The 61,695-nt window shown below is 41.7% G+C and overlaps 1 protein-coding gene across 7 annotated transcripts; it reads left to right on the top strand.

Moving 5' to 3' along the window:
• The first annotated feature begins 1,698 nt into the window (after nt 1-1,698).
• On the top strand, nt 1,699-52,894 carry LOC136886388 (L-serine dehydratase/L-threonine deaminase). 7 transcript variants are annotated; one of them, XM_067159163.2, is made up of 9 exons: nt 21,442-23,692; nt 23,872-23,967; nt 24,050-24,205; nt 24,536-24,703; nt 24,782-24,882; nt 44,244-44,368; nt 45,775-45,877; nt 45,954-46,078; nt 52,026-52,894. In XM_067159163.2, exons 3-9 carry the CDS (start codon nt 24,056-24,058, stop codon nt 52,298-52,300), a joined length of 1,047 nt encoding a protein of 348 aa, XP_067015264.2. In that variant the 5' UTR covers nt 21,442-23,692; nt 23,872-23,967; nt 24,050-24,055; the 3' UTR covers nt 52,301-52,894. The 7 variants fall into 7 exon arrangements, with proteins under 7 accessions (XP_067015262.2, XP_067015261.2, XP_067015260.2 ...); XM_067159161.2 differs by lacking the exons at nt 21,442-23,692; nt 23,872-23,967 and adding an exon at nt 1,699-1,719; XM_067159160.2 differs by lacking the exons at nt 21,442-23,692; nt 23,872-23,967 and adding an exon at nt 1,726-1,865.
• Nucleotides 52,895-61,695: the final 8,801 nt, after the last annotated feature.

Raw genomic sequence — 61,695 nt, forward strand, 5'->3', positions numbered from 1 at the left:
ACTAAAACTTCGAAGCAAATACAAGAATGTTTTGATCTCCGGTGAATATCAACAGTTTGATTTCTTTCAAAGAGGACAGATTTCTTAAGTTTCGACGTAAAACATTTTTCAGATTGGTGCGGTGGGGAGGAATTGGACAAACAGTTGACAGAATTCCCTTCTTGAAACATTTCAAAATACTACAACTGAAAAAGTATTACACATGCGGGAATGGTTTGTGACCACAGTCCGCCAAGCTGTGCTCAGTCCATCAGAAAAAATTAAAATATAACCGTAAGAGAAAATATTGAAGGTTTTGTGACTGAAAAGCGATTAATGTTGACCTAGTTGAGATGCCTGAGGAAACTGGACTCAATAAGGGATCAAGTGCATCTGCAGAAGGAATGAGCTGGTCTCAGATGACAAACCAAACGATAATTCACCTCATTCACGGCCAGTTAAATGTTGCAATGTCAAGAGAGCGATATTCTAGAGTTGCAAGAGTGCCAAGAGGTAATTGAGCAAGTAGCTGCGTTGTTTGGGTCACGTACCTATGGCAGCCCCGAAGATTGTTTCCGTGGTTTCGCATTTTCACACCAGGCAAATGCAGGGGCTGTACCTTTAATTAAAGCCATGGTCACTTTCCCCACTCCTAGCTCTTTCCAATTCTAATCTGTGTCGATGCGATGTAAACAAAAATAACGTTCAAGGAATGTTATATTTCAATGACGTCATGTTTTGACGGGTTTCAGCTTGTATGAATTGTTACATAGTATTTATTGATATGACCACTAATAGAGATATTTGAGAATTAAATTGTAATCCTTCCCATTTCCTACCATTTCACCCAGTGTTAATAAAATTATTTACAGCCTAGTATGTAATGCCTCTTTTTTCATTCAATTCTCGTGGACCGGGCGAGTCAGCCGTGCGGTTACGGGCGCGCGGCTGTGAGCTTGCATCCGGAAGATAGTGGGTTCGAATCCCACTGTCGGCAACCCCGAAGATGGCTTTTCGTGGTTTTCCATTTTCACACCAGGCAAATGCTGGGGCTGTACCTTAATTAAGATCACGGCTGCTTCCTTCCAACTCCTGGGACTTTCCTATTCCATCGTCGCCGTAAGACCTATCTGTGTCGGTGCGACGTAAAGCCACTAGGAAAAAAAATTCTCAATAACAGATATTTGAGAAGTACATTTTTAGGCTATCCCCTAAACTATCATTTCAACCAGCGTAAACAAAATTATTTATAGCCCAAATTGCCCGACTTTGCGTACCGTACCGATTTTCATTACATTCTGTTCAGCCGTTTTCTCGTGATGCGTGTAGGGCCTACAAACAGATAAGATATTACGAAAAATTATAAACTGCATTTCCTTCTAACTGCGGACACTGCCGATTCAAAAATTTCATTCCTTTTTAATTCTGAGCAATGTAGGCCTACAAACGAAACTCTCAGTGTAATAAAATGTTGCTCCTGGTCATAGCAAATACAGTATTTGGTCATAGTGGTATACTCTCGAATGATCGAAGAGCATATCGATTGTTGACTGAGTGGTCGATATGAGATAATTTATTAACATAATCAGCGATGCAAAGGCAAGGCCAACCAAGGTTATATAACATTGTAAACGTGAATGCAAGGTCGAAGTTAGTGAAGAGCTATCTTTAATTTCATATCTTGGTGCTTCACAAACAAGAGAGACGTGTGTTGAATCTCAGTCAGAGTTCGTGATGACGGTAAGGAGACAGAAAACACCCCATCCTTCAAGAGTGATACATCTGTACTGCAAATGCCACACTTCACGACCTGATACCGGTACCGGTATTTGAGTTGCGACTCGCGGGCTAAGTATATGGCAAGGCAGATGCAAGTGACGGCTCAGGTAGGGGTATTTAGAACTTTTTTTTAACTTTACAAAGCTAGAACAATATTTGGAAGTTGATTCCTCTTAATTCCTCTTTCTCGTGTTGTGATTACTATAAGATTATTGTCTTAAGACGAAGTACAACTAGGCAATCATCCTCTATCAGAGGGAAGAAAGGGCAGGGGACCGACACTTAGAAAAATTAAGTTATCGGCCAAACAAAGACACAGGGCACGAAGGGCATGAAAAAGAAAGACTCCCTAGGCTTCGGGAACCTAATACCGTCGTGGTCGTGGTCAGTAAAGAACAAGAGTTGATTAAGGGAAGTCAGACAGGAGGTGCCTAGCACAAGTAAGTGGAAGCAATGCCAGAATTCAGCTAAAGGCTCCTTAGTCGCCAACCCATGCTCCCAGCTTAAGAGTCCCTTTGGCCCCTTTTAGTCACCTCTTATGACCTTGTTTTGACACCCTATTCTTTGATTCATACAGTAGTTTTTGCATGTCGTGCCAGCAGCTCCCATTCTGTCCCTTTTATTTTGAGAAGACTCCTGTTTCGCGGTATATAGCTACATTTCCCATGTTAAAATTACGTGCCTTACAATTAGTCGGAAAGAGCCTCCGTGGCTCAGATGGCAGCGCGTCGGCCTCTCACCGCTGGATACCGTGGTTCAAATCCCGGTCACTCCATGTGAGATTTGTGCTGGACAAAGCGGAGGCGGGACAGGTTTTTCTCCGGGTACTCCGGTTTTCCCTGTCATCTTTCATTCCAGCAACACTCTCCATTCTCATTTCATAGCATCTATCATTCATTAATAAATCACTTTGGGAGTGGCGACCCCATCGTACTAACAGCCTATATCTGCTTCATTCATTACATCCCTGACCCGGTCAATGACTGGAAAACAGGTTGTAGGTTTTCATTTTCACAATTAGTCGGACCAAATACAGTAGAGACAATACGCGACACTCAGCGAGATATCGAGGGACAGCTATTAGACCTCTCTCTAGCGGATTGACCTGAGAACTACTGATTATGTCATAAGAGCACGTGTTTTTGCGTGTGAAGTTGTTGGTGTTATTTATGCGTTTTCAGTGAGTTGACATAATTCAATAGTAGCGTGTGTCATTCCTTGATATCTCCTCTCAATATGAGGGAAAAGGTATGTGCTGTGTTTGGCTGCAGTAACTATGAAGCAGAGAAGAATGCGCGGTCTTTCTTAAGTTTCCCTCGTGACAAGAAACTGTAAGTAATATTGTGTTTGCATATATATTCTTCAAGTGACAAAGAGATTTTTATAGTACTTCATAATCTTCTGACCTGCTCGACCCATATTTTAACTGGCTTAAAATATAATACACATATTTTATTGTATAGTGCAGCAGTTAACCTTCAATACCGATGTAGCCTATTGTTGTAGGTGTGATCTGTGGGTTTGATTTAATTCAGGAAAATACATTTGCATATGAGTGTGGCTGGTTGTGTTCCAAGTTAGCCCATTTGGAATGCCGTAATGCTTTGTCATGCACTGAAGAAAATATGTGTGATTTAAGAAATATACATATTTTGTTGAAACAATATGATGATGCAAATTTGCTTTACCCTAATGTAAAAGCATTATGGCAAGTATTGCTTAGAGGGAAAGTTTGAATGTTTTTGAGGCTAAATTTATAGATTTTCTTTCTGTTAACAAGTTAATAGGCAAATTGTCCAGCTCTTAAATGTAAATTCATTGAATCATGTGTGTAAGGAATGTGCCTATATTTTTGTTGACACGTGTTTTAATACGATGATACAAAGCTTTTAAATGAGAAAAAAGAACAATCTAGCCGTGAACGTTCAGGCAGGAATTCTAAATCTAAAAAAGTAATGCATAAATGAAAGATCAAGCCATTTCACAGCAGTCCATTTCACATCTTGATTATATGTCTAATTTCAGTCTTTAAATAATAACCTGTTAAATAATTCTTCATTCATTTATCCAGAATTGCTTTAGCAACTTTTAAGTTAATATCTTAGTAACACTTTTTTTCTAGACGTAATTTATGTATCCATTTCCGTATATGCATTTCCATTGATATTTGAATTTAGGGCTACTTTTCAGGTCAAGCCACTAGGAGCGCCACTTGCGACTTGTCTCCCATTTTAATAAGACTAAATCCGGAAGTGTCGCGTATTGTCTTTACTGTATTTGGTTAGACTCAGTGGCTCAGACGGTTGATGCACCGGCCTTCTGACTCCCAACTTGGCAGGTTCAATCCTCAAATACGTCAGCCTCGTGTCAGTAGATTTACTGGCAGGTGAAAGACAAAATTCCGGCACCTCGGCGCAAAATTACTTAGCGGGACATTATTATTACAATTATTACAATTAACGTCAAACGAACTATTCCGAAACTGCAAACGTGTTTCCGAGTGGACTTTCACGCTCCTCTTACGTTGTTCAACCAAGCATTTTATTAAAGTCTACACAGGCATTTTCTTGTTTGAGCATTTTGTTTGTCACCAATGTTTGAATGAGCATTTCTCGTGTATTTTAAATGCAGTTCTCCGTATAGCATTATTGATTCATTTCTATGACCGCATTTAAGAAATAGGTGTGGAAATTTCAGAGTATTTCACACAGAATAACACTACCGGTACGTCTACGCTGTTTTCTACTTACTGGTGGTGTATTCTGTTGTTCGTGCTTAGTTTTGGAAAGTTAACCTCAACTTTGTGTCGTACATTTGCCGGTAACCTACTATATCCAAGGGTCACGTAAATAATACATCCTTCCTTAAAATGAACGAAGTTCTTCTTGGATCCTCAGTTCATTAGTCGTTGAGTTCATATTTTACGTAAATTTTGTGGATTCGAGCTCGGGACATGTCTCCAGGCGACTCATATTTGAACGACCAGCTCTCAGCGAGAGAACTAGCTCAATGGAATGAGTCGTTCAAAAGAGTCAGTTCTTTTATGAACGACCCATCACTACAACAACACCACCTAGTTGAGTGCAGATGCGGATGGAATGAACAATGCCCGTCACATGATTTATAATATTTTGTCATAAAAGTAAATAACTTTTCGGTGGTCGAATGGATCCACCCTTGGCAATGAACACATCACTTTCCTACAAGTAATACGAGGTGAGATTTTCTGTGTATGATTTACCGTACCTTTTAAAATACTGTAATGGAATTTATGCTGTGCCGCTCAAAGTACATTTTTACCAGGTTTGGGGCTTATGCCGTGTCAAGAAAATAAGGTGAAATTCTTTACGTTTCGCAGAGAACTGTGCTCTGCGTCCTCAGAAGAAATCTCGACTGTCCACGAGAAAGGCTTCTTAAACGGGCCTTGAAAGCATCAGTAGCAACAATGTATAGGTTACATTAGAATTTGGATCATGGAAAAGAGAAGTTTTAGTGTAGAGCTAAAATTGCAGGATAAAACTTGTGTATATCTTAACTTGATAGCTCTTAGAATCTTATTTTGAGAAGGATTCGGGATCATCAGTGAAAAGAGCATCCTAACTGTAGATCTAAAATCGCAGAACAAAACTTGTGCAAGTCTTAACTCGATAAACATCATAGACTAGCTCTCAGTATCTTGTTTTGAGAGGGATTCGGGATCATTAGTCGGTTACTTGATATTTTATGTGCGCATTCGGTACATATCTTTAAAGCCCTCGCAGTGCTATCGCAGATTTACGGACATGTGATAAGACTCGCTACTAAAAAGGAATTTTATTATTAAACAACTGAGTTCTTTTGTTTTACCGACCGGGCTGTTGATCAGACATGGGTCCGCCAGTGTTACGTGCAAACCGAACTACGGGAGCATAACTTTCCATTACCGGTATGTTATTATACAATAGTTGTAAATAAGTAACTTCCACCTGCTAACATAACCGGTACCGTACTGGGAAGAAGAGAACGATCTTGTGGCTGAGGGGGAATTTGGTGCCTTTTCCTAATACTACTACTGAAGTTTTCCTTACTGACTTGCATTACTACCCACCCCACGACATTACAGGGTTCGACAGCAATTCAACCTACAGCAAATTAATACATTCCACGTGCCGGTATTTTGATGACCTAATACACGCCCAAAAAACTACAAAATTGCTTTAAAATCTTGAAATAAGGAACGTGAAAACACCGAAAAATATGTACCGGTATGTACTTATCCAAAATAGTAAATATGTGCATTATCCATATTACCTTTTACTCGTAAATGAGATAATACAATGAATAGTGCCATCAAATAATAATGAAAGCAATAGATATAGAAACACACGAGCCAATAATATTTCAGTCCTTTTTAAAAAAATGCACTTCTTGCAAGCGAAATAACTGGGCATTTGTATGTCGTCCACTGATATTCTGGATACCACGTGTTTCTGAATGGTATTTTTGTTATCTGCTGATCCATTCATTTCACATATTTCTCAGAAAGGTATCTGACCATCTGTAGAACTCGTCAAATTGTGAAATGTTTTTCTTTAATGGAAAGCAAGAGTTTTATCTTTGGCATCTAACGGTGGGTGGTGGTGATTATTCTTTTAAGAGGAAGTACAGTACAACTAGGCAACCATCTATATAAAATAAGAGTTTTGTCTGTACATTGCTCAGAATGTAAAAAAGGATGGTATTTCTGTATCAGTCGTGTCTACAGTAACAAGGAAATGCACTTTAAAAAAATCCGTAATGTCTGTCTGTCTGTCTGTCTGTCTGTATGTATGTACCCGCATCACGAGAAAACGGCTGAATAAAATATAATGAAAATCGGTATGCAAAGTCGGAGAATAAGTCGCTACAATCTAGGCTATAAATAATTTTAGTACTGAGCTCGATAGCTGCAGTCGCTTAAGTGCGGCCAGTATTCAGTAATCGGGAGATAGTGGGTTCGAACCCCACTGTCGGCAGTCCTGAAGATGGTTTCCCGTGGTTTCCCATTTTCACACCAGGCAAATGCTGGGGCTGTAACTTATTCAAGGCCATGGCCGCTTCCTTACCATTCCTGGACCTTTCCTCTCTCACCGTCGCCATAAGACATATCTGTGTCGGTGCGACGTAAAGCAAATAACAAAAAAAAAAAAAAAAAAAAAAAAAAGAGTCACAATGAGTGAAATGGTAATTTAGAGGAAGGCCTAAAAATTGTCAAATATTTATGTTATTAGTGGTCGTATCTTAACGAAAATCGGTAGGCGAAGAACTTCCAAGGCACTTCGGCGTCTCAGAAAACCGTAAAAGCAGTTAGTGCGACGAAGACATTATTATTATTGTTATTATTTTATGGATGTGGATTTCCAAAGAGTTTGTGTAAGTGTTGTAGAAGGTTACTTTATTTCGAACTGAGTACTGATTACTGAACCTTTTGAGGTTTGAGTATTCTCGTTTGTTGAAAGCTCAGGTGATGTTGATTACTCAAGGTAAATCCATAAAAATTACTAGATAATAACGCAGAAGAAAGAAAAGTGGCTTTACAACTAGAATTTAATGTAGCGAATTGCTGAAAGTGACGAAATAATGAAAATTGCAAAACAAATCAAGGGAAAAATAACTTAATAAATAGGTATTTCTGTAATGACGAGCCCATGATGAGGATTTAAGAGAACTCGTGTCCATTCAGCACTTCTAGTGGATATCGCAAAATGATGAATGTGCGCGTAAGTGTGTGGTGCGCGCAATGTGATATGATACTAGCTTCGCTACGGGATTCTCAGAAAGACTGACTTTGTGGTTTTCCTAGTAAACATAGGTCATTACAAAAATGTCAGTAGGAATGTAGTTTTCCGTGGTTTCCCACTTCTACTCCAGGCAAATGCCGGGATGGTCCCTAACTTAAGGCCACGACCGCTTCCTTCCCTCTTCCTTGTCTGTCCCTTGCAATCTTCCCATCCCCCGCAAGGCCCCTTTTCAGCATAGCAGGTGAAGCCGCCTGGGCGAGGTACTGGTTCTCCTCCCCAGTTGTATCCCACGACCCATAGTCTGCAGCTCCAGGACACTGCCCATGAGGCAGAAACTCAAACAAGAAATGTAATGACTAGGTCTACTAGCAAAAAATACTAGAGGAAGAAAGAAAGAAAGAAAGAAAATTATCGTGAATTTTGTTTAGCATGTACCCTTCTATAACAAAAATATTGTAAGCGATATATATATATAAGATAGAATTGTTTTAAATCTTCTTCTTGATGACGATAATGCTTGTAGTTTAAAGGGGCCTAACATCGAGGTCATCGGCCCCTAATGGTACGAAATGAAATGGCAACAAAAAGTTCAAAATCATCCACTGTTCAAAATAAGAAAATGTAATGAAGAATGAATGGATGGACATGAACAAAAAAAAACAATAAACAAACAAACAAACAAAACAGTGGATCCGACGCAAAAAAATGGTCATAAATAATAGTATTACTGACCAAGGGACCACTTATAAAGCATAATCCTGAATCGAGGATGCTTGATGTCTAAAGGGGTCCAAAATCCAGGTCTAAGGCCCCTTAGAATGTCGCGAGTAAAGTAGAACCATGGCATTTGTCATGTTGGGGTACTAATCAGAAGTAGCGAAGACTCACAGTGTTCCACACAAGATGGTACTACTCACAAGTATTGCACTTCGTACAGGTAACGCAGACCTATGGTGTTTCTCACACAATGGCGCCACTCATAGCCGACGCAAACCGATGAGGTTCCTCACGTAGGTGTACTAGTCACGGGTGCCGGTATTCTCGTGGTGTTCGTCACGTAGTGGGTACTAATCACAACTCACAGGCTACGCCCAGACCCGCGGTGGTGCTCACGTGGGTACGACGCACGGGTACTGGAAACCCACAGACCAGGCTCTTGGTGCTACTAATCACAAACCTATTTCGTACCTAATATAGTGGTCCTACTCGCAAGTACAGGCAACCCATGGTGTTCCCCGCGTGATGGTACGAATCAAAAGTAGTTTCATGGTTCTAATTCAATCATCCCTTGGTCGCCTCTCACGACAGGCAGGGGATACCGTGGGTGTATTATTCGTCTGCGTCCCCCACCCACAGGGGGTAAAGAGAGAGAGAGAGAGAGTGAAAAGAAGAAAAAAGAAGGGATCCGTCACTTCGAAAAATGAAGTAACGGACGAAGAAAGGCAAGGGCCGCGAAGGGTTTGAAAATGAGACTCCCTAGGCTTCGAATGCTCGAATACCGTCGGGGTCGGAAAAGAACAAGAGTTGACCAAGGGAGGTCGGACAGGATAGACGAAAGTGAGGAGCGTGGCACAAGTAAGTGTTAGCAATGCCAGGACTCGGCTAAGGGCCCCGTGGTCGCCAATCCACACTCCCAAGTTGAGAGCCCCTTGGGCCCCTTTTAGTCCCCTCTTACGACACACAGGGGATACCGTGGGTGTATTTTTCATCTGCGTCCCCCACCCACAGGGGGAATCTTCTTCTTCTGCTTAATCTCTTTACTCTCCAGGGTCGGTCTTTCCCTCGGACTCTGCTCATGAGGCTGTAGAGGTGGGGTCCCTCACTGTGTCCTGGAACTTCAGGCTCTGGGTCGGGGGATACAACTGCGAAGGAGGAGCAGTACCTCGCCCAGGTGGCTGAACAGGGGCCTTGTTGGGTGATGGAAAGAGTGGAAGGCAGGGGGAAGGAAGCGGCCGTGGCCTTAAGTTACGGACCATCCAGGCATTTGCCTGGAGGAGAAGTGGGAAACCACGGAAAACACTTCGAGGATGGCTGAGGTGGGGATCGAATCCACCTCTACTCAGTTGACCTCATGACCCCGTTCCAGCCCTCGTACCACTTTTTCAAATTTCATGGCAGAGCTGGGAATCGAACCCGGGCCTCCAGGGGTGGCAGCTAATCGTGCTAACCACTACACCACAGAGGAGGACATTGCTTTAAATATAGTAATGAAATCGGTAGTCCGCTTCTGTGGTGTAATGGTTAGTGTGATAAGCTGCCTCACCCAGAGGTCCGGGTTCGAATCCCGGCTCTGCTCGAAACTTGACAAGTGGTACAAGGGCTGGAACGGGGTCCACTCAGGCTCGGGAGGTCAACTGAGTAGAGGTGGGTTTGATTCCCACCTCAGCCATCCTGGAAGTGGTTTTCCGTGGTTTCCCACTTCTCCTCCAGACAAATGCCGGGATGGTCCCTAACGTAAGGCCACGGCCGCTTCCTTCCCTTTTCTTGTTTGTCCCATCCAATGTTCCCATCCCCCCGCAAGGCCCCTGTTGAGCATAGCAGGTGAGGCCACCTGGGCGAGGTACTGGTCATTCTCCCCAGTTGTATTCCCCGACCCAAAAGTCTGAAGCTCCAGTACACTCTGCCCTTGAGGCGGTAGAGGTGGGATCCCGCGCTGAGTCCGAGGGAAAGACCGACCCTGGAGGGTAAACAGATTACGAAGAAGAAGAAGAAGAAGAAGAATAAAAAAACGGTAGTAGGCCTTCTTTCTTCATCCGTTTAACGTCCACGGTCGGTCTCAGCGAGGGATCCTTGGAGCGTCAGAATGACGACCAGTACCTTGTCTGCTATATTCAACAGGAACCTTATGGCGGGATGGGAAGACAAGGAAGAGGAAAGAAAGCGGCCGTGGAAAACTACTTCGAGGATGGCTGAGGAGGGAATCGACTCCACCCTCCACCTGTACTCACTCGACATCCCGAGGCTGAGTGAACCCCGTTCTAGGCTTCGTACAACTTATCGAAAAATCCTGACAGATTTGCGAATCGTACCCAGGTTTCCGGGGGTGGTATTTACTCGCACTAACCACTGCACCATAGAGGCGGACCGATACATATATTACGGTATCTTTTATTCTACACTGTGGCTATGAAATCAAATTCATGATACTCATACTTGACAAATGGACTTTCTCAGCGCCCTTCTCTTTATAACTTCATTACCCAGTTTCTCAACGACAACGTCCGCCAGTGATGCATGGTCTTGGGGTAACGCACTGGAGTATGGATGCTGTCTGCTGGAGTTGGAATGCCCACAAGGGCGGAGAATTTTTACTGAATGGTTAATGAATATAACTTTCAGTAGTAATAGAGTACCAAACAAGTGAGAGGTTCAGGGAACAGCTGAGTAGAAGGTGTCATGGCGGAGACATGGCGGCTTCAGAAATTTTGAAAGAAATGTCCGAAATATGGCGGATGAGGAAATATGAAGTAAGGAATTCTGAAAAACGACGATGTCCAGGAAATGATTCAGAAGAAATACGATACGAGTAAGGGAAGTTGTTCAAGGGTTGAATTGAAAATTGCCTGTGAGGTAGGCAACCCTCTCAGCACGGGTCAACGACCTACCTTTACACAAATCGACATCGCGTCCTCCGTGTATTTTTCACAGCTGGGGGTAATGTTGAGTAACCAGGATAAAAATTAAATAACTGAGTATAGCAATAACAGTACAGATCACATGAGCTACAGATTTAAATTACTTCGCAATGTATAAAGCCAAGTCCAAAGTAGTGCGTGATCACTTATAACCAATCAGTAACCAGAATCAAATATTGGATTTCTGGTCTGTTGATAAATGTAGGGCCAAAGGCGGGCTAGTGGTTGGGAACACGTCGAAGGCAGCGGTCGGCCGACTCCAGAGGGGAACCGGAGCCATTACCCCAGCTGTGTAAAATACAGGGAGTACTTTATGTTGGTTTGTTGTCGTTGACCCCCTGCTGTGCGGGTTGCCTACCTCACAGGCGCTACCCTTGAACCACTTCCCCTACTCGTATCGTATTTCTTCCGAACCGTTTCCTGGACATCGTCGTTTTTCAGAATTCCTTACTTCATTCTTCCTCATACGCCATATTTCAGACATTTCTTTCTAAATTTCTGAAGCCATCATGTCTCCGGCATGACACCTTCTAGTCAGCTGTTCCTATTGGCTGCTCTGCACCTCTCCCTTCCTTGGTACTCTTACTGAAGGTTATATTTATTTACTATTCAGTAAAAATTCTCCGCCCTAGCGCGATTCAAACTCCGGTGCTGAGCGTCCGTACTCCAGTGCGTTACCCCAAGACCATACACCGCTGTTGGAAGTTGTCATTGTGTTACTGGGTAATGACGTCATAAAGACAAGGGAGCTAAAAAGATCCATTCACTCAAGTGTAAGTCCCATGAGTTTGATTTAGTAGGCTAGGCGCAATATGGAAGAAATGTATACGCATTGAATGTATTGACTTAAATAAGAATGAGTTATTTACTCTTCAGAAAAAATGTCCGCCGCACTCGGATACGAACTCACCATTCATAACGCACTGTGTTACCCCGTGACCACACATCATTGTCGAATGCTGGTATTGAGATACTAGGTAATGTAGTTCAAAAGCGCCGAGAGCTAAAAAATCCACTCACGCTGATAAGTGGAAGCATAAGGGCGGGATAATTGTTGGAACACGACAAAGGCAACTGTCGTCCGACCCCAAATGCAGGGAGGATTCTACGCCGTCCTTGAATCCTACCTCTCACAGGTGCAGCCCAGCCTCTTCCTAACCACTTCTAGGACTTTTCTTCTTCAGACTTCTTTCTTCGTGTTCTCGCATGCGTTTCCAGGTTTCTCAAGTCCACCATATCGACGGTATGACATCGGCTGCTCTGCTGCCACTCACTTCCTTGACACTCCCTTATAACGTCCGCCTCTGTGGTGTAGTGGCCACGAAATTTGAAAAATAGTACGAGGGCTGGAACGGGGTCCACTCAGCCTCGGGAGGTCAACAGAGTAGAGGTGGGTTCGATTCCCACCTCAGTCATCCTGGAAGTGGTTTTTCGTGGTTTCCCACTTCTCCTCCAGGCCGGGATGGTACCTAACTTAAGGACACGGCCCGTTCCTTCCCTCTTCCTTATCTATCCCTTCCAATCTTCCCGTCCCACACCAAGGCCCCTGTTCAGCATAGCAGTCGAGCAGTCTTCCTCGCCAGTTGTATCCCCCGACTCAATGTCTCACGCTCCAGGACACTGCCCTTGAGGCGGTAGAGGTGGGATCCCTCGCAGAGTCCGAGGGAAAAAACATCTCTGGAGGGTAAGCAGATTAAGAAAGAAGGAAAAATTCTATGCCTCACTGCGATTCGAACTCCAGCGTCCCGTACGCACTCTCCAGCGCGTTACCTCGCGACTATACATTACTGCAGCACAGTCATTGAGATCTTGGGTAATGAAATGCGAAAGAGAATGGACCTAGTATCAGCCATTCACACAATTGGGTTAGTTGACACAATACTGTAACAATATGTTGAACTTTAAGATTGAATTATTTTATTTACAATATAGCATTCAGAATTTAATAAACTGCAAGTACTGTTCCAGAAGTAAATTAAATGGCGTTTAGTGCCGGGAGTGTCAGAGGACATGTTCGGCTCGCCAGGTGCATATCTTTTGATTTGACTCCCGTAGGCGACCTGCGCGTCATGCTGAGGATGAAATGACGATGAAGACGACACACACACACACTCACCCAGTACCTGTGCCAGCGAAATTAACCAATGATGGTTAAATTTCCCGACCCTGACAGGAATCAAACCCGTGACCCCTGTGACCAAAGGCCAGCACGCTAACCATTTAGCCATGGAGCAGGACTTCCAGAAGTAAATGACATAACAGAAAATTATCAGTATAACATGCAGTCCATTAGATGTTAATTAAAACCCTTGTATAGACTACAAAATAATTGTAGTACGAGAATAATAATATTTCTTCTTTCTTAGTCTGTTTACTCTCCAGTTTTGGTTTTTCCCTCGGGCTCAGCGAGGTATGCCACCTCTATCGCCTCAAGGGCAGTGTCCTGGAGCAGCTCGGGAGATACAACTGGGGAGAAGGATCAGTATCCCGCCCAGGCGGCCTCACCTGCTATGCTGAGCAGGGGCCTTGTAGAGGATGGGAAGATTGGAAGGGATGGACAAGGAAGAGGGAAGGAAGCGGCCGTGGCATTTGCCTGGAGGAGGAGGTGGAAAACCACTTGAAGGATTGCTCAGTTGTTAATGAAAGCCCCCTCTACTCAGTTGACCTCCGAATGCTGAGTGGATCTCGTAGCGCATTTGCAATTTCGTGGCAGAGCCGGGAACTGAACTCGCTCCTCCGGGGGTGGCAGCGAATCACTGTAACCACTACACCGCAGAGGCAGGCAATAATAATAATGGGAGTACTAAAAATAGAACACCTAAAAGTAAAACACAGCGTTTAACTGACCTAACGAGGGCGTGGCGGAAGATCAGTGGACTGATTACTCGCACCAACGACAGAGCAACACCTCGCATTCTAGAAAAGAGGACTTCATTCAGATAAGTTCTAGGTTTCAAGTCCTAAGCATGTAAACATACATTATGATAAGAGAACACGTCCAAACTTTTACAAACTGTACATTTTTATACATGATACTGTGTTGGGTCTGTATAATCCTAAAGCTGCATAAAATTGTTAACCTTTTTCACAAATAATATATTGTTTTAACAGAAAACCAGCAGAATAATTCCATAAAATGTATACATGACCTTTTAAGATAGGAGTAAGTGGCAAAAGATCTTCATAGGTCGACGCCACAAACAAATATTTAAAAAAAAAAGAAAAAAGTGTCAAAATACAGACTTGACAAACTGCCTTCTTGTCCTCTTGAAAAGTTACCAAAATTCAGTTTGTATCCTTCTAATAGGCTACTCAACCCTTCAACTGTGAATTCTGTGAGGGGCATGGGTGGGAAGGGGTAGAAGATATAATAACGATGATCATGATGATGATGATGATGATGATGATGATGATGATAATCCCATCAAAATCCTCAAACCAAGTAGGCTATGGTAGACCTTAAATTAAGCCAACGACGAAGACAATACCTGAACGGAATTGCAATTTTACTTTTTAATGTTCAACTCTATTGAACTGTAGGATCCAAATAGATCTGCTCAGTTATCCTAAAGCCCGGAAGAGTGGACAGATATCCACGAATAAGAACTATAGACAATGAAAAAGAAATTGACAGCTAAACTTATGAATCACTTTCCAATTTGTATGAGGGGTTTGAGTATCGGCATTGTCATCCACGAAACTTAAAAGTGCTGTACTTGCCTCAATAGGCTACTATTCGCGAGCGGCTGTACTGAATAGTGCTGCCATGCCAGAAAGAGTAGCAAAAAATGAAATCAAACATAAGGCAAATTTTGAATACACTTTGTTAAAAACAAAGCAAGGGAAATTGTGATAAATAAGATAGAGGATGTCTCCCTCTGTGGTGCAGTGGTTAGAGTGATTAGCTGCCACCCACAGAGGCCCGGGTTCGATTCCCACCTCAGCCATCCTCGAAGTGGTTTTCCTCGGTTCCCCACTTGGCCTCCAGGCAAATGCCGGGATGGTACCTAACGTAAGGCCACGGCCACTACCTTGTATATCCCTTCCAATCTTCCCATCCCTCGCAAAGGCCCCTATTCAGCATAGCACGTGAAGGCTGTCTGGGCGAGGCACTGGTCCTCCCTGACCCAAAGTCCAGGACACTTTAGAGGCGAGATCCCTCGCTGAGTGTGAGGGACAAACCAACCCTGGAGGGTAAACAGATTAAGATACAGGGTCTTTCGGCCGCAGCACGTCTGGCGCAATGACGTACCTTCCCTCCTCACTACATTGCGATAATTCACATTTCTAGAGGAACTATTAGTCTAAAACCTACCTGGCCTTACTTTTGATGTTCAAAACGTTGTTCCTCAGCTGTCAAACTCTCGGGGTATCTCAGGCCGTGTAACAGTTGACATACACTTTTCTCTTCAGCATCCGCCACAGGTAATAATCACAAGGATTTCAATCGGGAGATTAACCACACGATCTTCGAAATCTTTGCGTATTATCTACACAGACCGATCAGCAGTGTGCCGTCGCATTATCTTGCACTACCGGTAAAGGGCGCGCAGCTCTGAGATAGTGGGTTAGAACCCCACTGTCGGCAGCCCTCAAGATGGTTTTCCGTGGTTTCCCGTTTTCAAACCAGGCAAATGCTGCGGCTGTACCTTAGCTGCTTCCTTCCCAGTCCTAGCCCTTTCCTGTCCCATCGTCACCATAAGACCTATTTGTGTCAGTGCAACATAAAGCAAAAAAACTAACCATTACTCCTTTCTTCTTCCATCAGCTCTTGAATGAATGGCCCAGGACAGTGGCGTATGCCGAGTCCAAGACGTGGGCTACCACTAGATTTACATTACCTCGTTTCGATGGTTGGTTTAGTGAATGTCAAGCCTTTTAAGTGTTTTGAGCTGCAGTCAGAAGCCTGTTGTGTTGTCAAGGCTGCTTCACGAGCTACTGCACTGGCCTCTGCTACTGTCAATACACACCACCTGATCAGTGGAGATGGTAGCCCAAGGTTTAGCAAATTCAAGTCCGGCTTCATGGCTAAATGGATAGAATGCTTGCCTTTGGTCAGATGGCCCCGGTTCAGTTCTCAGAATGAACCCCCTTGTACTGTTAATTCCCCTGGCTTCGGGGCTGGGGTTTATTACGTCTTCGCCATTCTTTTCATCCTCATTAGGTCACAACTAAACCCACAGACATGCCATGTACCATTATTATTAATACACTGACTGACAGAGCAAATGCAACACCAAGAAGGAGTGGTTCGAAAGGGATGAAAGTTGGGGAAAAAACAGAGACGGCACGGACGAATAATTGATGTTTATTTCAAACCGATATGCAGGTTACACAATGCGCACGGCATCGACTCAGTAGGATGTAGGACCACCGCGAGCGGCGATGCACGCAGAAACACGTCGAGGTACAGAGTCAATAAGAGTGCGGATGGTGTCCTGAGGCATGGTTCTCCATTCTCTGTCAACCATTTGCCAAAGTTGGTCGTCCGTATGAGGCTGGGGCAGAGTTTGCAAACGGCGTCCAATGAGATCCCACACGTGTTCGATTGGTGAGAGATCCGGAGAGTACGCTGGCCACGGAAGCATCTGTACACCTCGTAGAGCCTGTTGGGAGATGCGAGCAGTGTGTGGGCGGGCATTATCCTGCTGAAACAGAGCACTGGGCAGCCCCTGAAGGTACGGGAGTGCCACCGGCCGCAGCACATGCTGCACGTAGCGGTGGGCATTTAACGTGCCTTGAATACGCACTAGAGGTGACGTGGAATCATACGCAATAGCGCCCCAAACCATGATGCCGCGTTGTCTAGCGGTAGGGCGCTCCACAGTTACTGCCGGATTTGACCTTTCTCCACGCCGACGCCACACTCGTCTGCGGTGACTATCACTGACAGAACAGAAGCGTGACTCATCGGAGAACACGATGTTCCGCCATTCCCTCATCCAAGTCGCTCTAGCCCGGCACCATGCCAGGCGTGCACGTCTATGCTGTGGAGTCAATGGTAGTCTTCTGAGCGGACGCCGGGAGTGCAGGCCTCCTTCAACCAATCGACGGGAAATTGTTCTGGTCGATATTGGAACAGCCAGGGTGTCTTGCACATGCTGAAGAATGGCGGTTGACGTGGTGTGCGGGGCTGCCACCGCTTGGCGGCGGATGCGCCGATCCTCGCGTGCTGACGTCACTCGGGCTGCGCCTGGACCCCTCGCACGTGCCACATGTCCCTGCGCCAACCATCTTCGCCACAGGCGCTGCACCGTGGACACATCCCTATGGGTATCGGCTGCGATTTGACGAAGCGACCAACCTGCCCTTCTCAGCCCGATCACCATACCCCTCGTAAAGTCGTCTGTCTGCTGGAAATGCCTCCGTTGACGGCGGCCTGGCCTGTGGCACACGACAACACGTTCTACAATGACTGTCGGCTGAGAAATCACGGTACGAAGTGGGCCATTCGCCAACGCCGTGTCCCATTTATCGTTCGCTACGTGCGCAGCACAGCGGCGCATTTCACATCATGAGCATACCTCAGTGACGTCAGTCTACCCTGCAATTGGCATAAAGTTCTGACCACTCCTTCTTGGTGTTGCATTTGCTCTGTCAGTCAGTGTATTATTATTAAATACAAATTTGAATTTCACAGCATTACCAGAGGTCGTACGTATCATTCACTGGTTTATTAGCTTCCTCGGGAGATCAGTGGTGGTGTCCGATCCATGATCATGGGTTCGATTCGACCAACAAAACCTGAAAGAGTGCATTTCACTTTAGCGGATCTACCTATGCAAAAAAACTATATTACTCTTATAACCACAGCCCTGCAGCCTCTTCCTACACGGCTGTACTGTAAAAGTAATGGGAGTGAAATACCCGTACTCTTAAGTCAGAAGTATGAGGTGAGGAACGCATGGCTGTTGGTAAGCAGTGGCAATCTGGTGGAACGAAACCTAGCACACCTATTGGGCACATATCAGCAAGCCATAGGATGTTGGTCGAGGGGAGAGGGCTGCGAGATCTGTCTCCGATGCTTTGCTCTCAGAAATATGTGCGACGTTTTTTCTCTCGCTGCTTTCAAGTTTTTAAAATGGAATGTTACTGCTTATAACTCTTGGTCACTAATCAGTATTTAATGCATTTATTTACTCTGCTGTACGTACAACAATAAGACTTTACAAGCAAAAACACATCATCTTAATGAATTTGCGATATTGGGTTTCCCCTTTCTTTTTTCTGTTATTTCTTTTGTCTCTTGTCTTTCACTGCCTTCTAAAATCTGCTACATCACTCTCCTGCCAGTTAACAGAAGATGAAAACTTTTATGAACTGTACATGATAGTCTATCCTAACCTAAGAAGTCATCAATTGAATTGTGTCCCGATATCTGGTAGGAAATCTTATCACTCTACCACTACGTGTAGTCTTGACTCGTTCACTGTTCTGGAAGGTATTTTCCTGTTTCTGGTTGGCATGGTATTTTTTGGAAACAGGGGGTGTTATAGGAGGTAGATTAGGCTTCCTCACTGTATCTCGTTCTGTTTCTTCATCCGCTGGTATATAAGCAGGTTTGAGTCTATCAATGGAGACAATTACATCTTTGCCCTTGATACTAATGGTGAAATATTTGTCCTGCCTCTTTACCACTCGGAACGGTCCTTCATAAGGTGGCTTGAGGGATTTTTTTAACTTTGTCTGTTCTCAAGAACACATGTGAACAAAAAGAGAGGTCTTTGTGAATAAATGTAGATCTGGACGTCACTGTTCTAGGTTTAGCGGGCTTAAGATGCTTTATGTGATCCCAGAGTTGGGTCACAAAGGTATCTGGATTGCACTGTAACTGCACTGAGTGTTCGAAAAACACTCCAGGAAGTCTGATGGTGGTTCCATACATCATTTCTGCAAGTGAGTAGTTGGAGTCTTCTCGAATGGCTGCTCGTAGAACTGTCGGTAGGCTCTGAGTCCATCTGGGGTTCTTGTGCGCTCTGATTGCTGCTTTAAGAGTACGATGTAGCCGTTCTATTTTTCCATTTGCCTGGGGATGGTACGAAGTTGTATGTTGCACCTTCGCTCCGCAGAGCTTTGCTAAGTTTCTAAATAATTCCGATTCAAGTTGTTTCCCTTGGTCCGTAACAATTACTTCTAGAACTCCAAATCTACTTATCCAATTGTTGTAGAAAGAACTTGGGCGGTGATATTGGCCTTTGGAATGATTTCCATCCAACTGCTGAATCGATCAATGCAAGTAAGGCAGTAAATGTTGCCCTCTGATGGTGGCAAGGGTCCAATTATATCTACATGAACGACTTTGAGTTTATCATCTGGTTGCTCAAAATTTCCAACTGGAGACTTAGTGTGCCTTGTCACTTTGTTTTGTTGACAACTAATGCAAGATTGAGCCCATTTACGCACATCATTTCTTATTCCTGGCCATATAAACTTGGCAACAACGTTTTTGACAGTTGATTTCACGCCGGGATGTGCCATATCATGAATCTGTTTGAAAATTTTCGTGCAAAATAACTTTGAACAAAAGGGCGAATATTATTAGTAGAGACATCACACCACAACATGTACTGAGAACCGAACTGACACTGTTTGAATTTCAGTGATGTATTGTCTTATCGTAACTGCTTCAGCTCTTCATCATTTTCTTGATGCTTTGCTATGACTTCATAATCAATCACGGAAATTTCATCAAGTTTTGACAGAGTATCGGCTACCACATTATCTCTGCCACTGACATGACGTATGTCAGTCGTGAACTGCGAGATGTACTGCAGGTGCCGCAGTTGCCGAGGGGATGCCTTCTCATTCTTTTGTTGGAATGCGTACGTGATTGGTTTGTGATCCGTAAAAATGGTAAATTCTCTACCTTCAATGAGGTGCCTGAATTGTTTCACGGCCAGATATATTGCAAGCAATTCTTTATCATATGCACTGTAATTCTTCTGCGCACTGCTAAGCTGTTTGGAGTAGAAAGCTATGGGTTTCCAACCAGCGTCTCTGTGCTGCTGTAATGCTGCTCCAACAGCCTGATCAGAAGCATCTGTGAAAAGGGCTATAGGCAGATCTGGAACTGGAAATGTCAGAAATGTAGCAATCAGGTCTTCTTCACATTTCTCAAACTGTTTCTTGGCTTTGTCGGTCCAGTCAATTTTTCTGCTGTCGTTCTTCTTAGCGCCTTTCAAATATTCATGCAGAACAGCTTGAGTTTCTGCTGCATTTGGCAGATAACGACGATAAAAAATAAAGATGCTTACATTATAATGTGCTTTAGACTTCCATCGTTCTCATTTGAGGTTTAGGCTTCATCGAAAGCTTTGGTAGCCCTCAGATTATGCCACTGCCTGAGAATGACGTCTGTATATTGGTCAGCATTTATTGAATCATGGAAAAATATAGGCCCTATCATTCTGCGAGCACTTATTGCGCATCAAACTCCTATCTTCACATTGTGAAGTGGGGGGACATGCAATTTTCTGCACTCCCACTTAAGTGCAGCCATGCCTCATCACAAAAAAAAAAAAGGAAAGCTCTGGGCCAACACACCCATCGTGAACAGACTGAGTAGCGAATCCTAGCAAAACTGTTAGTTCCTCTTAAATGTTACGCAGCGGTGGATTTGCACAGTTTGGCTTTTAACAGTACATTAGCTTGTACAATGAGATGCGACAGGGATTTTGTTGGAGTTCTTTTCAAGACAGCTCCTATTTCATCAAGCTTTTCCTCCATTAAGAATGGACCCGCTTCTCAACTAAATTACATACCATATTCATATGGGGAGGGAAGATGCCAAAACCTTTGTGAAAGCAGCACTCTTTTCACATAGCTCAACACAATGCATACATCACTCATTAAACAAACGATAACTTTTGTATTCATACAGAAACTAAGCCCCTTTAGCTCTCAATGACGCACCGCCCCTGACACTGCTTATTCACATCAGTTGGACATGAAGCAATGAGTCACCTCGCCTTTCCGTGAAGCTCCCTGTTTAATCCGGTCAAGACGTGGATTTGGCCTATATGAGCATTAAAGTTTCACTGCATCTGATTCAGTAGTACACACAGATTGATTAGTAACTTATTAAATTAATGCATTGTATTTTTGTGCAACTGAATAAAATATGTTCTACATTATACAATGTATTTTTCTTGTGGGTTTTCCCACTTCAACCCTTGTTGGTGATGAGCCGCGGGTAGGCGAGTGCACACTGGCTTCACTTGTAAGCAGTCGATTCTTTTATTAATCCATGCACAAAACATTACAATTGTGTCTTGCTCGGCAGGTGAATGGTTAGTATTCAGTGCGGTTGATTGTTCTTGCTGAGGGAGTGGATGCTCTCTTCTCTTCACTTACCAACACATCACACAAAGCTCTTCCGCCCGTACAACTGAGTCGCTGTGGCAAACGTGGCAGAAGAAGATGTGAATGTTGAGTGTCAGTGTGACAGAGTAGTGGTAAGAGGGAATACAACTGGGCAATCATCCTCTATATAACACTAATCAGAGGAGAAAAATGGAAGGGGTCCTACACTTTGAAAAAATGAAGATATCGGCCAAAGATAGAGAAGGGCCATGAACTCAGTAGGCCTCGAGTGCTCCAATACCGTCAGGGTCAGTAAAGAACAAGAGTCGACCAAGGGAGGTCGGATAGGATAGATGAAAGTGACGAGCCTGGCACAAGTAAGTAGAAGCTAAGGGGCCTGTGGTCGCCAACCGACGCTCCTAAGCTAAGAGCCCACTGGGGTCCGTTTTAGTCGCCTCTTACGACACGCAGGGGAATGTGAGCTGTATGAAGGACAGGGCAAAGAGATGGTAGTTACCCTAGGTCAATCTGCGAGTACACTTCCTTGTCTGGGGCAGGGCATTGTTTTCCCATGTGCAAACCCCTTTCACATCCTGTCTTGTGATTCTATACGTCCGCATTCCTCCCGCGTAGTTAATGGTGTGAAAGGTCAAGTGAAGACATTGTATTTAAACTAGTGTGGTGTGATATGCAAATAGCTGCTGTATAAAACTTCCTGGCACCGTTTGTTGGTAAATAGAAGACATTAGGTAAGTAGCTTCGTCTGCTGCCATTTCAAGTATCATATGGTCAACATAGAGGGTTCTGGCCGTGTCGGGGACGGAGTGTTTATCGTAATACTCAATAGCGTTGACATCTAGCCGTAAACATGTGCACTTCCTCAAATTAGTGGCAGTCATTACACTTACAAATCATATGGAAAAAGATAACAATGGTGATGGATTGTCAGACATGTACATTCAAAAGACTTGTATTTTCAGTAATACCTATTTTGATAGTAATTAGATAAGCCTCAATAAATACAATATGTAGAAAATTGATACCACTTTAGACTGAGAAAGCATATTGTAATAGTCGCTCCACTTTTTACTTATTTTTAATTTGCTTTAAGGAATTCTAATTTGAATAACTTCTCATAGTACAATGTTTCATGTTGTGTTTATAATTGAATAATTTGTAATGTGGATCCAAAGAATCTAGTGCAATGAAAATGCTGTTAAAACAGGGCAAGAGAGGAGGAGTAGTTAAATGAATGCAACCACTGGTAGCGCTCACAGTCCGCGCTGTTTGCTCACTCGTTATACAACGGGTGGCGCTCCGCAGTGAGGAGCACACACACTGGACCGAACTTATATACCCAGACAGCTCTTCCAGAAGCCCACAGTTCTCGTTGTTTCTACACCGCCACATGCCTACAGTGACGTAACGGCCAATGGCAGTGCCAGCTTCTACCGCCGTGTGGCGAATGGCAAGGGCCTAACGCAGCGATGTCACTCGTGGCAGGGCCGGACTGCATCGCTCGAAATGATGAATGTTATAAATAGTACTCATTGATTAATCCTAAATAAAAGTTAATATTCAATCAATCAATCAATCAATCAATCAATCAATCAATCAATCAATCAATCAATCAATCAATCAATCAATCAATCCATCCTGTTGAATACGAGTTTCTTTTTGAAACACGTGGAGCGTACAGGACACAGATGTGCTCTCTCCTCATCAGTTCTTGTCAGCCTTGGCGAGCTCGCTTCTATTCCCAGCTTCGTGAAGGGGACGGCCAGCAACATACATCAATGTAGGAATAGCGGGATAAGAAGGAAGCTAACAAAGGGAAGAGCAGAAGATTAAGACATGAGGAACACAAATGTAGATGTCAATATAAGTTATGTAGAGAAAGATGAGTGTCCTTGCCGTACATTGAGTCAGCACATAGCAAAAAGATGACAATTTCAGTGGAGCAACTTGTCTTGTAGGAAGGAATGCTGGAGTCAAATAACACTCCACAGGGTCGGGTATGAGAGGAGAGGAATCTGTCGTGACGTCAACCACATCAGAGGAGTGCCTACACCTGTTGAGCTTAACGTCACCCACTCCCTACGAAGACTCTGAGAGGTTTGGAGTTTAATCCAGGCTTTTGGCACGCAATCTAGTGATTACCACCTCCCCTACCCCGCTGGCTAACCACCCTAATGATCATGACCACCAGACGGGTTCATCTGGAATGAAAATGTTGAGGTATATTTTTAAAAAGTGATTTATTTGTAATAAAAGAGAACAGAAATAGCAGCTAAATTAAATGAGGAGAATAATAATTCATCTACTGAAGAACGTTAAATTACTGATAGTTGACGATGCTGAAGGATCAGAGGCTTGCCTGGCTGTCCATAACTTTCTTGATTTTTCTTTTTTTGTAGCAGTCTTTTACTAGGCATCACTTCCATATCTGCCCCTGTGAACGATAAGCTATAAATAAACTACTTGTATCTTGTCCACAAGTACATTTTTAATCCGTAAGTATTGTCAGCTTGGAACACTCGGCAGTGAAGTACGAGGGTAGACTTATGATCATACATTGGTGTATTCTCTCCTCAGGATAAGATGTCGGCCCCTCTCCACGTGGTGACGCCCATGGTAAAGAGCGTGCCGCTGTCTCAGTGGCTTCCAGGATGCGACGTCTACCTCAAGATGGAGTCTTCCCAAGTGAGCGGCTCCTTCAAGATGAGAGGCATCGCCTACCGATGCCAAAAGGTACTTGTTTCACCAAATGATAAAGGGACTGCGTTTATCCTTTGTGTTGGCTTCCGTTTCTCCTCTGTTCATACTTCCTGCAGTAAGAGTGACTCCTTGTCCTCGGTGAACTGAGAACGAGTTGTAGCTTTGAGGAGTGAGCTTAGCTTATCGGCAGGAGAAGGAAATGGAACTCCCACTGTCGAGCTCAGCTAGGAGCCCTGTGGCTGTCAGCTATTCTATGGTTGATGAAGAGAGATAAACTCTGTCCTGTGTTCCTCTCTGACTGTTTATCCTCAGTCAGCACGGTAAACAGGTCAAGAAGCTTAAGAGAAGTGATTGATGTTTCAGGCTGTGCAGAGAGGCTCTACACACCTCGTGGGAGCTTCGGGTGGCAATGCGGGGCTTGCTCTCGCCTGTGCAGCCAGACTGCTCAACGTACCTTGCACGGTTTACGTACCCGTCACCACGCCACAGATAACCGTCAACCGACTCAAGTCTGAAGGAGCGAATGTTGTGGTAAGTAAACGTAATTCTGATTTCAAAATGCATTGTGACATCTTAAGCTCTTGACAGTAACTCACCTCAATGTGACAGGTCCATGGAACAAACTTCAGTATTGCGAACGAGAGAGCACTGCAGGAAGCAGAGAAGCCTGGTGTTTCCTTTGTACATGCGTACAATCATCCGGAAATATGGTGAGTATTCTGTTTGATAATGACACTTTTAACTGCTCTGGTGGCTATCGTCTCACACTTTGGTTTGAGTCTTGTTGAGATCTGCAGGGTAGTGGACAATTTCTAACCACGCGGAAAGCGGGAGTTCCGCAGATTTTAGTGCCGGGAGTGTCAGAATACGTCAAGGATGCAAACATCACGCTGGACACACATAGAGTTACTAACTACTTCACAGTGCAAGCACAGCATTAGATATTGATCTCAGCAGCACAATTTTATTCTCTCTTTCAGTGCTCAAAAAATGTATACATAATTTGCGATAAGTAAGTAATAAAGTATACTGCTTTGAATTAATTCTTCTGTTGGGTGACACTAAACAGAAGGTTTCAGAACAGTTAATAATTGGTCTTGCTTTGGTATTTTGGTGAGTGTTCAATTTTGCCGTTTGTTGCACAAGAAACAGCTCCTCAACTAAGCTATTATTATTAGTACTCAGACATTTATGATTTGCCACAACAGCATTTAAAATACACAAATAAGTAAACAAAACATCTAACGTACTTACTGACACAATTCCCACTCTTTTTTCTTTTAACGTTACGACCTAAACTTTGAGGCAAGACTTTTGCCAGTAATTTGATTAATTGAGGAACATTTTATACAGCAACTTGGGTGATGGTGTAAGGCACTGCAGGTACACTCACTTTTCAGTTGTCAGGTATCAATAGTGCAGGGACATTCTATCGTACTTGATCCTCACTTCCATCAAGCGTGTATGGAAGCAGTTTTCTTTGAAACTTTTAGAAACAATCTCCGACAAAATCATGTTCCATAAATCAACAACAATTGTTCCATGTAATCAATACCTTTTGTAAAATGTTGTCAAGTTTTGCTCCTTTAAAAGTAAATGTAACAACATGTCTGAATGGCCTTTCTTGTAACATCAGCGTCCTCTTGCGTCACCAAGTTGTTGATCGTCGTGTATCATGTGGATTTAAAACTTCAATGAGCAATTGCAGTGAGACATTATGGAATTGATTGTTGGTTTCCAACTCAATCTGCAACCAAGGAACGCTACTGCAAAAATAACTTATGTAACAATCGATGTGTCCCTTTAATGTTCGCCACCTTGGGAATGGTCTCACATGCGTAGCTTCGGCTTTATGCCTGGTGTGTGATGACTGGATTGCAGGAATGTCCGTTACTCCTTCATGATGGGAGGAAGATACTGATTTATTCATTGAATTTTCAAATAAATTAAAATTTGTTCATAAAGCGGATTCTTATACTCGATCATATCATTCAAATTCTTGTCCTTGTTGACAAGCTGGTCCAAGTAGATACGTATGTTTTCAAAAGTGTTCGTTAATTTACCCTTATTCAGTTTGTTCATAATGATAAGACCTTGTTCAATACTCCCTGTCAAGCTCATGTGAGCTCCCTCCCATGGCTGAGAATTTTTTATATCTCTCAGCATGAACATGTTGGTAACTTATAGTACAGCTACGTCCAGAGTGTCCATTGTAAGTCGCTTTACAACGGGAACAATGTCAACCTGTAAATTCCTGAGTCTAAAGATGTTTTCTCCTTTGAAAAATCTATGGTATTATGATTGAAAAACTTATGTTTCATGTTGTTATTCACGGAAAAGGCAATTCTGTAACTATGCGTCTTGAATAAGTCTGTCAGTGTGCAGACATAAGGGTTGTTATATATGAACTTCACATATTTTTCAACATTTTTTGGTTCTACTGACGAATTTGATTGCTGTTTACCTGTAAACTTCCTAATTATCTAGTCTCTGACATTTTGTGCTTAAGCCATTATAACGAAGTTGTCTCCAAATAAATGAAAGTTCCTTTTCCCGCCCACGTTTTGACAGAGATATCTTGAAGTCTCTAACTCGAAAATTTTCTGTGTATCTTAAATGAAAAAAGTTATAATTTTAATTCATAGTAATATTCAAAAAGTTTAGAGATCCCTCTTCTTCATCCTCTAAAGCAGTGGTTGCCAACCTTTGCCAGCTGACAAGGTTGATGAAGAGAGATAAACTCTGTCCTATGTTCCTCTCTGACTGACGTTTCATTCTGTTTATCCTCAGTCAGCACGGTAAACAGGTCAGATACAGGTGGTCAACGCGCCCCCCACCCCCGTCTCTTCTATAACCTCTCCGATATACTGACGTGGAGGATATAGACCTAACCTAATGACACTACATAATGAATTATTCCATTATTCAATGACTTATGAAAACACAATATGAAGTACGCGCTTTATATCTATGACATACTAACTTCATTTCAGCACAATACAAAGAACACACTTTTACAATAAAGCCTTCAATTAGTCAACAAATGTCAGCGAGAGGGTTGACACTGTTTTCTCTTGGTAAGATTCAGTATGTTTGGTTTGATATTTGCTAGAGCACAGCGGAGATCACTTGCAATATCAAGCCGACAGCGCTGCTTTGTTTTTATGACACTCAGCGTTGAAAATCCTGACTCACCTAAATATGTCGTTGAAAATGGGACAATGACACGCAATGCTACTTTGGCTATTTCAGGATACACTGCAAGACAGTTTACCCAAAATTCTCCCAGTCCTAATATTTTGTAATCATCTTTCAGCTTTGAATCACCCTTCGAATCTATGGCTTCTTCTTGAAGTTGTGTTGGCAGTGCTTCAATGTCAATGGCAAAAGGATTTCTTGTTAACATCCAGGACCATTCATCTGATGAGATATCAGGAACGTAGGAATTGAATTCTTGTGCCAGGGAATCCAAATATGACTGAAATTGCACCTTAAGTTTATTACGATCACGTTCATTTTCCGGCAAAATTTCATTAAGGCGGTGAAAGGAAGAGAAGTTGTTCAACTGTATTTTTTCCAGGAAAGCTCGGATGGCATCATAAGCAAGCATAATATTGGAGTTTTTGCCTTGGAGCTATAAGTTCACACTGTTCAAAGCTTCAAAAAAAATCGCGAAGATATGCCTATGAGACAATAAAATTGGTATCAGTAAACACTTCATACAGATCTTTCCTACCTTCACCAAGAAGAAAAATTTCAACTTCAGACTTTAATTCGAACAGTCGAGCCAACATGTTCCCTTTTGATAGCCAGCGAACCTCTGTGTGGAAAAGGAGACTTTTGTGATTGGCTTGAAGGTCAACACAAAGGGCTTCAAACAATATTATCTGTAAAGAACTTGTCTTCACAGAGTTCACAATTCTTATAGCGACTTTTAGAGTGTTATTAAAATCTTGGGGCAAGGGTTTTGGCCGCCAAAGCCTGCCTGCGAATTATACAGTGGGTTCCCATGATGTTTGGATTTTTATCTTTGGCCAATTTGGGAAACCCAGAACGTGACCCGATCATAGCAGGTGCACCATCCGTACATACACCCACTACATTTTCCCAGGAAAGTCCATGTTCTTGGAAAAAACTATCGATGGCAGAAAACACATCACAAGCTTTCGAAGTTGTTTTCAAACATTGGGAGAATAACATTTCTTCTCTTAAAATTACACTGTCGACAAATCGACAATATACAATCAGTTGACAACAATGGGCCACATTGGTTGTTTCATCACACTGAATTGAAAGCACTGGAGATGCTTTCACCTTCTCCAAAATTTGCATTTTAATGTCTTCTGACAGTTCTTGAAGTCTGCACTTCACTGTGTTATCGGAAAGAGAAATTTTAGACAATTTCTGCCGACTCCCTTCACCCAAAACTATATTTGCAGCTAATAACATACACGGCTTTACTAATGTTTCCCCAACTGTGTGTGCTTTTTTGTCTTTGGCAATCAGAAGAGCTAGTTCATATGATGCTTCCACTGCTTTCTCATTTTCTTGGTTAAAAGTACCTGATGAATCTAATTTCATACGTTTTAGCGAGTTGAGTTTAGTTGCAAAAAATTCTGTGGGTTTGTCTTTTAAGCCTGAACGATTCGTGTTTAAATGTCTCTCCAAACTCACGGGCCTCATCGCATCGTTACTCAGAACACAGTGGCAGATTACGCATTGAGGCTGTTGTATTCAGTTCTGTTCAACGACTGTGAAGCCATATTTAATGTAGTTACCACTGTACAGTCTCTTCTTGGATATCGTTTCCAATTTTTTTTAAAGTCACAATATTAAATAACACAATTCACACAGTCGCACTGTTACAGGGAAGCATACACAACACTCACAATAAACAACTTGACAGACACGTCCACTGCGAAAGTGTACGAGGCACAGAATCAACAGTCGAAAGGCCTGGCCACTAATGGTCTATCGGCGATGTGTTGTCATGGTCATTACTCCGCCATCTCTGATGTCACAGTTGTAGTTTACAGCTCTCGCCAATTTGACTGCAGGGGAAGAATAAGAATGTGTAAGCATTCAAGGACGAGCTACTCACAAAACGAGTCTATATGCCACATGGTGCAAGGGAAGGAGGAACTTCCACTACATTTGTTGCTTCTGGAACTCCGATTTTCTTTGTTCTTCAGAGTTAATGTTGACTCCTGACTGTAGTAACTTATTACCAGTTAAGATCTTTGGTGAGAAAATTACTGTGGTTAAACATTAATTAGTTGTAGCCCAAAATACCAGTAGGCCTACATAGAATTTCACGCTAGCTGTGAAAGCCTAACATGTTATATTAAATAAATTTATTATAATTTAGCCTACTATTATTGCCTTATCTCCTGTTGTTCTCGCTACTAGATCAATTTGATATAATACCGACATTTATACGATTACCTCCTTCGTCTAACATATTTTGTTTATGAGAAAAACCTTGTACAGTATGTAACAATAATACTGGAAAATGAAAGCAACTACTACATCGTTGATGAGTTGAAACATGTCGCGTATGGTCATAGTTTACTTTCACGCAAGTAGGTCCACAAAGTGTGCAATTAAACGTGCGTTGAGTGCTCTTGTTCCCGCACCTGCTCTCAGGCTATATTTTGCTCCTCACAACATGGCAAATTCCTTATTTCACCTTCAACCTCGCGGCTCCGCAAAGGTTCGTGCCGACAGTTGGCAATTACCAGTGCTTTTGAACGACTGACTTGGCGCGACAATCACTTGGAAAGATTCGAAAAATGTTTATTACACAAAATTGTAATAATGGAGTAAAATCACTTCACGCCCCCCCCTAGGGGGGTGCGCTCCCCAGGTTGGAAACACCTGTTCTAAAGTGAATTTTTATTTTAGTGTCTAGAATGTTATTACTATCATTATGCCTATGATCTATTATTTCGTACGTTGTCATCCCCATAACGCGCGCAAAGGTCTAATCCCTCAATGTGACAAATGAGGGATGTGTTTGAGGTGATCGAAATATATATATTGGCCAATATATCAGAGGCCAGAGCATCTATGGGAAGGCCTTTCAGTCAGTAAATATTATTAAACAAAAAGTCTGGCTCCATGGCTAAATGGTTAGCGTGCTGGCCTTTGGTCACAGCGGTCCCGAGTTTGATTCCCGGCAGGGTCGGGAATTTTAACCATCACTGGTTAATTTCGCTGGCATGGGGCTGTGTGTATGTATCGTCTTCATCATCATTTCATCCTCATCATGACACGCAGGTCGCCTATGGGTGTCAATGTAAAGACCTGCAGCTGGTGAGCCGAACATGTCCTCAGACACTCACAGCACTAATGGCCTGTTTACACGCGGACAGTAATTTAGTGTTAACTAAATTTTTAACTTAATTTTAAGTGACTTGCAGCGTGTGAACTGTGACTTTAGTGGTAAGTAAACAATTAAGTAACAATTTATAGTCAAGTGGAATAGAATTCAGTCTATTTTTCCTTTCAAGTAGACTTCTCACCAGCTGCGCGCGCACCCATCGGAGTAGTGGGGGAGCGCTGTACTTGCAACTTACCACGTGCGAACAGGCGCAATTTAGTCAAGTTCATAAGTTGTGGGTAAAGGTACGGAGCTGATCATCGTTGTGAGTTCCTCTTTCCTTTTGATCGTTCATTCTAATTGCCGACAACAATGGCTAGATGGACAGAAGCTTTTTAGTCACTGCAGAATTGAAACAATACTAATTATTGTGATAGGTTTTGATGTGTATTCACTGAAATTTAAAAGCAATAAACCAATGATAATAGTCGTTTTGCTAAACAATTGCTTATATATAATATTGTAACCAATATGTATTTGTATTTTTCCTTACCTGTATGAAATATTTCAGAGCAGTATATATATAGCTTCATATACTTCCGTAATCATTAAAGATACACTGGCTTTGGAAAGTCTGAAGAAATGATGAAGGCTTCGGACATTATTTCCCGTCGCGAGCATGTACAGCACGATATGCAGTTTCAGCTTTGCTGATAATGCACTACGCATGATGGTATCTGTCTTTTGTATCATTGGTTCAACTTTATGCAGTAACTCATTAAATGTTACTTCTGACATTCGCAAGGATAACATATATTCCTGTCGATCCTCCTCGGCTAATACTTTAAAGAGAATTGTACATGCCCCGAGATTATTCCTTCTGGTAATCCATTTTCGCTCCCATTCTCTTTTTCTCCTAACTTTGGTCACCTCATCCTCAACTACCTCTAAAATGTTATCTAACACGTTGTTGATGGCCGTCCATCTTGTCTCTGATCTAGTTGACGACATGGGAACGACTGAATCACGTGGCTTGAGTGACAAACTGCCATGTACCACTGTACTAAACACTGTCCACGTGTAAACCAGCCGTAAAAGCCATACGCATACCTGCCAACTTTCCCAATTTAGGCGGGAGACTCCTGATTTTCGACAGTTTTACAAAGCCTCCCGATTATTCTATTATTTCTCCCGATTTTAGCTTATTTTTTGGCGGACTTCAAACTTTTTTTTTCAAATCACGCCATTTCAGCTTTTTTACGCGAGTGGCAGGAAGTCCTTCGCTCATTGGCTGCTTAAGAACGAAATATCTACGTTTATTAATGCGAGAAATGTGCACGAATATGTTAATTGAAACCTGTATATGGTGATGTATATATCAATCGTCCATCTTCTCGTTCTCGTGTGCTATGTTCGTGTTCGTTCACATCAGTCTAGGCGATTCTAGAGACTTTTTTAGTAATTAATGATAGAATTTCAATGATAACGACTAGTGACTTTTCTAGAGATTTTAGGAGCCATTTGGAGACAATTCTGACCAATTTTAATTCATCACAATATAAATAAAATGAGTGTGTCTTTATATTGCTCAGAATTTATAAAGAATGATATTTCTGTTTCAGTTGTGACCACAGTAACAAGGAGAAATGCACGTTTCAATTTTCCGTAATATCTGTCTGTCTGTCTGTCTGTATGTATGTATGTACGCACACACGCGCATCACGAGAAAACGGCCGAAGAGAATTTAATGAAAATCGGTATATAAAGTCGGGGAATAAGTCACTACAATCTAGGCTATAAATAATTGTGTTCACGCTGAATGAAATGGTAGTATAAAGGAAGGCCTAAAATTTAATTCTCACATATTTATGTTATTATTGGCCCTGTCGATAAACACTAAATAGTTAAAGTTATATATTATTGAATTTCCTATCATTCATGTCTTATACATTCTAATAACATACATACTTACATTATCATTATAGACTGTTATGCCTTTCAGCGTTCAGCCTGCAAGCCTCTGAGAATTTACTACACGTCGCCACAATCCTCTATTTGCAACTAGTGTTGTGGCCTCATTTAGTTCCATACCTCTTATCTTTAAATCGTTAGAAACTGAGTCCAACCATCGTCGTCTTGGTCAACCTCTATTTCTCTTACCCTCCATAACAGAGTCCATTATTCTCCTAGGTAACCTATCCTCCTCCATTCGCCTCATATGACCCCACCACCGAAGCCGGTTTATGCGTACAGCTTCATCCATCGAGTTCATTCCTAAATTAGCCTTTATCTCCTCATTCCGAGTACCCTCCTGCCACAGTTCCCACCTGTTTGTACCAGCAATCATTCTCGTTACTTTCATATCTGTTACTTCTAACTTATGAATAAGATATCCTGAGTCCACCCAGCTTTCACTCCCGTAAAGCAAAGTTGGTCTGAAAACAGACCGATGTAAAGATAGTTTAGTCTGGGAGCTGACTTCCTTCTTACAGAATACTGCTGATTGCAACTGCGAGCTCACTGCATTAGCTTTACTACATCTTGATTCAATCTCACTTACTATATTACCATCCTGGGAGAACACACAACCTAAATACTTGAAATTATCGACCTGTTCTAGCTTTGCATCACCAATCTGACATTCAATTCTGTTGATTTTCTTACCTACTGACATCAATTTAGTCTTCGAGAGGCTAATTTTCATACCAAACTCATTACACCTATTTTCAAGTTCCAAGATATTAGACTGCAGGCTTTCGGCACAATCTGCCATTAAGACCAAGTCGTCAGCATAGGCCTGACTGCTTACTACATTCCCACCTAACTGAATCCCTCCCACCCATTTTATACCTTTCAGCAGATGATCCACGTAAACTACGAACAGCAAAGGTGAAAGATTACAGCCTTGTCTAACCCCTGTAAGTACCTCGAACCAAGAACTCATTCTACCATCGATTCTCACTGAAGCCCAATTGTCAACATAAATGCCTCTGATTGATTTTAATAATCTACCTTTATTTATTTATTGCACACTACAGGACTTAGTGTCCCAATTACAGTGGCAACTACGACAGATAAGCTACAATTAACACGGTGAAACTTATATCTAAACTATATTCTACAATTTTATCTAATCTCCTATACTATTGATATAAAATATGAAAGTATTTTTCTAAAGACTAAAGAGGCTTATGACCGGGCGAGTTGGCCGTGCGCGTAGAGGCGCGCGGCTGTGAGCTTGCATCCGGGAGATAGTAGGTTCGAATCCCACTATCGACAGCCCTGAAAATGGTTTTCCGTGGTTTCCCATTTTCACACCAGACAAATGCTGGGGCTGTACCTTAATTAAGGCCACGGCCGCTTCCTTCCAACTCCTAGGCCTATCATATCCCATCGTCGCCATAAGACCTATCTGTGTCGGCGCGACGTAAAGCCCCTAGCAAAAAAAAAAAGAGGCTTATGTTAATGCGGTGGAACAACACACGACAAAGTAAAATGATAAAATAAATAAAGCAATGCATTATAAACTGCCTATTCCTCTCGTAGCATTTTTCAATTACCTGCCGCATACTGAAAATCTGATCCTGACAGCCTCTCTGTGGTCTGAAACCACACTGGTTTTCATCCAACTTCCTTTCAACGACTGATCGCACCCTCCCTTCCAAGATGCCAGTGAATACTTTGCCTGTTATACTAATCAATGAGATACCTCGATAGTTGTTGCAATCCTTCCTGTTCCCTTGCTTATAGATAGGTGCAATTACTGCTTTTGTCCAATCTGAAGGTACCTTACCAACACTCCACGCTAATTTTACTACTCTATGAAGCCATTTCATCCCTGCCTTCCCACTATACTTCACCATTTCAGGTCTAATTTCATCCATTCCTGCTGCTTTATGACAATGGAGTTTATTTACTATCCTTTCCACTTCCTCAAGCGTAACTTCACCATCATCATTTTCCTCCTCCCCATGAGCTTGGCTGTCGCAACACCACCATGATGATTTCCTTTTACATTGAGAAGAAGTTCAAAATATTCCCTCCACCTCTCCAGTGATTCCCTGGGATTTATTATGAGTTCATCTGAATTACTCAAAACACTGTTCACTTCCTTTTTCCCTCCCTTCCTAAGATTCTTTATTACTGTCCAGAAAGGTTTCCCTGCTGCTTGACCTAGCCTTTCCAGGTTATTACCAAAATCTTCCCATGACTTCTTTTTGGATTCAACAACTATTTGTTTTGCTCTGTTTCTTTCATCTACGTTCAATTCCTTGCCTGCCTTGGCCCTTGTTTGGAGCCATTTCTGATAAGCCTTCTTTTTACGTTTACAAGCTGCTCTCACTTCATCATTCCACCAAGATGTTCGCCTTTTCCCATCTTTACACACAGTTGTTCCTTGGCATTCCCTTGCTGTTTCTACTACAGCATCCCTGTATGCCACCCATTCACTTTCTATATCCTGAACCTGCTTACTGTCTACTATTCGAAACTACTCACTAATCATATCCATGTACTTTTGTCTAATTTCCTCGTCCTGGAGATTTTCTACCCATATTCGTTTGCAGACAGATTTCACTTTCTCTACCCTAGGCATAGAGATACTTAGTTCACTACAGATCAGATAGTGGTCTGTATCATCGAAAAATCCCCGGAAAACTTGTACATTCCTAACAGATTACCTGAATTTGAAGTCGGTTAAGATATAATCTATTATGGATCTGGTACCCTTAGCCTCCCATGTGTAGCGGTGAATAGTCTTATGCTTGAAGAATGTATTCATAACAGCTAAACCTATACTAGTACAGAAGTCCAGCAAACGCTTCCCATTCCCATTAGCTTCCATATCTTCCCCACATTTACCAATCACCCTTTCGTATCCTTCAGTTCTATTCCCAACTCTCGCATTGAAATCGCCCATTACCACTATTCTATCTTTGCTGTTGACCCTGACCATGATGTCACTCAATGCTTCATAAAACTTGTCAACATCATTTTCAACTGCACCCTCACATGGTGAATACACGGAGACAATTCTAGTCCTAATTCCTCCCACTGACAAATCTACACACATCATTCGCTCATTTACTTGCCAAACAGAAACTACTGTATGTTGCGTGCAATGGTATTCCCGATAAAGAGCCCTACCCCAGACTCTGCCCTTCCCTTTCTAACACCCGTCAAGTACACTTTATAATCTCCTATCTCTTCCTCGTTATCTCCCCTTACCCGAATATCACTTACTCCTGGCACATATAGATGCATCCTCTTTGCTGACTCAGCCAGTTCTACCTTCTTTCTTCCATAAGCCCCATTAATATTGATAGCTCCCCATTGAATTCCATTTCGTTTGCCAAATTGTTTCCAAGGAGTCCCTCGCCTGTCAAATGGGAGTGGGACCCCATTACTCCCATAGGTCCGAGGCTTGCTTAAAATGTTCTCAGCTCGGTAAATTAGTGAAGCAGGATGCTGCCCTATTTGCACATAGTCCAAGTGATGATCTCTCCTCTAACGGGTTATGGACCACCGGTGGATTGTATAGTCCTAGCCGCCTGAGCACAAGGAGGGCCACGACTCAGAATATGTCCGAGATGCCCACTCCCATTCCATAGCAACTGGTATCCCGACTCTCAGGACCACTTACTAGGCCACTCAGCCGTTGCCCATAGTTCATGAACTAGGACGTGACTACAGTAACCCACACCATGAACCATAAATAATAATAATAATAATAATAATAATAATAATAATAATAATAATAATAATAATAATAATAATAATAATAAAAAGTGTTATTTGGTTTACGTCCCACTAACTACTTTCACGGTTTTCGGAGACACCGAAGTGCCGGAATTTCGTCCCGCAGGAGTTCTTTTACGTGCCAGTAAATCTACCGACACGAGGCTGACGTATTTGAGCACCTTCAAATACCACCGGACTGAGCCAGGTCGAACCTGCCAAGTTGGGGTCAGAAGACCAGCGCCCCAACCGTCTGAGCCACTCAGCCCGGCCTCATACATTCTTACCGTACCGGCTGCAATAACAGATACATTCGTGAATTTGGATTTTTTGTTGCTAAGCCCATACCAGCGCAGAGGTACGAGAAATGGGTGAACAGAATTTAATGAAAATCGGTATGTAAAGTCGGGGAATAAGGAACTACAGTCTACGCTATAAACAGTTTTATTCAACTCGTTGAAAATGGTACTTTAGGAGAATGTACCAACATTTAATTTTTAATTTCCTATCTAATTGGTCATATCGAAAAGTACCGTAAAGTGGGGTAACTTCGGCCACTGACGAATAGCAGTACTTATTTTCTCCTGCCTCCTATACCGAATAAGATGAACCACTTGCAACAACTAAAATGCACGTACAATAGAATGCTCTATCAACACTCGGTAATCCACAGAACATTGGTGGGCTCATTGTTGAGTCAATCGACTTTTTTCGCAGCCCCGACTATTTTCTTGCCTGGTAACAGCAGAAAACAAACTGTTCTCTAGCCCCAGCATTCATTTCTTCATTCCAGTGGTTAATGGGGTCAAAATGTCAGTACGTCTGGTAACTGATCAACACAATTTGATGTATTTTATTCAAATAGGTTTTTCAGGTCATAGTTTTGTGTTAAAAGTTGTCCAGTTCCGGGGTAACTTCAGCCATGCCAAGAACATAGAGGAAAACATTACGCGACCGTGGGTATTGCAATTACAATCATGTTTACTTCAAGAACGCTTTAGAAGAGATTAATAAAGGCACAATAGCAATAAACAGGGAAGATTATCCCGACAGGGAGGGGAAAGACGGCTCCCATTTTCAATGATGATCAGTTGACATGGACGGACCAGATATCTTCTAATAGAAGAGAGTGTACTATGAGGACAGTCTACAAGACTGCTGCTTTTCCGACCTCCTTTTCTCTCCATACAATTTGGCTTTACGATTTTCGTACCTTTTATTTATTATCTTTTGTACCATTACAAATATTAATGCAATGCAACATGTAATATCATACAATGCTTGTACGCTTAGGCTAAATAAAATAGTTTCTTCTTTGAGGAAAATGTGAAATTGATCACTATACATCTGTTTCACCACAATTCGTTTTAATTTGTTTGTGATTGTTGATACTGGGCGTTCTGCAGGTTTTAGAAAAACATTCACGGTGGCCGAAGTAACACTATATCGAAGAAAACTTAATTTCTTGAGTTATTTTTATGGCGGCCGAAGTTACCCCAAAACATGGGGTGACTCCGGCCACTCTTTCGATACTCATAATTCACCGAGCTCGATAGCTTTCCCATTTTCACACCAGGCAAATGCTGGGGCTGTACCTTAATTAAGGCCACGGCCGCTTCCTTCCCACTCCTAGCGCTTTCCTGTCCCATTGTTGCCATAAGACCTATCTGTGTCGGTGCGACGTAAAGCAACTTGAAAAAAAAAAAAAAATAATCATAATTCATTACTGATTAACAATTAGAATTATGTTCATATTTAAAAATGAAGAACAAACATATCAGAACTTCTATTTTTCAGAAAATGAGAGGGATCATTTCACATTTTAATTTTAAAAATATACGAGCAAGTGGCCGAAGTTACTCCTTTTTATGGTACTACAAAACAAAAGTTATAGAGAGTGCAATTTCTGATCATTTATGTCTTATTCAGTTTTACCGTATCGACTATAATAATATTGTGAAGATGATTATAAGAATGAGAAAAAAGTCATGAAGGAACAATGAAGAGGGAGTCATAAAGGAAAGGAGGACTCACCTTACATTAGATGCTCTAAAATCACACAGTCTGAAGAAAATTAAATGTGAAGGCCTGCAATAGAGACAGCTCATAACATTGATCAACAATAACATTACACTGACAATTGTTTGTTGTGATGTGCTTTGTGTATTCTGCTGCCATTTATCTCGGATAGATAGGATTACTGTTGCGTACCGAGTATAATAGCCTGCCTGAATATTGGCGGGAAGTAGCTGGGGAGTTAGACCTCTCTCTTCTTTAGCATGCCATTCCTCTGGTTCACAAATTTCCTGATACTACTGGTACGTAACACACTGGATCATCATAGCATTCAATCCCTACTTTGAGGCAGTGATTGGAATGAGCAGTGTGCACACTTAAATGGAATAATCATGAACCTACTACATTGGCGTAGCAGGGGAGAGGTGATACTACCACGTGGCGCGTTCCAGGTGGCGGATAGGGGAGTCCTAACCGGCGGACTTGAGCGAAATAAAATAGCTCTCGTGGACCAAACACACCCCCCCTCCATGTGGGTGGGGGATGCAGGCGAAAAATACACCCACGGTATACCCTGCCTGTCGTAAGAGGCGACTAAAAGGGGCGACCTAGGGACGTTTGAATTAGAACCATGAGACTAGTACCACAGCGCTGGGTCGCTTTTACTTGCGCGTAGTACCACTATGTTAGGTACAGAGTAGTCGCACTCTTATGAGCGACACCATGGGTCTGCCTTGCCACTGTGTGAGGAACAGCACGTTTTGAATTCTGGTCAGTGGATGATTTTGGACTTTTAAATTGTCATTACATTTCATCTCATTTTGTACCGCTAGGGGCCGGTGACCTAGATGTTAGGTCCCTATGAACAAGCATCATCTTAAATGGAATAACGACACAGGAGTGTTCGCGGCTGTCTGCGGCCTGGTCATTCCAGCTCTGGAACTTTTAACTGTTAGATCTACACTGTGGTACTTTGAGAAAATGTGCCGTTTTTCATTTTATCGAATATTTCATATGACAGCATTACTTTTAATCGCAACATTCGTACTGACATCATTGTAATGACCTATATTGACTTCAGTTGGGAAAACTATAAGGACAGTCTTTCTGAGAATTCCGTAGTGAAGCACGGGTACATCAGCTAGTTATTTGATCCAAATAGCATTGTGCGGGCCCTTGATGCAATACTATGTTAACCTATGCATTTGTTAAGTGCATGACTGATTCACACATGTGGAGCATGAGTTGATACTATTTTCGGTAGGCTTATCAGAGACCGATCATCTCACTCACGTACTTCCTGTGAGGGAATAGAGATGTGTAATATTTAGCCGTGTAACCTCGCATAGCAACAGTCGGGCTTTGAGACAATAAGTGTTATAAATATATCATAGTATTGTATTGCACAAAACATGTAGAATAAGCAGATTTGACCAATTGTATCTCCTGATTTTTTCTGATTTTCATATCAAAATCTCCTAATTTTTGGTTTTGTAAAGTTGGCAGGTATGTATACACCATTCCAATACAGAAAAATAATTATGTTCCAGTAGAAATTTACAAACACTAATAACGTCTTCCATCTCCAGTGTATATGTACCATTAGGTTTTTCTTCATCATATTAATTGTCTCGTCAGTTGGAATGTTTGTATATCCAGGGTTATTCGCCTAAGTTGTTACGCGGAAATAAGATCTAAACCTTTAAAGATATCGGTATTCTGTAAATGATACCCAGGGGCTTGTGAATTAATGTGCTACGTATTCTCATGCAGTCATTAATAACCATAATAACTCCATATTTTTAAATAGAGCGCCACAAATTCATACAGCTGGCCTAAAAGTTCAAATACGTAAGTACCGGTATTTTGAAATCTCAATAAGAGCAGCGTGCAAGGACTTACTGACGCTCAAGCAGCCACAGAATGGATACCTGGCATGTAAACATATCGTGAAATTTCTCCTTATGTTCTTGACATAAGCCCAAAAGCCTATATCATGTCCATAAGTAAGGGCCGTAAAAGCAGCAATATCGTACAAATGTGATGGGTTTGCAAAGTGCACATTTTGGGGCATCATTCATTACTTCAAGAAACTTACACCATTATACCATCAGTAGACAAACTTGGCTGATCACTTGATATCCCAAGAAGTAACTGTCCAATTTTGAAAATACTTAGACATTTGAACTTTTACACAGTACACAGTAAGTACAATACACCATATGAACTCATTTGTGCCCCAAAATGTTTTATACAATCTAGCTGTAAGTTTTAACGTGGAATAGCGAACGTTTGTAATTTAAGAACATTGTATTTTAAACATATATCATCTATGTACATAATAGTAATGTTAAGTTTTAATTCACACATCATTTAACATAGATGATCGCTTAAGCTAGGACGAAGAATATTTGCAAATTGACAAAGTTTTTACCTATACCATGTGATATTCTTATTGTATCAGTGATACTTGTTATGTTAGTCAGCTAAAGATGATCTTCACAAGGTCGAAACTGGTACTGTAAAATAACAATACATAAAGTACTGATTGGGTGGAAGCTTCAAAACTTCATATCTGTGAATATCAAAAATCAATACAGACATGCAACTTATAGATTATGACATTATTGACAATATCTCAGTTATTAATCACCTCATGAGAATAAGTAGTACATTATTTTACGAGCCTCTGGGTATCATTTATGAATATGAAAACAGAATACAGATATCTTGAATGGTTGAGACGTTATTTCCGTTTAACATCCTTCATATATAAAGAACATGTTGTGTGGAATGAAGTTGGTTTAAAAGCTTTTAATACTTTGGAAAAATCTACTGAGTTATAAATTGGTGTTTTATTGTGGAAAACATAATTGTTTGACAAGAATCTGTGTATGAACTGTATATCGGACTATTCTGAAAATGTACAATTGGTCTAATTGGTACACCATCCTTGTGTAACTTAGACAGAGCCCTTGCTTTTGGGAGTCTAGGATTCATGTTTATAAGTTTGTTTACGTCCTCGTTGTTGAGGATAAAGGAAGCTTTCTTTAAAAGTCCTTTTAGATTCCTTTGAATACGTGGGGTAGGGTCTTTTTCGATAATGTTGAAAGTGTTGCTTCTAATATCACTATGGTTCCGCCTTTATAATCACTTTGTTTAATTTTTAATTCAAGATCTTTGTTAAATTTCATTTTACCCTGAGAGGATTTCACCCCATTGATTAAGTTGGGGATTTTCTTTTTTGCCTCATATCACAAGTCATCTTGGTCTTCCAGAGGAAGGCTCTGTACGGCCGTTTCCACTTCTGCTAATGTCGTAATTAAGTATTGGGCCAATTAAAATTTGGGCCTTGACCTGGCGTCTGAATCTCTTCTATGGTGAAGCTAACTTTAGAAAGGTTCTTTATGGTGAGGGGGGGTTTATTTAGTGTGATTCAAGACTGACTTACACAACAGCATTCTTTCCTTTTTTCTCCTCGGAACATTGTTTATTAATTGCTGCACTGTGACAATCTCACTGAGTATTGTTGTTTTTATACTGCCGTGCACATCTCAGACTTATTCATATCACAGAATTTCACCGAGAGAGGTCAAACAGAAGAAAAACACTTGGGAGTTGGCTGCCTTACTGTGCACACAAGGTGACCCTATGGTTAACAATTTGGATAGGCTAGACAGTGTTTTACTTCCTTTATACAACAGCTACGGGGAAGGACACTCTGGAGACATTTCATGGGCTATAAAAATAGGATGGCTCCCACAACATACGACTTATTGTACGTCTCGGGTGTTATGATTTCAATACTTGCAAGATGCAGATGTCAGCCTAAAGTACAGGGTGTCCTCCACTCCATGGCTGTAATGTGTGTCATAAGCTTTCAAGCTGTTATGATCTGAAGAGAAAGTTCCTAAAAGTTCTTAAAAGTTCTTAAAAGTAGTGTTCGGAGGGGTGATACACTGCAAGGAGTAAATCATGTGCTACATACGCAACAAGAAATAATATGAGAATTTTTGCAACTGGACTGTCAACCTACAGATTCTGACCATCCAGGACTGTCTAGATCTGTTGGAAGGCGGCATTTTCTGACAAAAATTGAGCAGAAAGAAAATTGTAAAATTATGAGGAAATGTTGCTCCAGATGCTATGGCAACCTAAGAAAAAAATGACAAAAGTCAGGGAAAATGCTGCTAAAAAAAAGTAAAAAGAATTGACACCGAGTATGTAATGTGCAAAAATGAAAAAAATATTGTATGTCTTTTTTCCAAACAAAACATACGTAAAACACAACAGATGTACGAGGGCCATCCGGAAAGTAGTACCCGTTAGCCGCTGGGCAAGGTCAGACCGCGTCAGTGGCTTGTCTGCCTGCTCTGTGCGAGGTTGCGTGATGCTAGCATTGGCTGTGTTGTGTCTGTGGTCGTTTAAAATGTTTAAACAAATTGAGAACCCCGCCGGTTGTGAAGTGAGGGCCGTGATTAAATTTCTTAATGCACGAAACGTTTGACCTTGTGATATTCATTGCCAATTAACGGAGGTATATGGAGACAATGTGATGGACGAGTCGTCCGTTCGGCGCTGGTGTCGCAACTTCAACCTGGGGAGGGGGAATACGCATGACGAGGAGCGTTCAGGGAGACCATCTGTCATTACAGACCAACTGCCGAACGCAGTAGACGAATGCGTGAGGAACGATCGGCGCGTCACAATTGATGAACTCTGTGAACATTTTCCTAACGTGTCTCGAACAATTGTTCATGAAATTGTCAAAGATCATCTCCATTATTCAAGAATCTGTGCAAGGTGGGTCCCTCGCATGCTTACAGAGGAGCACAAAACCAAGCGTATGGCTGCAGCACTGACGTTTCTGGGACGTTATTCTGATGAAGGAGATTCTTTCCTGACTCGTGTCATTACTGGGGATGAAACATGGGTTTGTTATGCATCACCTGAGAATAAACGACAATCAATGGAGTGGTATTATGCTCTTTCACCAACCAAACCAAAAAAATTCAAGATAGTTCTGTCCACCAGGAAACTCATGGCAACCGTTTTCTGGGATCGCCGAGGTGTACTGCTCATTGATTTTATGGCCCGTGGAGACACAATTAATGCTACTGCGTATTGTGAAACATTAAAGAAATTACGACGGGCAATACAAAATCGACGGCTGTCTACAGGCGTCATTCTCCTTCATGACAATGCCAGGCCTCATGCAGCTGCGATAACACAACAAATTTTGCAGCAATTCAAGTGGGAAACCTTCGACCATCCCCCATATAGTCCGGACTTGACCCTTTCGGATTTTCATCTCTTTATGAAGCTTAAAGACTTTCTGGCGGGAAAAAGATTTGACAGCGATGAAGAACTTAAATGAGCCGTGACTACGTATCTCAATACGCTGGCGGCAGAGGACTATGACGCTGGAGTACAAAAACTTGTCCCTCATTATGACAAATGCCTAAATTTGCTTGGAGATTATGTGGAGAAGTAGTGTAAAGTATGCTCTTTCCAATAAAAATGTGTATATTTGTTAATATTTACTCCTGCGTCTTTATTGCGCAAACGGGTACCACTTTCCGGATGGCCTTCGTATGTACGTCATTGCATTTTCAATTTTTTATTTACTTAAGACAAGAAAACATTTTTCCATATGACCAATTTTATTTTTATAGTTTAGTACCGTCCTAGCTAAGTCCTTGCGAGTTGCGTGGAAATTCTGGCCAGAGGAAATGTACGTGCGTAGTAAGATGTTTTGTGAGCCACGTCTGTTAAAGGAAATAAACAGTTAATGTGTATCGCCTCACCATCTGGTAGGCAATCTTCGTTTTCATCCTTTCAGTTTGGAGAATAGACTGCCAGGTCACAAATAACAGCAATGTGTCGGAGATGACACCAGCAGTTCACCATTTGACCCTGACGTCATGCTTTCCTCCTTTGTCGTGTGGTTTGAAGCAGCAGCACATGGCTAAGTAGTGTTATCCATCATCGTTACAGGGAAGGCCACGCTAGCATCATGGACGAGGCTGCAGCACAGCTGCCGTCCAAACCGAGCGTTATTGTACTGTCTGTTGGTGGGGGAGGCCTGATGTCAGGAGTACTTCAAGGACTGCACAATGTAGGTGAGTACCAACACAGGAGGTGATTAGAGCAAGACTTCCTGGTAGATATCGCCATTCGCTTCATAATTGGATGCACTATCACATTGTTGCCTCAGGGTGGGAACTATAGAATTGTTCAAGTCCATCAGAGGTGGTGGAAGTCATTATTGTTTTAAGAGGAAGTACAACTAGGCAGCATCCTCTATATAACACTAATCAGAGAGAAAAAATGGAAGCGATCCGACACTTCGAAAAATGAAGGTATCGGCCTAAGGCAGACAAGGGCCACAAAGGGCGTGAAAATGAAAGACTTCCACAACATAATTAATCACTCCACACGATGCACTTCTAGCATTCCAGAATCAGTGGCGAGCGTTCACTTTAGTGATGGTTGGTCTACATGCAAACCTCCTGATGAATGGTATGAGTTCTGGCTGCCAATCGAACAGTTTCTCACTCGCTGCTCAACCAAGCAGTCACAGCGCATCACTAGTGTTCCTCCGACTGTTGTGTGGCACACTGGCTGAGTACATGTCGTTGGTACAGTATTTGCCTACTATGTGCTTTAAATAGGGTCATTGAAAAAATTAGCTGCTTCAAGTAGCATAAACATATTGAGATGATTATGGTCTTAAAATGAAGAGGTAAGATCGGAGTTTTGTTTTACATACCAATACCGTAATAAATTTCTATATGTTGCATGCCAGACAAATTACAAGAAATTAATTTCATTATTATGCCCATATTGTCGATCTTAACGAGTGTTATGGTTCTTTTACGAGAATTCCACTTTTACAATACAAATCACATTTATTCCATTCAGAATAACAGTAACTTATTGATACATGTTTCTTCCTCATAAGGACATCTTCAGGCACAGTTTAAAAACATAAACATCTTATTTGAAGAGATTATTAATACATTTTTTGTAAGTCTGCAACAAACACGCACACTTCTCCAAGCAAGCGATCAGCTCAAGGCAGCATACAGGCCGACCAGAATAACATAAGACTGGCAAGCGCATCTATTATCACAGTTTTAAAGATTTTTCTCAAATTCTTTTTTCTAAAATAACTGCTTCTTCCTTTCAGACTCCTCCTAACTAACATATTTTGAAGCAAGCTTGGCCTTTCAATCTCTTTTAAGAGAAGTTTTCCCTCTTGGACTTATCTCAACATAACTTATACCAGCTTGTGTTTTATGTGTTATCAAATTAACACCAGTGTTTTTTTCATGTGATATGGGGGAAGAATAGTTATAATAGTGTTTTTGACTAATCTTTTTACATTTTAAGGTGCACTTTAAGCACACGGACAGGACAAGTTAACAAGACTCATCCAGTGTCTTTTGAAGTACATATCCTTGTTCTGTTTTTGAACTGTGCATGTTCTCTCAAATATAATTTCACGCAATGGTGTGTTTCTTAGGATGGGCGGACGTACCGGTAGTTGCCATGGAGACGTACGGCGCACACTGTTTCAATATGTCGGTCAATGCTAAGAGAGTGGAGCCTCTGGACAGCATCACAAGGTGAGTACCACTTGTGGTGTTTGAGGACGTCATTTAAGTGTAAAGCCGTGTCTCATCGGTATTGTCTGCCGTGCAGCATCGCCACATCACTCGGCGCAAGGACAGTGCCGGACGAGCTGATGGCCACGTTATCCAACTTCAACGTCACCTCGGAAGTCGTGACGGACGCTCAAGCAGTCAGCAGCTGCCTACAGTTTGCAGGTGTGTACTTTACTCACCAGGGAGATCTAGTGGTGCATCAGCGACTTAGTTGGGTGGGGGCGGAGCTTATAGTTACAACATGTGCACGAGTGTCTTTATAAGTGAATTATGTTGATATTCAGACCGCAGTACACTAGTCAAGGCTTCCTGTTGGTTCTCCAATAATGTCTGTGTCCGTTTCTGTTAAATTTCATTCAGGGTGTTGCGACTGAGCTCAGTGCGATCTCTGTTACAACAGTTCCAGATTACAGTACAGACTTTATCTGCAGAGTGCTGCTACCGTCCAATTACTTCTCTTTCATTCAAACTGCACTGTGCCATGCCCATATCGACAATGAATTCTTATATTTAGTGAAGCGTTATCTTACGAACACTAGGAACAATTTCCAAACATATTTAAAGATATGACACTAATAAAAACACTGTTGTTCATTGCAAGTCCAATAATTGTGTTGGAAGTCGAGTTATATTCAGGTTAGAAGTTCCACGGAAACTTAAGACTGCATGTTGAAGAATTTTTAAGATGAAATGCAGAATTACTTGAGAATACAGTTAAAATTGACATATATTACTGCAGCATTTTGGTGTTGTATTTCTTACTTAGATGCTAAAGCTAAGGGAACTCCTCTCAAATTGAAATTGTGAAAATTCTCGAAAACATTCAATAAATAGCTGGCAGAGAACTTTAAGAGTGTATGAAGTTGAAAGATGGCTTTACGAAATGAAGTTAGGTCTACAGTTCTGTGTTCCTGGATGGTGAGAGCCCCAGCTACCGTGTGCAGGAACTTCCATTTGATGCAGTTTAAGTTGCCATTCAGCTGACTAGAGTGCGACGCTATCCACGCTTGTATATTTGTACCGATATTTCCATTATTATGGTGTCTGTGGTGATGTGAATCATGACAGACAGAGTGCGTGTCGTAGGTCTACAGGTAGACAGAGCTGAATGTTGTTTGTGCCGAGTATGCGAATAGCAAACCACGGGCCTTCTGTGTTCCATAAATGTGTCACGAAGCAACTAGGGCGTTAATTTCTATTGAGATCTATTTTGACGCAGCATAACATGCAGCGGTAAGTACATGAGTAGGCTATGTAGTACACCTCCCTGGATACTAAACGCGTGATTATTCAAACTTGCGATGGGGCATGATGCGCCTTGGTGCATATGCAACTGCCATTATGCATAACTGAAACGTGTAATCTAAAATACCTGAGTTTGCTCCAATTTTTCAACAGGCAGGTGTACATCGTTATCAGAGTCCACATTCAATATCATATGATGGTAGTGATTACCGTTTTAGGAGGAAATACAACTGGGCAACCATCCTCTATATAACACTAATAAGAGATATAAATAGAAGGGATCCGACACTTCGAAAAATGAAGGTATTGGCCAAAGAAAGACAAGGGCCATGAACAGCGTGAAAATGAGACTTCCTAGCCCTCGGAACCCTAATAGCGTCGGGGTCGGAAAAGAACAACAGTTGACCAAGAGAGGTCGGATCCTATATGAAAGTGAGGAGCCTGGCACAAGTAAGTGGAAGCAATGCCAGGACTCAGCTAAAGGCCCCGTGGTCGCCAACATGTGCTCCAGAGATCAGAGCCCCGGGCCCCTTTTAGTAGCCTCTTACGAGAGGCAGGGGATACCGTGGGTGTTACTCTACCGCCCCCACCCACAGGGCGACAATATTATATGACCACTGCTTCTGTTTGGTGATGAAGGAATTCATTCCTTACAATATTATAGAATATTCAAGTCATAATTACGTACTTCGGTATATGATGGTGCAATGCGTAACTGTGTCTAATTGTTGTCGGAAACACAACGTAAGTCGTGGGTGTCGGTTATTTGCAAGAGATGCCACATAGCACAGCCCGCTGTGTTGTTTGTTCAAAAGAAGTAGAATACATCGGGAGAAATACTTCTGGGATGATCCGGCAGGTAACAACATGTAATACCAATGACGGGAAATCGCCACAGAACACCTTCAGTCCGGTCTGCATCACAACAATTGCGAGGTGTACATCCTGTCTGCAGTCATTCTTAAATTATACAGGGTTATTCAGCTAAGATATCCGCCTGATACTGACATTCTGTTTTCACTTTCGTTAATGGTATTAAGGAGCTCATAGTCTTAACAAAACATTTGGTGAGGGCCAGACTTCAAGGATTAAGAGCTTACATTAAGGGTTAACAATTAGTGGTAACCAATGGCCGATGGACCAGATTTTGGTCAGTGATGAAATTACGGGAATTGGAAGAGAATTTGAAGCAAGAAGAAGTAATGTGGAAGAGAGTGGAAGAAAGGCAAGTTATAGACAGCAAGGTTGGAGAAGACGGACATGGTGTGAAAATAAAAACCAAGGGAAACAGGAAGTTGAACAAGGAAAGGCAGGGAGATGAGCATAGTGAAAAGGAAAGAGCAATGTACAACGGGGTGAGTTTAGGGATACAGAGAAGAGGAAAGGCAGAAAAGTGAACACAGTGAAGGAATGGAAGTGCAGAGTGAAAAGGAAACCAGGCGGAGAATAGAGGAGCAAGAGCTTAAGGGACCTCTGAGGGTATAGTAAGGGAATAGTGGTTGAAGGCATGATGGTAATATAAGGAAAGATAGTTAAGTAGATTTAGATCATATGTGTCAGTATTTTATGGTTTGGTTGGTGAAGAAGGAAGAAATAATAGTGGAGGTGAGGATTTGATATAGAAGGGAAGGGTATGGTATTTTAAGGGAATATACTTTTAGCAAGTTAATGGTGGAAGGTTGTGGTTGTAGATATGAAATGAAGCTTAAAAGATGGGTATGGTAATTTGAGTGAATGTGGAGTGTGATTGTTCAGTGTGGTTCTGATAGGTGTGATTGAGTGATTGTTGGTAACTGTATTTGAAATGAATATTGTATACAGAAGGGAGATTACGTAGTGATTAAGTGTGATTTTGATGGGTGTGATGATACACAAGTAGACTTGAATATATGAGTTGTATTTGGAGTGATTGTTGACAAGAGTGAGAAGAGTGAGAGTGAGTGAGTTGATGGTATATAGTAAGTGAGTTGAAGAGTCGAAATCTATGTGAGATTAGGGCTGATAGGTGTTCAGTTGGTAATAAGCTGGATGATGGTATAAATTGATATGTGATTATGGTTAGTATATGCAGTGTGATTGAAAGAGAGATGTAAAGGGAGCTAGTGACGCATATTTGATAAACTATGGGTTGCTAATATGGCAAGAAGTTAGATAATGATGGTAGAGTGAGTAATGAGAGGTAACATGAAGGCAGAACAATGCACAAGGTAGAAACATGAAGATAATGTAGGACACAAACTCAGGAGTGACGTAATATGATGACTGTGCAACAAGTGGTAGTAGATCGTGCGAGGAGAGGTAGGTGTGGAGTGTTACGACTTGCTGTGTCACTCAGGAGAGGTGAAGGAGGGTATTGTCCTCCATATGGGTGGCCTTGTGCCAGGGTGCTGTACTGCCTTATTTAATTTTGCCATTTTTTCATTTGTTCATCTAAATGCTGTACTAACATGGCTATCGGTTCTCCGGGAGGGAGTTGTCCGTGGGCCATTTGTCAGCAGGTGCCGAGTATTTTATGAGAATTAATTTTGTGAGTGTGTTTGTATAAGAGCTTGTCTAGGTTAGGCATTATCATTTTTCTAAATCAACAGATCAATCATGGTAGTAAATATTGTAGATCTGGAGGAAAATAAAGATGTAAAATGTAATAAAATACAGGAGTACTATGGTATATATTATAACAGTTACTGTCTCAAAACCCACCGTTGTTATACCAGGCTACAAGGCTAAAAATTACACATCTCTATTCCCTCACAGAAAGTATGTGAGTGAGATGATCGGTCTCTGATAAGCCTTCTGAAAATAGTAGGTATGAAATGCTCCTCACGTGTGAATCGTCATGCAGTTAAGGTACCTTTACTTAGCAAATGCATAGATTAATATATTGCATCACGCACAACATTATTTTTAACAAGTAATAAATTTAAATTACAAGAAAATTTTAATTCGCCAGAATTGCATTCAAAGGACTCCTAAAATCTCTAGAAATGTCGCTAATTGCTATCTTTGAAATTCTGTCACTAAATTACTAAGAGACTCCAAATCTAGCAGCTAGTCTCTAGAATCGACTAGACTGATGTGAATACGAACACAGCATGCAAGAACGAGAGATTGTCAATCGATATACGCCTACATGTTTCAATAAACATTGCACATTCACACGCACTTCTTGTTTTAATAAATGTCGATATTTCATTTGAAAGCAGCCAATGAGCAAAGGACTTCCGGTCACTGGCGTACAAAGCCAAAATGGCGGGATATGAAAACAAATGTTTGAAGTTCACCAAAAAATAAGCTAAAATCGGGAGAAATAATAGAAGAATCGGGAGGCAGGAAAAACTGTTGACAATCAGGAGTCTCCCGCCTAATAGGGAAAGTTGGCAGGTATGGGGGAATAAGAAAGGAACACAATGGCAGGTCACCGTGGATTGGGGTTCTTTGTGTGTGTGTCCTGTGTTTCTATTCTTTTACTACCCGCCTTTGTTTCTTGTTATCTCGCATGAAGACTGAAGATCTCAAGGACTGTTGATGGACTTCCTCCTGACGAAGCAGAAACAAGCTCAATTAGAGCTGATAAGAGATGGACGTAGGATTGCTGTCTATTCGAAGACAGCAGTTTGAGGAGATTATTCTCGTCTTTTTTGTTTCCATGTTTGTCCTCATCTCCTATTTCTGTTCCACCCACTGTGTTCAACCTATTATAAATAGTCCTTTCTTTTCGCAAAGGGAAAAGTACTTTCTTCTTCTTTCCTGTGCCTACAGTGGACAGTCAGATTTGGCTCTTATGATCCTTGGAGAGTTCTCCCTGCGGCTGGATGCCATTTCCATTCAAGGTCTTTTCGGCCGTGCGCCACCATGTCGCTTTGTTTGTGTATCAAAATGACCCACACTTATCACATTGTTAAGAAAATAAATTATTACATTTCCCTTTGGGAAAATCAAATGATCATGTCTTGCAATAAATGTGTGGCTCGATGTTACCTAGCGATGGTGCAGTGCAGCTCTTGAGGTACATCGGGTCACACATTTTGTTACACTCACGCTCCCTTTATATCAAAAAGAAAATAACTTCTTCAGCCCATGTTCATCTTATTGACTCACACCTTATAAAGGAGAGTTGAAAAATGGGGAAATTTTGTTTTGTTTAATTAGTTGACTGAATAGTAAAGCCTCGGGCTGCGAGTGAATTTACCAACTTTATGGCTGGGGTACACATGGGACTGAAAGTGTTAATCATGACAGGATCAGATAACTCTAATTCTCAGAGTTCTATTTGCTAGAAATGTAGCCACCCATTCAGTCATTTTCGTCAATAATCTTCCATGATCCTGTCAAAAACCTTGGATAGGTCAATAGGGATACAGTCCATTTGATGGCCACAATCTAAAATATCTTGTTGGAATCCTACAAGCTGAACTGCTTTCTATGAAACCACTTAGTGTAATCAGAAAGAATGCTTACCTACAGCTTACGTGCAATATCACCCCTTTGTACTCTGAGGCTGTTATAGCAACTCCCTGTTCACTTAGTATCATTCCATCAGGTCCAGCTCCATGGCTAAAGGGTTAGCGTGCTGACCTTTGGTCACAGGGGTCCCGGGTTTGATTCCCGGCAGGGTCAGGAATTTTAACCATACCTGGTTATTTTCGCTGGCACAGGGGCTGAGTGTATGTGTCGTCTCCATCATCATTTCATCCTCATCACGACGCGCAGTTCGGCTACGGGCGTCAAATAAAAAGACCTGCACCCGGCGAGCCGAACTTGTCCTCGGACACTCCCGGCACTAAAAGCCATACGCCATTTCACTTTTTCATTCCATCATAGTTCATAAGCTCCCCACTACAATTGCTCTTTTGAATGTTTTCAGATGGAGAGAAGACAGTCGTGGAGCCGGCATGCGGTGCAGCTCTGGCGGCTGTCTACCACGGAGTACTTTCTCGTCTGGAACAAGAGGGACATCTCGACTTGAAGTCCGGACCGGTCCTGGTTGTCGTGTGTGGAGGAAGTGTTGTCTCTCTAGCATTGTTACAGCAATGGGGCGTGAAGCTAGGCGTCTCGTTCCCTGGCCAACACAACTACAAGAATGAAGTAGCCAATAATTCGTGGACTACGACTGTGCTCAGTAGCGAGAAGTGTGTCTAACCAGTTCTGTGGTGTGAATAGCTAACAAACAGAATTGTTGGAAGTGCAGCATTCCCTCCTCAGTTTACGTCAAGATACCGTACTCCGCGGTATTAACCTTAAGCTTTTGGGAGCCGAGTAAAAGTGATCTTACAACCTGTCAAATAATTTTCAAACCATCTTCATTTCCCCCATGTGGTGAGGTTAAAACTCTCTATTCTTGGATATGGACTCACCAACTCGCTAAAAGAGAGATTAACACCAAAAAGTATCATAAATCACAATCGTTTTAGGTGATGTTAGACTTTCAGGATTTAAAAAAAGACGGAAGTTTATAATATTGAATATCTTACACGTCTAATATAAAATGTTAGTACACTGCCACGAAGTTTAGAACAGTTCCTATATGCAGTATTCCTTACCAAGGAAGTTAATTACAACAAATGAAATATGTATAAACATGTAATGAAAATGTAGAAGTCCTAGTCAGTGTTGAACTCGTTTCTCTCACTAGAAACTGTGATGTGTAACTAAAGGCAACTTTGCAAAGGTGCTCAAGAAGGTAGTGGATGTTTGCAAGTAATTATCTTATTAAAGTTTTGCTATACAGTATAATAGAGGTTTGTAATTGTTACATTAGTATATGAGATCAGAAGGAAATATTTGGATGACCCCTGTATTTTTGTAAGTAAGATAACTGACATTACATCCATGATCTTTGTGTGCAAAACTATACAGATAACCTAAAACCCTTCGTTGACCCACTCAAAATGGCCACCTCTGTTGACAGAGGTCAGCATCTATTGAATTAAATAAATGAAGAAATCACTAATACATTATCTCAACAGACACTAAGTAATTACAACACCGTAAATAACCTTCTACCATCAGATGACAACTAGTAACAAACGTAATTAAAGCTTAAGCTATTCTGCTGCAATACAGTCATACTCCTCCAAAGAATCAAATCGCACGATGGGATCAGTATCACGGAATATGTGCTAGCTATGGGGAAACTTACAACCCCTAGCAACATTTGGTTTGTTTCACGTATACTGAACGGAAAAATATGCATCTTCCTTTCTAGTAACAAAGCTATTGAAGATATGATATTGAAAAACCCTAAGATCTTAACAAACAATGTATCACTGCAAACACGACCCCTTCTAACCAAAACCAAGCGCATTATATTATCAAGCGTCTGTCCTGTGATCCCAAACTATGTTATCGAAGAGGAACTGTAAAACTCTGTGTGAAAATCATGTCCAGGATTACCCCAATTAGAGCAGGCTTGTCAATTCCAGGACTCTCCCACAATTTAAGCTTCCAAAGACAAACGTACATTCAAAATGAAGACTTTGATAAACTCCCCGAATCCCTCCATATCGAATACGATGGTACTAACTACTGGATTTACCTATCATCCGACTCATCCACTTGTTTTCTTTGCCATACTGAAGGACTTCTGGCCTCAGATTGTCCTAATAACGTTTCACTTCCAAAAGATGCAATCATTTTCCTCAGCTCCAAAAGAATTCACAGAAGTCAGAGATCGAAAACCTCAAAACTGTCATCAGTACTTCTAGCTCCCTCCCAAAAGATATTCAAGAAGCCACTTTACTGACCAACCCTGACTTAGCACTTAGCCAAGTCTGTAAAGCTCCTGCCTTCTCTGGAATTCAAACAGAGAGAAATTGCTGCACCTATGGAAACACACACCACCACTACAACAGTGAATTTTCCTGGATGTCAACGGCCAACTTCACTACCTAGTAGTGAAACAACTAATCCAAATTCTCTTGATAGCAACAAATCCACACCAGCCTCTCATGAACAAATCATAAACCGTAAGACAAATCACACTTTCAAGAAACCCAAGACAGACATGCAAAAATCAACAATAAGTGATATGCTCCTGAGAGTAAAACAAGTTAAGCTGACCCATCACCATTCGTCCTCAGCCACCTACAGCTACAATCCTCCTTCGAAAATACAGTTGGTCCCAAGGACGTATCAGCAATTGCTTCCAACTACACACAAGTCATAGAAGGTCTTGCTAAAGCCTTACAAAAACTCTATTCCAACTACACCGATAAAAGCATAAAAAACAAAACACTCGAATAGTAAAAAAACTACTGAAACCGCAAGTGAAAGTGAAGACTGAATGCATATCAATGTAAGGCCAGACTACTCCAGTGACGACAATCACAATTCCTTCCCAATATAATAATGGAGTTAAATCTCGTTCTGCTTTTGATCATTATTATGACAACATTACTGCAATGGAATCTTAACCTTTTCACTGCCAAGTTTTGATGACCGGCCGAACTCTCTGGGACTTTTTTTTTAAAAAGAAAGGAACACTTTTGCAGATATATATTTACTGATACTATTAATGGAATGCATATCGTCCCCGTAGCCCATTACAGGGTCGGGGATGAAGTGAGATTATATTTTACAGCATATTTTTACAGCCGGATACAAACCTCAGTTGAGAAGATAATAAATGAACGAATTAAATGAATGATGGTGAATGAAACTGGGTGAGGAAGTGGAAGGAATCGGCTGTGGCTTATGAATAGGAACTGTCCTGGAATTTGCCTGGGAGTGCAAAAGGGAAACAAAAACAAAACAAAACATTCTCAGGACAGCTGATGGTGAGGTTCGAACCCACTTGGCTGCCAAGCGCAGAGCTTGCCTCCTTAGCCTAGCATGGTAATACGCGCGGCTACTCCGTATTAATGAAATATAATTTAAAATTGTTGATACAAGAACTCGTAATATCAAAATCATTTACATTTGAGGAAAAAATAATTTCTGAGGAGAGGGTGACAATTCCGCATGAGATACACTGACTGACAGAGCAAATGCAACACCAAGAAGGAGTGGTCAGAACTTTATGCCAATCGCAGGGTAGACTGACGTCACTGAGGTATGCTCATGATGTGAAATGCGCCACTGTGCTGCGCACGTAGCGAACGATAAATGGGACACGGCATTGGCGAATGGCCCACTTCGTACCGTGATTTCTCAGCCGACAGTCATTGTAGAACGTGTTGTCGTGTGCCACAGGCCAGGCCGCCGTCAACGGAGGCATTTCCAGCAGACAGACGACTTTACGAGGGGTATGGTGATCGGGCTGAGAAGGGCAGGTTGGTCGCTTCGTCAAATCGCAACCGATACCCATAGGGATGTGTCCACGGTGCAGCGCCTGTGGCGAAGATGGTTGGCGCAGGGACATGTGGCACGTGCGAGGGGTCCAGGCGCAGCCCGAGTGACGTCAGCACGCGAGGATCGGCGCATCCGCCGCCAAGCGGTGGCAGCCTCGCACGCCACGTCAACCGCCATTCTTCAGCATGTGCAAGACACCCTGGCTGTTCCAATATCGACCAGAACAATTTCCCGTCGATTGGTTGAAGGAGGCCTGCACTCCCGGCGTCCGCTCAGAAGACTACCATTGACTCCACAGCATAGACGTGCATGCCTGGCATGGTGCCGGGCTAGAGCGACTTGGATGAGGGAATGGCGGAACGTCGTGTTCTCCGATGAGTCACGCTTCTGTTCTGTCAGTGATAGTCACCGCAGACGAGTGTGGCGTCGGTGTGGAGAAAGGTCAAATCCGGCAGTAACTGTGGAGCGCCCTACCGCTAGACAACGCGGCATCATGGTTTGGGGCGCTATTGCGTATGATTCCACGTCACCTCTAGTGCGTATTCAAGGCACGTTAAATGCCCACCGCTACGTGCAGCATGTGCTGCGGCCGGTGGCACTCCCGTACCTTCAGTGGCTGCCCAATGCTCTGTTTCAGCAGGATAATGCCCGCCCACACACTGCTCGCATCTCCCAACAGCCTCTACGAGGTGTACAGATGCTTCCGTGGCCAGCTTACTCTCCGGATCTCTCACCAATCGAACACGTGTGGGATCTCATTGGACGCCGTTTGCAAACTCTGCCCCAGCCTCGTACGGACGACCAACTGTGGCAAATGGTTGACAGAGAATGGAGAACCATCCCTCAGGACACCATCCGCACTCTTATTGACTCTGTACCTCGACGTGTTTCTGCGTGCATCGCCGCTCGCGGTAGTCCTACATCCTACTGAGTCGATGCCGTGCGCATTGTGTAACCTGCATATCGGTTTGAAATAAACATCAATTATTCTTCCGTGCGACTCTGTTTTTTCCCCAACTTTCATCCCTTTCGAACCACTCCTCCTTGGTGTTGCATTTACTCTGTCAGTCAGTGTACATCATTACTACGTTGTCTCGCACTTTCTTGTAGTTCAATATCGCCACTTAGGTATTCTCCATCTTCATTATCAAAATATAGCTCTCCAGAATCACTATTTATGAGGAAACATTCAATTTCTTTGTCAACAAGAGATTAATGTATACTTCAAGACGCCATGACGGCTACATGTTAGCGGGAAAGATGTTCCAGTCCAATGAAGCTGAAATAACACCAGAACACTTTCAAAACATGCGAAATGGAGAGGTATATCTGCCGTACAGAACTTTTTTTTGCATTTCCACGAAATCTCAAAGTATGACGCTATATTGCGTTCATTTGTGAGATTGGTGAAGTACACACTGCACCAAAACGTATATATACGGGATTATTGGACGAGGCACGGCGTTCAATAACGTATATATACGGGTTTGGCAGTGAATGGGTTAACAGTCATCGATCACAGACTCAGAACGATTTTGCTGCCTATCTAAGATTTACAGTGTCTACAACAAAAATAGAACTAATGTGAATCATGCAGGTGGATGAGTAACTACTTATATCAAAAACAATATCTATGCCAAAGAAATTACTGTTAACACTAATTTGCAAGCTGTAGCAATTTCAGTCCATCTACCAACTTCTCTATGTATCTGCAATGTTTATATTCCAAACAGTTGTTTGTTTCAAGGTGACGATCTACAAAACCTTAGCCACAAACTACCTAAACCATTCATCCTAGTGGATGACTTCAACAGCCACAACACGTTATGGGGTAGTCATAGTTCTGATGCAAGAGGAAAAGAGATAGAAGAGATACCTGATGAATTTGATATAATTAACTCTAGTGCTCCAACCCGCTTTGACATAGCCCGCGGCACCTGTAGTAGTATAGACCCAACCATCTGCACGCCGGACATAGCAACCTTTTTCAACTGGTCTGTTTACTCAATACTCCAACGAAATAGTGACCACTTCCCGATACTAATCAGTAATGAAAGTTCTTCCATCAACTCTTCATTTATCAACAGCCCTAAATGGAACTTAAATAAAGCACATTGTACAAAACTTAGGGAGACAGTCTATAATCACTTAAATGACTTAACCTCTCCAAATGATTTCCCTTGCACATAAATACCATTGTTCAAGATTTCACAGAAGTTCTCGTTAAATCTGCGGACATAAGTGTTCCAAAATAACCTCAAATTCCTTTAATAAAACAGTAGCTTGGTGGAACGACACTTGTAAGGAGGCTATTAAGTATAAGAATCATGCCTTCTACCTCTACAAAAGAAAACCCATACCTGAAAATAAAGCCCAATTTCAGAAATGTAGAGCAATCACAAGAAAAGAAATAAAACTCGGCAAAAAGAATTCATGACTATCATTTGTTTCCTCGCTAAATTCCCAAACATCACAAAAGGAAATGTGGAATAAACTACAAAGAATAAATGGCAAATATAATCACTGCTACATTACTTCCCTCAGAAAGTCGGTTGATGGACCCTTTATAAACGAACCTCAGAACATCGCTGATAAATTAGCTGCCACATTTGTCGAGATCTCTAGTGACGACAATTATGATTGCGAATTTCTCCATACAAAGAAATCTAGTGAATCCATTGATCTAAGGAAAGCCTTCTCTGATCCCAACTATAACCTAAACAATGCTTTTCAACTACTTGACAAATGTGGCAAATCTAGTCCTGGCCCATATACGGTTCCTTATGAATTTCTGAAACAGCTCCCACTAAATGCAATAAATTATCTTCTGGCCATTTTCAACCACATATGGAGCTCTAATACTTCTGATCAATGGCGCAATGCCACTGTAGTTCCAATACCCAAACCAGGGAAAGACAACTCAACTGCAGAAAATTATCATCCTGTTGCTTTAACTAATGTAACGTGTAAACTTATGGAGAAAATAGTCAACAAAAGATTACAATGGTATCTCAAGCACATCAATCTCTTCAGTAATGTGCAAAACGGGTTCCATAAAGCACACACTACAACAGACTCCTTGGTAAGTCTGGAATCTGAAATACAGGAAGCGTTCCCCAATAACCAACACATAATAGCAGTCAGTTTAGATATTAATAAGGCATAATGCATGGTATGGAAAGATGATGTAATCTGGAAGTATGCTATATTACGTTTATAATTTTATCCAAATGCGTCGAATTCAAGTTAGAGTAAATGGAATGCTGTCAAAGGAAGTAGTAATTAATAATGAATTTCCACAAGGATCACTTATCAGTGTAACACTGTTTTGCATAGCAAGAAATGGTATAGTCTCCAACATCCATTCACCAATTAAGTGTTGCCTTTTTGCTGATGATTTGATAATCTTCTTCCCAGGGAAAAACTTCAAAGACGACTCAACTCCTATTACAAGAATCAATTGTAAGTATTCAAAACTGGACTAAAATCACGGAGTTCAAATTTTCTAAAACTAAAACCAAATGTATTCTCTTCTCCAAAAATAAACATACCATCCCTAACACTGAATTATAATTATATGGAAGACCATAAAATTGAATCAATTAAGACTATTAAAATTCTAGGATATCTATTTGATAACAAGCTCACCTGGACCCCGTACCTTAAAAATCTTAAAGACGAGTGTCAAAGAAGATTGAACATCATGAAAATTCTCTCAGTAAAAAACTGGGGAGCAGACCACCAAGTCCTAATGAACACATGCAGAGCCAAAATGGATGGCAGTATTGTATATTGTTCTGCCAGACCATCTACTCTCAAGATCCTTGATACCATCCAATCCTCAGCTATTCGAATTGCCCCGAGAGCACATCGTACCAGTCCCATAGCTAGTAGAGAGATTAAAATCAACAAACCACCACTTGAATCAGACAAACAGCTGAGTTTGACAAACGCACTCAAGAGAGCTGGCACAAGGAACCACTACTTAAAATCTCTCCTATTTTCAAAGAGACATAAAGGAAAACTAACTGGACCTCAACCCCAACCCTTTAACATCAGTATAACTAAACCTCAACCTTCCATCCCATTTTACTTCCACACAACTCCCCTCTATGGAAGGCTCATTTGCCTCCAACTGAGAACTGAACAAGTTCTTAAAACTCAAACCGATACAGCAAAATCTCAAGTTATTTCATGAAATTTGGAACAGATATTCATCATATAGTGCAATTAATACTGATGGATCAAAATTTAATGAGAGAAATGGTTGCGCGGTGAAATATAAAGACTATAGTATGTTATACAGATTACCAGATGATTTCACAGTTTTTACAAGTGAACTGTGTGCTCTTAAACGGGCCATGATTCATATTTTGAAAGCAAGCTACAATAAGTGACTCATAATATTATCTGATTCCAAAAGTGCATCATTAACTTCAATACAAAATCTATGAACAACACACCTCCTTGTTAAAGAACTTCAAATGCTGTACCAAAAGATCAAGATTGTAGGTATGTGGATACCATCTCACAGAGGAATGCCAGGCAACAAATCAGCTGATCAAGCAGCAAAAGAGGCTACTAGTCTTCCAATCAACGACCCTCAAATTGCCACTCCACATTCTGATTTCATCGCTTACATCAAAGTCAAACTATATGAGCAATGGGAAATGAACTTGCTTAAATCTTCCACTAGTAACCTCCAAAAAATTAAAATGATATTTATGAGAATATATCCTCTCCAAAAGCTCACCAGACAAGAACAAGTCTTAATCTGCCGACTAAGGATAGGACACACCAAAATCACCCACAACTATCTCCTAGAAAAGAAACAACGTTCCACCCGCAATAAATGTGACTGTTCTCTCACTAACAAGCGTATCATCTCAGAATGTCAACTGTACCACCATACCTAAGGAAATGAAAGTGACACTGGCTTCTCCACCATGGAGTCATCAAGTCATCATCAACATCCTCAAGGACACTGGCTTGCACTCAAAAATCGAATTACATTATACTTATTTATATTTTCTTTATAATTACAACACTACTATTACTCTGTAATCATACGTAAGAGTCACGAAAACATCTTGGAGTTAAGGCGACTACAAACAGCCCTAATAAAAAAATTAACAAAAGTCACCGAAAATATCACCCGTCAACCAAGCTTTTCTGTTGTGACGCGAAAATACAGGAAGACTGTCTGTCTTAACGTTATTTTTTTAAAATGCTCTTGACAGCATTTCCAATGACAATGTTAAAACTAAACCATTACAAAACAAAATAAAGATTTGATCCTGTCCAAACTGTCATTTAAGGGTTGTCCAATGTACAGAGGATTTTTAACATGTAAATGTATATGGAATTAAATGGTGCATTCAGTATGTATCCAAAGTGAGGGGGTTCACTCTAGAAGCTTTATTGCAGCCAAATAGTCATACAACTCATTACCCAGTATAAAACTTATGAGCAGAGATGCCAACTATTACGAACTGCCCATCATAATTACGCTGCTGATTCATACAGGAACATAGCGAATGAGCAGACATTCTTGCGCTTCGACAGTATATGATGCGGGATCGTTTTCTACTAATATTACGATGCCTACACTTTTCCCCGGCTAGACCTATCAATGATCCCAAACCCCAGTCATTAGACAGGCTGGAAAAGGTGAGACAAATTATTGATTTTTTTCAACAATAAAATATTTAGCATTTATTACCCTTCACGGGAACTGTCCATTGATGGAGCTATGGTACTTTGGTGGGGTCGCTTGATTTTTAAGCAGTATATAAAGGGGAAACGGCATAAGCATGGCATATAACTTTATGCTCTAACTGAACCAGAAGGCCTCTACTTTCGAATTTATTGTGTATGCCGGAGCCAACAACCAGTCGTATGGGAAAGGACACTCTACAAAAGTTGTCAGGCATCTTTTGGAGCAACTTCTGAATAATGGCCATGCCGTGTTCATGGACAATTATAGTTTTTCCCTAGCATCTAAGCTGTTGTCAGAAAACACATACAGTACAGGAACACTCTGAGCTGACCGGCAGCACAACCCTCGAATTGTGAAGATGGCAATACTGCCTAAAGGTGGAACTATCGCTCAGTACGCCGAGGGAATTATGGTGGGCAAATGGAGAGACAAGCCAGTGGTAAATACATTTTCTCACAATTTGAGAACACAATGGTCACTGTCACAAATAAAAGGGGCCAAGAAAAAAGATAAACCTTTGCCAATA

This window comes from Anabrus simplex, chromosome X (genome assembly GCF_040414725.1).
Source record: "Anabrus simplex isolate iqAnaSimp1 chromosome X, ASM4041472v1, whole genome shotgun sequence".
NCBI classification, from domain to species: domain Eukaryota; kingdom Metazoa; phylum Arthropoda; class Insecta; order Orthoptera; family Tettigoniidae; genus Anabrus; species Anabrus simplex.

Bases quoted from the DNA above. Each gene is read 5' to 3' on its own strand.
- LOC136886388 (XM_067159160.2), top strand. From the start codon at position 1,836: ATGGCAAGGCAGATGCAAGTGACGGCTCAG. The intron at 24,206-24,535 runs GTACTTGTTTCA...TTGATGTTTCAG, and splicing joins TCGCCTACCGATGCCAAAAG to GCTGTGCAGAGAGGCTCTAC. The intron at 45,878-45,953 runs GTGAGTACCACT...TCTGCCGTGCAG, and splicing joins CCTCTGGACAGCATCACAAG to CATCGCCACATCACTCGGCG.